Below are 70,496 nucleotides of genomic sequence, written 5' to 3' on the forward strand. Positions count from 1 at the left end.
TTATTTTATTCAAATAATAGCACCAAATAGCAAGATGTAAGACACGTATTTCTGGGAAAGTGCTCCCCAGCAATCAGATGCCTGTCTGTGTTTGCTGTTCCCTTGGGACTGCCTGCAGGTACAGTCCCAGCTTAACTATATGAATATATGACAAGGGCAATGGGAGTGTAGTTTCTAAATTATTTTCTGATGCTGTTTATGGAGGATGAGACTGTAGTTGGGGTGGGTAGTGGCAGGATGCAAGATCAGTGGTGACTATGTCCTTATCATACATTTCAAAGACCTTGGGACATGGCTTTGCCTCTCAGAGAGAGACCAGTATCAACTCATCAGTCCATACGCTTGTACTCAGTGACTCTGCTGGGCAAATCATCCTGTTAGGAGATATGGAAGAGACCCCAAAATATTTCCAACATAGACCAGGAGCTCTCACTTTGGCTGGAAAGGCAAGATGTTCTTGTGGGGTAAAGATAAGGGCCCAGAAGTGAGCTAGGAGGAGGAAGAAGCTAACACTGTCCCATCCCCTGCCCGGACAGAGGTGCTTAAATTACATTATCCCATGTGATCATCATCACTAAGAGGTAACATCTTCGTCCCATTATAGGGGTGAGAAGACTGAGAGCGGAGAGGTTACATGACCTGCTCCAGGTCCCACAGCTGGTAAATAGCAATGAAGTGTTCGTTCTTAGTCTGCTTAATTCTGAAGGGTCCAGAATCGAGGTGAAGTTTTCAAATTGACCTCCCTATCGATTTTGTCAGGGATAAGCACCAATTTTAGAAAAACAAAATAACATTTGGCTGCCCTTCCTCTTACTCCATTCACTAAGTGGGGGGGGGGGCACTGAGGAAACCCTCGCTCTAGCTCCGAAGCTTTAATATCCTTTCCTGTTGATAGACTATATTTCTATGTAAGTAATTGTTCTTATCCATTTGCGTTTCCACAGCCAGACTCTTTCCTGGCTGAATACTCCCTTCCCCCACTGCCATCTTCCTACGTGCATTTAGCTTCTCTCTCTCACCCTCCCCTCACACTCACACACAGACACACACACACACACACACGCACGCTCACGCGCGTGCGCACACATCCAGATGCACACCTTCCCACCACACACCCATACGCAAAATAAAATTAGAAATACTGCCCGACTCTCAAGGTATTTAGGGAATGGAGATCTTCGATCAATATAGCCCAAATCAAGCACTCCAGGCTCCCTCCCTCCCCAGCCAGTGCTGGAGGCCAGCAGAGGGCCCAGACAGCCATGATCTTGACACAAAGCAGCTCTAAAGGGGAAAAGGCCATTTGAGCATCCCTGTGTCTGCCCTGTAGCCGCTTGGAGTCACAGAGATACCGGATTCTCAGAAACCAACCTTTCGCAAGCTATTCCTTTGCTTACATGTAAGATCCTTTGAGAACATGGAAAGCTTTCCCATCCCCCCTTTTATTTGGGTGTACACTGATAAAATACCGAGAAAACAATGTCTGATGGTTCGAAACTATAGGCTGAGCTGCTAAGCATATGGTCCTCACGTTAAGGGATTGCCCTTGTTTTAATCAACCAGTTGAGAAAGCAATAAACATTTATTATGTTAGCCTTCACCCGGAGGAGTGGAATAGGTGGGACGAGTGAGCTCTGACAGCCCAGGAAACTGAGGCAGTGGTGGCACCATTATTCCTGTCTCTAAAGCTTTCTCTGCTCCGTCCCCATCCCCACTGACACACACTGGCCAAGTGTCCCCGCCCTCTTGGTGCCCCTCAGTACCCACCTCAGAATAGAGGAGTCAGGAAGGGGAAGGACTGGAACGGGGAGGTGGGGGTGGGGGTGGGGGTCCAGGCAGGAGCTTCTGGTTCAAACTCTGTCTCTGGATCAATTCTTCTGCAGAGGCGCCTGGGTGGCTTGGTTAAGCGTCTGCCTTGGGCTCAGGCCATGATCCCAGGGTCCTGGGATCGAGCCCCGCATCGGGCTCCCTGCTCAGCAAGGAGCCTGCTTCTCCCTCTGCCTGCTGTTCCCCTGCTTGTACTCATGCTCTCTCTCTGTGTGTCAAATAAATAAATAAAATCTTTAATAAATAAATAAATAAATAAATAAATAAATTCTTCTGTCCTCTCTTCTCCCAAATCAGAGCTCCCCCTGGATCTCAGGGTGATTCAAGTTGTATAGAGGCTGAAAGCATGTGCATTAGTTCGAATCCAGGCTCTGTCACTTCCCCGTTGTATGACCTTGGCCATGTGACTTAGGTTCTCTGTGCCTCAACCTCCTCATCCATACAATGGGGATGATTAAACTTCTGCTGAGAGGGTTAACAAAGCTGTCTTATACTAAAGGCTTAGCACAGTGCCTGGTACATAACAAGAGCCCAGGAAATAGTGTCAATAATTATGAACTAATACTCAAATAGTGCTTACCATGGGCAGGCCCTGTTTAAGGGCTTTACATATATTGTCATAAAATTCTTACATCTCTGTTTTACAGATGAGGACACTGGAACCTGAAGATCACACAGCAGTGAATGCTGGACATTGAGACCCAGGCAGACAGGCTCCAGAGTTGGGGCTCTCAACCCCTGTGTGCATAACGTCCTTGATCTTTCTGGGTGTTGCCACTGGCAAGCTGAGCTCTCAACCCCCCAGGCTTCCCTCCTTCCAAGAGAGTGGGGAGCTGGGAGGGTGTCAGCCACAGCGAGGAGGGAGGGAGCAGATGATGGCTAAGACATCCACATCAGCGCTGAATCCAGATCCCCCAGCTGGAATCGGTGGCTGAAGTCAGGCAGGGCGCCCCAGCCGGCTCCAGGGGAAAGGAGGGGGCAAGTCCACGATGCTGAGAGGGGTGGCCAGAGCGCCGCCCCCAGGAGGGGAGGGAAAGGTGGCGGGGTTGAGGGGTGCCCAGCTGCCATCCCCGCCGCCGCCTGGCCCCCACTCGCTGGCGCCCAAGTGGGAGGAAGGCAGCTGCCCGCTCCCTCCTCCCCACATCCCCGCTACCTGACCAGTTCCCCGAAGCGAGGCGTGCGGAGGCTGCGAGCCAGCGGGGCCGAGCGCACAACTTTGCAGCCTCGGGGAGGGCGAGAGCCGGCGTCCAGGGCTCCTCTTGTCCGCGACCTGAGCTCGGTGAGTTCATTTCCTCACCCCTCTGCGGCGGCGCGGGGGGCTGCTTCCCCGGCGTCCAGGAGGCGGTGGCCGCGGAGCCGGCGGCCGCGCGCGCCGCCAGCCTCGCTAGGGCTCCCGGCTGCGCCGCCCTCCGCCGCGGGCGAGGCCGCCGCCGGTGCCGAGCGGACAGCTCCCCACGCCCCCCCGCAGCCCCGGCGGGCTCGGCGGTCTGCGGTCAGGTGCAGGGCCGGGCGGGGGTGGGGGGCGGCGGGCGCCTCGCCCGCCTGCCCGCCGAGCGCCCCTCGCTCCCCCAGCCCCTGCCCGCCTTCGGGCGCCGCGCCGCATCTGGAGGCTGCTCCTTCGCCCCCCTGGCGACCGGCGTGGGGAAGACACTTGCTTCGCCCGAGACCCGAGCCGAGGGCTCTCTGGGGTGGGCAGCGCCGCCGCAGCCCCCGGGAGCGCCCTGTCGGGCGCGGTGCCGAGCCCCCAGCGACCACCCCCCGGCGTGCTCTGGGCTGAGCCCCCGCCGCGGAGAGAGGCTCGTGCTCCCTTTAGCGGCCGCAGATCCCCGGGGGCACTGGCACCTGCAAAGGGGACTCCAAGGTGATCAGTCGCCCAGTCCGGACGGGACAGCCTGGACCGAGGCCTCGTGACATTCGCCCATCCTGGGTGCAGCCGCCTTCCCAGAACTTTTTTTGCGCCTAGGGCTCGCCGACTCCTTAGCCCCTGGAAAAGTTCTCTCGGGCGCCAGGAATCCTATTTCCCGGTGGCTTCCGAAGCTGGGCAGGAACCAGGGCTTTAGGGGGCAGGGTACAGTGGGGATGCGGTGGGGGTGCTCGGCAGCCGGGGTAGATCCGCGGAAAGCCTGGCAAGCGTCCGCTCCTTCGCGCAGGGCGGGCTTGTTGGCAACGAAAGGGTTTCGGCGCCATCGGGGTTGTTTGGGTTTCTCCCTCCAGGAGGATGGGGGGAGGGCGCGAAGGGGGGATTTTAATTTCATCGCTTCAAATGAAAACGCTCTTTGCAAAGAATTAGCCAGGGCAGCCAGCGACGGAGAGATGGGCTGACCAGGACCGGCTGATACAGGTATTTCGGCGGCGCCCCCCACCTCACCCGGTGCCTGAGCGCCTGTGTGAATGTATTGATTGTTTTAATAGATTTTTTTTTTAAGCCAGGTGGCAGCGGCTGCGTGTGTGATACACAGATATATACATACACAAACACAGATACCCAGGCGCACACAGATTACACGTACAGAGTCATACACAAGGAACACCCCCCCACACACACGTACTCACCACACACACACACACACACACACACACACACACACAGATCTCCGACCTCCAAGCACACATACCTCCCAAGAGCCTTGGGTTATGGGTGTGGTCCCTGAGTATTGCCCAAGACTGGGTGGGGGTGGAGTGGGTCAGAGGGTGAGAGAAAAGGAGGTGAAGCAGGACTTCCAATAGGTCATTTCTTTCTGGCCCACTCCAAATCCTTTGCTTTCTCCTCCAAGGGGGTCTGAAGGAGAAATCCCAAACCTGGGCTGGCTTCCACTGCCATAAAGGAGCGGAGCCCAAGCCCCATGCCCCTCATGCCCTCCAGGCAGCGAATAAGCCCTGCCCTCGCCCTCCTTGGGCCTGACCCCAGGGCTCCAGGGCCTCCAGGTCGCTCAGAAACCGAGGGAGCGGGCACCTGGAGATAGGGGCTGACCCGCAGAGGCCGTTTCCGTCTCGGGGTCTCACACCTGCTCCGTCCTGGCTTTGGGAAGAGAGGAGCGTGGGGAGCTTGGGTTTGGGCGGGGTGGAACTGACAGACTGCATCCCCCCGGACACCGCAGTGAGTCTTCCTCTCACCCTGGGCCCCTTAGGAATGTAATCGAGGATGCTGGCCCTGAGGCTGCTCAACGTGGTGGCCCCCGCCTACTTCCTGTGCATCTCCCTGGTGACCTTGGTGCTGCAGCTCTTCCTCTTCCTGCCCAGCATGCGCCAGGACCCCGCGGCTGCCCGGCTCTTCCCTCCCGCACTGCTCCACGGGGCGCTCTTCCTGTTCCTCTCCACCAATGCCCTGGGCAATTACGTCCTGGTCATCCAGAACTCCCCCGACGATCTGGACGCCTGCCAGGGGCCCTCGGCCAGGAGGGCCCCGTGCCCCCCGCCCAGCACCCACTTCTGTCGAGTGTGCGCCAGAGTCACCCTGAGGCATGACCATCACTGTTTCTTCACGGGCAACTGCATCGGCAGCAGGAACATGCGCAACTTCGTCCTGTTCTGCCTCTACACCTCCCTTGCCTGCCTCTACTCCATGGTGGCCGGCGTGGCCTACATCTCAGCAGCCCTTTCCACCTCCTTCGCCCACCCCTTGGCCTTCCTCACGCTCCTTCCCACCTCCATCAGCCAGTTCTTCTCCGGTGAGTGGGCCTTGGCCTGCAGGTTGGGCCCTACACAAGGACCGTCCACCCCCACCCCAAGTTTGCCAGATTTAGCAAATAAAAATACAGGATGCCCAGTTAACTCCTAATGTCAGATAAACAATGCATATAACACTTTTGTATAAGCATGTCCTAAATATTGCATGGGGCATACTTAAATTTTAAAAATTTTGTGATCGAGGCACCTGGGTGGCTCAGTAGGTTAAGCAGCGGACTCTTGGTTTGGCTCAGGTCACGATCTCAGGGTCGTGAGAGCAAGCCTCGCTTCCTGCTTCCTGCTCTGCGCTCAGCCTTGATGATCCTCTCCCTCTGCCACCCTCCCCCACCCAGTGTGCTCTCGCTAAAATAAATAATCTTTTTAAAAAATAAAAAGTAAATAAAAATTCTGTTATCTATCTGAAATTAAAATTAACTGGGCTTACTGTATTTTTCCCGGCCGCCTCCTTCTCCACTCCCCATCCTCATTCATCACCTCCTCCTTGCTTGCCACTAACCATTTGCACATACCATTTCCTGAGGATCCAGGCAATACACCTGCTCTGTGCCAGGCAGGCTGGGCGCTGACCATCCCTCCATGCAGTTTGTGAGGCACACCCATGCTGTGACCTTCGTCTGCCTGGACTCCAGTCCTGCTCACACATTCCCCCAGGGGTTTTGTCCTCCAAAGGTCTTGCCAACCAACCACAGTAAGACTGACCAGGGTGCCAGTCCAGCCCCAGCAGGAGGCTAAGCCCTGCCCTCCTGCCCACTATGTTGTTTGTCCCCACCAGCCTGAAGATGGCTTGGAGCAGGGGGCACCCTGGTTGGAGATGCAGCCATGTTTAATGGCTCCATTTCACATCATGGAGCTGTGGGCCTGGCGTGGGATGTGACCCTCCAGGGAGGCTCTTGCACTTGCAGGAGCCAGGCACGTGGGCCTTCCCACTGGCACTCAGCTGCACACCCGGTGGGGACTGTACTTTATATAGTGTGCCCCAGGGAAAGCTCCTTCTTGGTTCCTGGCCTAGAGGGACCTGGCTCCTGGTGGCAGTTCTTACCACTTTATCTGGCCTTGAAATTTGTCCCTACCTCATTTCCTTCCATTCCATCCCTACCCTGGCCTTTGACTCCAGCTGACTTGGATCTTACAGTTGGTAGAGTGCATGCATGTGTGCGAACGAGTGAGATTGTTATCTCCATCTCGCAGATGAAGACATTGAGGCTCAGATGGGGTTAAACGGCTTTCCCAGGATCTTACTACTACTGACCACCAGCCTTTGCCCCCCTTCCCCAGGTCTTGAAACAACCCCCAGCAGCACAGGGAATCCAGCACGTTTCTTTACCTAGTGATGTTTCAGGAACAAAGAACGACATTGCGGCTACTTCCATCGAGAGCCCAAGATTGTCTTGATGTGCCTGGGCTGGCCACTCACAAAAGTTCTGCTCCGCTCTGGGGGAAGCATCATTTTGGTCTTTGGTGGGGCTGCAACCTGCTCCTTCGCCGGAGTAGAACTGTTGTGCCATCGGACAGTGGGAATTCAGAGGCCCAGGAAGGCCCCAGCTGTAGGGTCGCCTTGAAGGCTGATGGCTGAGTTCGGCCCAGAACTCAGAGCTCTGGGGCCTTCTGGATCCTGGCATGGGCACAGGAGGCTGCTGGGACCAAAATAACCAGGCCGGGGGAGGGTAGGTGGGCGGGCTAGGGGGTGGAGTGTGAGCACAGGCAGGTGGAGGGATGAGGAGAGCCAAGAGAGCCTGATTACACTTTCTTTTCCAAGTAGCTTCATCACATCAGAATGAATGGTTCCAAAGGGAGGATCTTGAAATGGTTTGATTTGAGATAAGCCTGGGCTTGAGGCCTGTCCATATGTGCAAGGTTTGGGAGACAGGATAGAAAGGAAGAGGGGCTCTTGCTTTGATCTGGGGGGAGAAGAGAGCCAGTCAGCACCTACCTTGGGGCCCAGATCCCTGTTGCAGCAGAAGGATGAGTCCCACCCCCTCTTACCTCCTCCCCATCCCCACCAGGGAAAAGGAGGTCAAGATTTCTAATCTCCAACTCTCCCATCCCATCCATCTTCCTCCTTTGCTGACCTTTCTTCTTCCTCCGGGGCCAGCCCTCCTCACTCCCCACCCACACACGCACCTCACCTCTTCAGTTTCTTCCTTCCTGTCTCCTCTCCTTCTATTCTCAATCCAAAGGGTTGTGGGCACACCCTCTGTTGTCTGCCCAGGAGGGCAGGTAGATAGGAGGGAATGGGAAGGGACAAGCTGTTTCATGATGGAGCTGTCCCCAGCTGTGGTATTGCCCCGAGTCACGTCTGCCAGCAGAGCACAGCATGGCTGTGAGTGTGGGCCCGCAGCTCAGGCCAAGGAGGTGGGAGACTGGCCGGTTTGATTTTGGAAGTTGTCCTTTCTTTGGGCTTCAGGAGATTGAGTCACCTCTCTGAGTCTCATTCGTCTCATCTGGGAAATGGAGACGCCATCATCTGACCTGTGTCATGGCATTTGGATAAGTGTGCCAGCATGGCGGGTGCCACCAGAAAGTCCAGGAGAGGGAAAGGGGACTAACATTTGCTGAGCACCTATTATGTGCTACCCACCCTGCAGGTTTCACTTCATTCAATCCCCACAACGAGTCTAGGAGGTAAGTATTCTCATATCCATTTTAAAGGCTCAGGAACCCAAGGCTCAGCAAGGTTAAGTTGCTTCTTTTTCTTTTTCTTTTTTTAAGATTTTATTTATTTATTTGACAGAGAGAGAGAGAGGTAGCGAGAACAGGACCACAAGCAGGGCCAGAGGGAGAGGGAGAAGCAGGCTTCCCACTGAGCAGGGAGCCCGATGCGGGGCTTGATCCCAGGGCCCTCGGATCATGACCTGAGCCGAAGGCAGACACTAAACGACTGAATCACCCAGGCGCCCCAGTTAAGTTGCTTCTAAACCACAGAACTAGTGTGACTCCAACCCAAGATTTAGACTCAGGGCTGCCAGCCTCTAGAGCTCATACTCCATTCACTGCCCCACACGGCCTCTCTCGAGCTGCTTCTTGATGAATGAGCCACTTTGGGAGGGAGCAAGGTTCTTGTCCCTGGAGTCTATTAAAGATGCCGGATGATGATCTGTCAAAGGAGTTATAGATGCTTGGTAAGAAGGAGGGATGAAGAAAGATTGGATCGTGTGACCATTCAGACCCTTTAGGAAAATTCTGTGATTTTCTAAAAGAAGCAGAACTATTATTAAATAATTCAGAGGAGCTGAGGCAGCCAGGCTGAGCAACTTCAAACACTTCAAGAGAAAGCACGTCCCCAGAATAGCCTTTTGTAGCTGCTGCAAGGGGCCAGGAAAAGGCCACAAGGTCTTTTCCACATGTCTTGATTTAGTGCCAGAAAAAGCCTATGGAAAACAGCTTCCATCAGCCCAGGCTTATCCCTGAGGCTGAGTTACAAGGCAGGCCCTGCGCTTGACAGCTCTGATGTCTCACATCCCAGCTCGAGGGCCTTCTTTGTCAGCATTCCTAGAGCCCAGAGGGCACCATGGGCCCAGGATCCTTCATCCTGCACGTGGCTGCCTGAGCTAACCTGTGCCGACAGGAAGAAGTGGGTCAGAGGGATGGAACAGCCCTATGTAAGCCCTGTCCCACTGCCGCCCCCATGCCGACTGAGGGGCTGCTCAAAATGCCAGCTGGAGTGAGCTTTCCATCTCCCAGGCAGCTGGAATTATTTGTCCCCAACTTTGCAAGGAGAAACTGCTATCAAAACTCTGGGCTGAGGGCAAGAGGAGGCTGCTAATGAGCAAACCTGAATCCGGTCCACATCCTCCTGGCTGCTGAGTCCACTGCTGCTCAGGCTGGACAAGTTTTAAAAGCCCAGCCCTCAGGCGTCTGGAAATTGGGGACTGAGGAGACCAGGGAAGAGGTGGGCTGGAACTAGGGGATGCTGGAGAAGAATAATATGGTTGAGATTCGCAGAGCTGAATAGGTTGTAAGGTGGGGTCTCTGGAGTGGTTCATTCACCTCATTAGAAGGGGTGGTGGTGGGCTTGCCCTGCAGGGAGAGAGGGGCTGAGGAGGGCCTTTGAGTTCTCTCCTGGACCCACTGCCCTAGCTGCTGGGCAAGTCAAGCTAGGTGTCTCTACCATGGCTTTCAAGGCTGCAACCCATCCAGAACTCCAAGCCATGGAAGGAAGGAGAAAACTTGATGGTCTTAGGAGTTAAATGTGAGCCCTTCTTTGATGTAGTCTCCTCATCTGTGAATGACCCTCAGCAGGGAGCATTGCACTGAGTGTGAACCACAATGCTAGTCACTTTGTACACAATTTCCCTGAATCATGCAGGGATTACTGGAATCCTATGAAATCATTATTATTATACCCATTTTGCAGATGAGCAAACTGCAACTCAGAGAGTTTAAAAAACTTGACATGCTAGAGAGAGAGCTGGGAGATTCAAGGTAGCATGGACTAACCAACCCAGATCTGAACAAGAATGTGGGATCTCTTACTCAGGGGGTGTTTAAAACCAATAGTAGAGAGTGCTGGTTTGGAGGGGTTTGGAGAGGTCCTGCCCAAGGCAGGGAGCTGGACTGATGACCTTGGGGGCCTCTTTCAGCCTTAGTAAGCTCTGACTGACAGGACAGCTCTGGCCAAATGCCCTAGTGGCCACACTGTCCTCTTGTTAACATTAATGGCTGAATTATTCTCTAAGTCAATGCTCTGCACTGCCCTTGGAGCTTGTGATTTATTCTTCTTGATGACTAGGCCCTGTTCTCCATCATGCTGTCACTTTCCGGAGTCCTCCCAGCCAGTGTTCCCAGCTGCATAGGAAGATGGTGCTGCAGTCAAGGAGACTGCCCAGGAGCCAGCTCTCTCTCTAGCATCCTCAGCTCACCCCCCTCACCTCCTGAGAAAACATGTTCTCCCTGTTTCCAGACCACAAAGAGAAGGCAGAGAGAGACAGCATCTCTGACTCTGAGGAAATGTTAGCATCTAGGCACTGCCCAGAGAAGCTTCCTTTTCTTCTGCCCCACGTCCCCAGTTCTCTCCTCTCCCTTCAGGAGCCATCGGCACTAAGAAAAAGTTAGGTCAACTAGTTCATCCTTCCCCTCCCTCGCTGCGGCAGCCCTGAGATTACTACAAAATATAGCTTCAGTCTCATTAATCTCCCTCTCTCCCTGGCGGAAAGCGCCTGCATGGATCGCTTTTCCGGACGTGGCCTGGGTGTAAAGCGAGTCTGGTGTTTCCCGGCCCCCTGCAGGAGCTGTCCTCGGTTCTGAAATGTTCGTCATCCTCATGCTCTACCTCTGGTTTGCCATCGGCCTGGCCTGCGCGGGCTTCTGCTGCCATCAGCTGCTGTTGATCATCCGGGGACAGACCCGCCACCAGGTGCGGAAGGGGGTGGCGGTGAGGTCCCGGGCCTGGCGCAAGAACTTACAGGAGGTCTTCGGGAAGAGGTGGCTGCTGGGCCTGCTGGTCCCCATGTTCAACGTCGGAGGTGAGAGCTCCAAGCAGCGGGACAAGTAGCAAGCATTCCCATCATTTCTCTGTGTGTGCGTCTTGACTCCTCCTGAACATAAAACCATGGCACTCTTGTCTCCACCCATGACCCAATACAACCTTGAGCTGGTAAGGTCCTAGCATCCATTTCTGGGTCTGTGACCTAGAGAGAACTGTGTTGCTGGTGGATCATAGCAAGAAGGAAAAATGGCCACCTAGGCATTGCTAGGCTCCCGGGAGCCAGCCCACTGTTAGGAGGCCTTTGCTTTTGTTCCTTCCCCTTGGAGCCCCTGCTTCCCCCTCTGCCTGGTTCATCCACTCGCTCCCATATCTCATGTCATCACTGCTATCACCTAGGACTCTTTCTCTCAGACGCATGTTAGGAGTGGAGAATGGATTCTTCCTGTTGGTATGATACTCCCCAAGACGCAGAGGCTGGCAAAAATGTTTAAAATTACCGTGTGTAAGAGGTAGCCAAGTTGGCTCTGCCAACTGCTTGTGAGGTTGAGAAAGGAGGGGTGTGTTCTTATCCTCTATGTGCAATTGTGAGCAGTAGAAGGGAAACTCAGCAGCTTACTGCCCCATCCCCAAACTGCAAGGCCCTTTCTCTGGGAGACAGCAGCCAATGGCCAGGGATTTCCAGGTCCTGTCCTCTGTCCAGCTTGCCCCAGCTGGCCACCCCAACCCAGTCTGGGACCTGCCTGGATGTTTCTTTTCCCTGGCACTCTTCCAGCTTTCCCCGCCTTGATCTCCAGCCTCTGGGTCTTTGCTAGGTGCTGGGGAGGCAAGGAAGAAGGAAGAAGGAAAGAAGAAATACTGACAAATGAGAGAAGCATGTGACTGCATAACCATACAGAAGGGGATGTGTGTGTGTGTGAGTGTGTGTGTGTGAGAGAGAGGGAGGGAGAGATGGTGAGGAGTTTTGTTGTGAAATAGACAGAGAATGCCTAGGGGATGGGAAGAGAGAGGTCACACACAGGCTGGGCACTGGGATATTTGGGGAACGAGAATGAGGAGCAAGTGGGTCTTGGGAGGACCACTTGGGAGGAACAGGGCCTAGTTCATTTCTGAAGGACATTCTAGCAGCTAAAGCTGTTCAGTGTTTGAATGGCTGCCTGGGAAGGTAAAGAGTGCCCCACTGGAGGTATTCCAGCAGGGACTGGCCAGTCATCTGGCAGGCATGCTGTGGAAAGAATTTCTGCACAGGGTAAGCAAAGGGAAGATCCTTTCCCACCCCCAAGATTCTAGCATCCTCTTTGTGATTGCTGGTCCGGAGGCAAGAACTATAGAGATGCCTGTGAATTATTTGCTTTCATGAAGGGGGCAAGCAGCCGTGGAGGGGTCTGAAAATCATGATGCAAACTTTCAGGACCCTACCTAGCTACCAAGGAGGGAGTCTGTGGAGAGCCAGGACAACCTGGGTATTAGCTAGTTGAGGGGATTGGCATTTGAGGAAAGGGAATGGAGCAGTGTCAGGGGCAGATGGGGACAGTGGTGGGGGAGCTGGAAGGTCATGCTGTGCTCTGAGAGGTGAGATGGGGAGACTTGAAGCTTGGGAACGGGGGAGACCAGAATATGGGGGTGCAGTTGTGAGACCAGCCCTGCTTATCTAACTGGCTCTGGATCGGAGCACAGCTCTGTGTTCTGGGACCCAGAGGATCAAATCTCTGAGGCATGTTTTGGAGTATGGACAACACAACTGCCCCTTCTGACTGGATCCCAAGGTCAGTTTGCCATCCATGCAGACAGCAGGGCTGAAGCCCACATCCTACAGTGTCCAACTGGTGGCCACAGTGACCCCAAGCATTGCCACACAACACCCTGAGTTCTTGAGCAGAGTTTGGGAGGACTCTACCTTGGTCCTGCCTTCACGCCCCCTATAGGGCTAATGTAGAAATGGCACCCCTGGCTCATACTCCCTCCCATATTCATTCATTCATTCATTCATTCATTCATTCATTCATTCATGCATCCTACATATATTTATTGAGTGCCAACTATGTGCCAAGTCTCTTCCAGGCACTGGTATACAATGATGAACAAGACACACTTGTGATGAGCACTGGGTGTTATATGTAAGTGATGAATCACTAAATTTTACTCCTGAAACTAATATTACACTCTATGTTAACTAGCTGGAATTTAAATAAAAACTAGAAACAAACAAACAAACAATGATGAACAAGACAACAAGATCTCTGCCATCAGGGGCATCTTGTCACTGCCCCCATGCACTGACTCCCACACCTTGAAAAATGGTTACTCTGCCATCTTGGTGTCAGCAGGACAGGTCATTTGGAAGGGAAGGATATTTACAGAGAAGGCCGAAGAGGAGCCCAGGCTGACTGGATGGAAGAGTCACTGGGGAGCATCTTCACCCCTGGTTCTGTCCATACTTAAACAGTGGGATTGGAAAGGACGGGAAGAGAGGCCCTGGGCAGTCCAGGCCTTGGCTCTCTCCCAACTCCAGAGCTCAAGCTTGGAAGCTAGCCATGCCATTCCCAGCCTCCTGGAGGCTTGGCACTGTGAGGCTTGACATGGGGAAAGGAAATAAAAGGGAGACCTGCAGGGTTTGACTCCTGGCAGACTGGTCAGTGGGTGGTGATGGTGGGGAGGTTGCCAGGTGTGGGACTGGAGTAGCATTTGTACACATGGCCCTGTATTGTTGATGAAGAACATCAATAAAATATGTGGTGTTGAATTGGATTTGATGCAATTGCCCGGGCCCTGTGGCTGGTAGCAGGGCTGGCAAGGCTAGAAGGCACTGACGCAGTCCTAATAGCTGTTGAAATACTTAAGCTAAGTATTAAAAATACTTCTGTTCTAGTAAGTAAGTAACCATTGTCCAGACTCCCTGAGTAACTGCTCCTGCTGCCCCAGCTGCTCCAGCGACACCCCTCGAGCCCCTGGCTCACCTCAGAATCCAGTGATGAAAAGGGCAATGCCTGTTACCTGCATGGAACCCCCAGGATCCTACTCCAGCCCATCAGCCAGTGTCCTTTGTGACCCAGCAGGGTTGTGCTGTGTGGTTGGGAAATGTGTGGATCCTACCCCGGGGTTGGTAGCGGGTCTGTGTGCTGGGATCTGTGAACCCACGGGGAGCAGGGGTAGAATGTCTAACCTGGGAACTTTCTTCCACTTCCTTCCACTGCTCTTCCTCTCCCACCCCTTTCCAGGTCAGAGGACAGGTGGGGAGAGAATGAAGAGGAGAAGCCACTTGGTTCTCCATCACAGCCAGAGCTGACCACCCTTGAGGATCAGCCAGGCTCTCTGATCTCTCAGCCTCTACAACACTTGGAGACTTTGGGCTACCCAGTTCTGGGGGCAGCTGAGAGGGGGTTGGGCCCTGAAGGGAGGGAGTGGTCCCTGAGCGGGTGAATGAGCATGACATCTGATGCATCCTAAAAACAAACAGGCCTAGACTAATGGAGGACATAACTACAAAGTGCTAGTTCCGCTTGGGCTGGTGAAGAACCTTCGGCCAAAGCCAGTGTTGTATATGGGTCTGCATTCCCTGGATACATGCCAATGAGCAACCAAGAGGGCAGACCTTAGGTATGCTGGCCAGTGGGTGGGGGATTGGAAGAGGTGGGAGGTGGGGGGGAGGGGATGAATGGAGGTGTGGCTAATCTTCAGCACATTCTAGAGCATGGGCTGTCTACACTCCACAGGGCAGACACTCTGGCTTTTCACCATTGTATCCTGAATGCCTAGCAGGGGCAAGGCACATAGTAGGTGCTCAGTAAATATTGACCAAATGAGTGCTTAGATTTTGTGCTCATTTGCCCACTCCATATCTCTTCTGTTCTGTGCACACTGTGGGGCTGGAAGAGAGATGCGACAACACTGTCCTCCAGGGGTTCACATCCTGGAGAGGTTCCTGGGAGACCCCAGAGGAGGAAGAGAGCCCATCCCAGCTGTAGGGACCAGGGAGCTTCCATGTGAACTGCAGAGGCTGGAGGGGTGGATGACAGTTGAGCAGGCAGAGATGGACAAGGGGGGCTTTCCAGAAAAAGGGAACAGGCCTGGAGCCTTGGAGTGATCATGGGATGGTGAGCATAGGGGACACCACAGAGAGGCAGAGGCAGTTAAATCTAGGAGTTGGGACCTGAGCAGAAGGGGCTTTGAATCCAACTAAGAGATCTGGAGTGAAGTTGATAGGGGAACAATTGCAGGTTGTGAACAAGCGAGCTACATGATTAGAACTGGATTTCAGAAAATGGGGTTTTGGTGGGTAGACTGGAACGGGGGAGCACCCAAGAGGAGGCATTTGTTATGAGCTGAGGGTGACATAACCAGGGTCTGGGTGGGAATACTGGCTGTGGGCCGGTAAGGAAGGGAAGTGTCAGAGCCACTTCACGGACACGGAGCATGACTTGGAGGGGTCCAGGGGGAGAAGGCCTGAGATGATCCTGAAGGTTGAGACAGGATGGTCAAGGTGACCTCAAAGGAAAGGCCATCAGGAGCACTGGAGTGGGGAGAAGAGCATGACCCTGGGGTTCGGGGTAACTGGGATCACTAGCCTCTCTCAGTGGCCCATTGGTTGGCAATTGATGGTATCACTTTTAACTAACTACTCTGTAACCTCGAGTTGGAGGAAGAGAATCGGGGCAATCTGCACATCATGCCATGCAGCATGACCTTCTGGCTGCCAAAGCTGGGAGAAATCATCTGCCTGTGGCAATAGGGGTCACAAGTCCTTGAGGAGACCTGAGACCCCCATCTGCTATAATGAAGAAGCCAGTCTATAGGTCCCAGCAGCCATCTTTTAGTCAATCTCCTTTCCCAAGAACATGGTTGTCTTGTCACTCCACGTCCTTGTCACTCCATGCACACATGCTATGCAGGATACTATAGTCAGTATCCTGCAACTGGCCTCATTGCTCCCCTCATCTCCCTCCTCTGGGCATGGCCTCCAGGCTGCTGGGGAGGCAGCTCCTTCTGCTGGGGAGAAAAGAAGGGGCTGCTCAGGGAGCTAGGATACGTTGCTCCTGCCTTATCTGAGATGCTTTAGAAATGAGGCAGAACCTTGGACCTCATCACCAACCAGGATGAGCCTGTTGGTGGGGTGGGGGGCCTGGGGCAGCTCAGTTGCTCCTGTTGTTGGTTTCTGCTTCTGTCCTCATTCCTCTCTCTGTGGGAGGTGCTGGCCCAGCTCCTCCATTCATTCCTCATTCATTGATGCCCACTCCATGCCAGGCATGATACCAGGAACCAGGAATGCAAAGATGAACGAGACCTATTACCTGACCTTGGGGAGCTCATAGGGAAGAGGACCAATTGCAGACAGTTATGAGGGAGAAGGACAGGGTGCTGCAGAAGCAGAGCACTCACTTGGCGGGTAGGCTTCCCAGAGGGGGCATCGTCAAGGTCATACAGGATGAATACAAGTTGCCAGACAGGAAAGCAGGGCTGTAGGTGGGGGTGGAGGTGGGAGGGACTGTGCAGGGGCAGGGATGCCACGTGATTCCTGGGAATTGTGAGTCTCCATTTAGGAGTGATGGTGGCCTGAGTAAGCAACCTGCCATCACAGTTGGAGAAGAGGTTAGTCTTCAGGTCGTGTTCCCCATGGACCTGCCTCTTCCCTTTGATCCCTTTACAGGTTGTCCTGCTTGGAAGAGTTGAGCACAAACTGATGTCTAGTTTCTCTAATGATCAGCAGGGTCCTCTGGGTTGGAGATCAAAGGCAAAGGGTCACGTTCATTCCCCGGGGGTTCGGTCCCAAGCTGTTGGAGAACTCAACTGGGAATATCAGAGATCCCTGGGCTCAAAGAAGAGCCTCTGGGAAGAGCTCCCCATCACTCTTTCCTTCCCATACAACTTCAGCAAGTGGGTTAGAAGGAAGCTGTTTCTACCAAGATGACTATCAGGGGGCTCACTCAGGTGGGTGAGCTTTCATGATGCACAAGCTCTCATCCTGACTAGAGAGGCCGATGTTCCCTTCATGACCCTCTGCAACACCCTCTCTCCACACCACCATCTAGTGGCCCCCACAGGCCTCTTCCATCAGCCCTGACTGGTCCAGCCCCCAGGGAAATTTTCCCTCCCGCATGGGTTTTGTCTCCCATCTGAACCTTGGAGGGCCGAATGGCAATGGTGGAGTCCTCTGGTTTCCCCAGTACCTAGCAGATGGTATAGAGCAACCGACGCTATTGTTATTGTGTGAGTAATAATAAGTAATAATGACCAACATTTACTGAGCATTCACTACATGCCAGGCCCTTGTCATACACCCTTTACCTAGAGTAACGATTTATTACTCACAGCAACCCCTCCAGGTATGCTTTATTCATTACCCCTATTTTCCAGGTAAAGAAACTCAGGCCCAGAGAGGTCACATAAGTTGCCCAAAGCCTTGCAGCTGGTAAGTGCCAGAGCTGGGATTCGAACTCAGGCTGTCTGCTCCTGAGTTTATCCTTTTACCCCAGGCGCTAGACTGTCTTTGTATTGTGGACTATTGTGGACATCCAATAAATTCCCTGCTGACAAGTAACAGTCAAGTTTTCATTCATGAATTCATTGACTGATTCATTCATTCAACCTACGTATGGAGCACCAGTTATTCAAGAGGTGCTGGTGGATACAGAGAAAGGAACTAGGCACAGCCTCTGCCTTCACAGAGCTCACAGTCAGTTGCTTAGGGTGACTCTGTGCAAGAAAACAGACTGGCTTCAGGACCTTGAGAACCTTGAGGTGTATCTGGTCCCTCCCAGACCGATGATTACGGGCAAGTTGCCCGGATGAAGCAGCTTCTTCCAGAGGCTAATCGTGGATGTCTGAGGACAGTCCAGGCTAAGGACCCTGCTCTGGGTCTCGAGGATGATGTCTAGCCAGGGGAAAAAGACCTGAGCTATTTCTGGCTGCTGCCCGCCCCCACCCCCAGGCAGTGTCAGGGTGCCTGCAGGAGGGGACCAGACACTGCCAGGGGCTGAGCAGAGCCAGCACGTCTCCACATGCACCCCCTGGAGACCAGGGCAGGGGGGCCACCACAGACCCTAAAATGGAGCAGGCTCTGGGGAGGAAAGCATCTGCCAAAGCTCATCTATGACATTGGGAAAAGAGAGGCCTCCGGAAGGGCTGCAGGGATGGCTGGTGAAGCGGAATCCCATGTTAATGCCCCTCCCCCCATTTAGGGCAACATTAGCACAAAGCTCTGCAGGCAGGAAACAGGGCAGTGACCTGGAACCCTGAGTGGAGAGCCACAGAGAACGAGGCTCTGAGGCCTTCCAGGAAGGAGGCAGTCACATGTGTGGACTTTTTCCTGGAGTCCCTGTTCCCAAATGCCCCCTTCCTGGCCTGCTTGTGATGCCTGAAATCCCACCAGTAATATCTCCTTAAAAATAGCATTGGTCCCCCAAACTCCTCCTTTCAAATTCTGGGATTTGCTTGAGCTGCCTTCTTTCTCTGCCTGACAGCTAGGTGAGAACTGGCCCAGAAGGTCTGCATAGAGGATTTTAGATAGAGAGTAGGGGAGCATGGTTCCCCCCATACTCTGAGGGGAAGGGGGCCCTGCACCAGCAGTGGGAGGGGTGAAGGCCTGGGACACTTCTCCACAGCATGGGGCAGAACTGAGCAGGGGCTGCATCTCCCCATCCAGGAAGTGGCATCTTAGGTCACCACACCAAGGCCAGAGTGCCCGGTGGTCCTGCCACTGAGTCCCTGTCACCCTGGGCAAGTCACTGCCATCCTCAAACACTGGACTCACTCTTAGACTTAACCAAGAATTGGACACGCTTGACCTTCAATGGGGCACATTGTTTGAATGACCTCCAAAGGGACAAGCCACTCTATTTTGCCACAGACCCCACCCCTCCCCACTATACCACAGAGGGCTACCCCACACTCTTCCCTTGCCTGTTTGGCCCCTGGAGGGTTCTGGTTTTGTGATTCCTGAGAGGCTAAGCTTCAGAAGAGCCGAGTCTAGTCCCAACTATCCCCTACATAGGCCGTGTGACCTTCCGCAAGTCACTGGGCCGGCTGGCCAACCTGCTTAGCGTGCTGGGCTGTGGACAGTAGGGGAGAAGGCAGGAATAGTACTTAAGAGAGAAAGCGGTGAGAAGTAAGATTCGGAGTCTGAAGGACAAGGGGAGGTGAACTGACGTGAAGTGGACTTTGATGGATTCCCAGCCAGCAGAGGTCACCAGCAGCAGGGGAAGGGCTGTGCCTGCTTTTACTCAGGCTGCAAGGACGGCTCTCATGGTCCAGGAGGAAAGGGAGTCAGGAGACCCGAGAAGGGACGCCGGCAAGCGGGCGGCCGGGTGAGCGAGCATCGAGGTCCCTCCACCTGAGCGCCCCCAGCCCAGGCGGAGAATTCCCGCGCTCGTGCTGGGTAGTTTAATCAACAGAGGAGCAGGGGACAGGACAGGCGGCTCGCCGGAGAAAGGATTTAATTAGCAACGCTTTCAGGACAGAAAATTAAATTACAGGAAACAATGGTGCGCTCCGAGGAACACGAAACCCTTGAATCGATTCCCCGGGCCCCCGCGCGCGTCGGGACCCCCAGCGGGTGGGCCAGGGCTCCGCGTACAAGTCGCCGGGCGTCTCGGCACCCGCTGCAGTGGCTCGGCGCCGCCGGGAGGGGGCGCCGCCGGGCCGCACACCCGACTCTCCCGGCAAACCGAGCCCGGGACTGGACCGGCGGCTGGGTGACTTGCCTCGCCGAGCCACACAGGGCTTCGGAGAGCAAAAGGGTTAGATCTGGGCTCAGACTCGTGCTGCTAACGGTGATCTGACCCGAGACTCATCCAGGGACATGGAGTCAGGGAGTGCGAGGACAGGGCAGCCTTGTCCACATCCCGCCCCTTCCCCGGTGCCTCGATTCCTGGGAGGTTCTTAGCGCTCACGACCCCGCTCTCATCCCTGATGGCCCCGCATCCCCCCGCGGGCACGACCTTGGCACCGTGTTCCTCCACCCCACTGCCTCCCTATCACCTGGTGGTATTTTTATTTGTAACAATAGCAACCATTCTTGAGCTCCTGCTAGATCCAGGCGGGAGGTGAGTACTTGGCCAAGGGAAATTCGCTGAATCACGACCACAGGCCCAGATCTGCACACGGGGAAGCCGGACCTCAGAGAGGCCTAGGAAGTGGTCCAGGAACACACAGCTGGTAAGTCATGACACTGACATCACACCTCATGGGCCTGTGAGTTGTTCAGCAGCAGGGGAAACCGGTGTTTGATACCCAGCCCCTAGCGGGAAGCTTCCCTCCAGGGAGACACTCGGTAAGGATTTGTTGAATGAATGGTGGGCGTTTTCTTGTTTGCCAGAGGGGGTGCTGATCGCTGAGGCTTGAGGCGGAAATGAGACGTGTGCGTAAAACTCCTGGTGCCACGCGTGGACCACCGTGAGCATCAAGTAAACCCCGGTGCCAATGCTTCCCAGACTTCACCGTGTGCGGGGATCACCTGGGGATCCGGTGAACATGCAGACCCTAAATCAGCTGGGCCTGTGATTCTGCCTTCTGACGGGCTCCAGGGCGATGGCCACTCTAGGGATCACACTGCGGGCACCAGAAGCGAGCAGCGGGCCAGCTGAACTGGTCTGGGTCCATGGTCAGCCTTTCACTCTGTACTTACAGGTAGCTCCTGGCCGGCCTCCCGTGCCCTGCTACACCCAGCACAGAGCCCCTCCTTAGTACACACGCTGGTACACACGCTAGTCCCTCCTCCCCACCAGCCCCAGTGCCAACATCAGTCCGGGGATAGGGAGTCCCTGAGCAGTCCCAGCCTTGTCTGCACGTGTGCAATCACCTGAGGAGCTTTACGAATTACTGATGGGGGTGGGGGAGGGACAGGTCCTACCTCCCGGAGACTACTAGAATTCATCCGGGGCGTGGCCTGGGCATCTGGATTTTACAAGCTCCCCAGAGGCTGCCACTGTGCAGCTGAGGCAGAGGGCCACTGCGGGGGAAGTGCCTGAGGAGGGCAGTAGCGGGAGCCAGGGGGTTTGCCTGATGCAGGGGTGGAGCGTGGCCTGTAGGTGAGCCTGGAGGTTGAGTCACCTGCCGGGAGGCTGGGCGCTGGGCGGGGTGTGAGATTAAGGATCCTGGTGAGGGTGGGGCCGACAATCAATACCCAGATTCCTCTCTGGCTCCCCACCCCCTGGCTGTGTGGCCCTGAACAGGGGTGAGGCTTGGGACAGGCTGGGGAGAGCATGTTTGCCAAGTACTCTGCAGGGAGTGTACTTAAGGAGGGGCTCTGTGCTGGGTGCAGCAGGGCGGGGACGGCAGGCCTGGAGCTGGGCCGGTTTGCCCCTGCTGCCTGAAAGTACAAAGTGAAAGGCTGACCTTGAACCAGGGTGGCCCTGTCCTCACTCCTGGAACTTCATGTTTCCCCTGCAGTAACAATCTTATGACTACTGTTTCCCAAGCACCCGCCATGTGGGGCCACTGAGGTACTTCATACATCACGGCACAATAATCTTTGGGAGGAGAGAGTAACCTAACACAGGAGGACACAAAGCCCAGAGAGGTTATCTAACTTGCTAGGATCACACAGAAACCAACTGCATCCAGACCCAAAGCCATGATATTTACAACCCACCATGATGCCTCTAGTCATGCTTTGTCCTTCGCTGGCCCCTTGCTCTCAGCCCATCCAAGCTGCACCATATGCCAAGGCGGGGCTCAAATCTCAACTCGCCTAGAGTTTCTTTCCGGCGAGGCCGGGGAGAGCTCCTGGGCTCTGGTCTGTAGGGGGCCTCGGGCAGCAGGCCACACCCCCCGTACTGCTGCTTTCCCTGGGAGTCCCGTCTCCAGGCTCAGCTCTGAGGGCACCAGGGCCCGGCCCTCAGGCGTCTTTCTGTAGGCCCTGGGCCTTCCTAAGTGTTTGGTGCTGCTGGGGCCGGCACTAGGGTGAGGCAAGTGAGAAGCCTACCGTGCAGACCTTCAGAAGGCTGCAGCCGGCAGAATGCAGATGCGGGTGCTAGGGTGGGTGAGATCCAAAGTCTGCAAATATGGTGGCAGATGCTACCTAGACTCACCGTGGGGATCATTTCATAATGTATAAAAATGTCGAATCGCTATGATGGACACCTGAAACTAACAGTATATTGTATGTCAATTATACTTCAATTAAAAAAAAAAAAAAACCCCGGGGGGCCTGAGTGGCTCAGTCAGTTAAGCATCTGACTCTTGATTTCTGCTCAGGTTGTGATCTCAGGGTTTTAAGATCGAGCCCCGGGTTGGGCTCTGCACTCATCAGCTTGAGATTCTTTCTCTCCCTCTGCCCTTCCCCAGGTCGCTCTCTCTCTCAAATAAATAAATAAATAAATAAATCTTTTAAAAAAATGGGGCGCCTGGGTGGCTCAGTTGGTTAAGCGTTTGCCTTCAGCTCAGGTCATGATCCCAGGGTCCTGGGATCAAGCCCCTCATTGGGCTCTCTGCTCAGCGGGGAGCCTGCTTCTCCCTCTGCCTCTGCCTGCCACTCTGCCTACTTGTGTTCTCTCTCTCTGTGTCAAATAAATAAATAAAATCTTAAAAAAAAAAAAGTCTGAAGGTGAGTCACCAAACAGGTAGTCTACTTCTTAGAACTCTGCCAGCGTGCCTGAATACTGAGGTGAACTTAACTAATATATTTTGCCTGCATCAACACTTCTGTTCTCAACTAGTAGTTCAATATTAAGAACCCTTGCCCTACGCAAAGGATGCTAAACCCAAAGATTATAAAAATGTTAATCTTTAAAATAAAAGTGGGGGTACCTGGGTGGCTCAGTCAGTTAAGGTCTGCCTTCAACTCAGGTCACGGTCTCAGGGTCCTGGGATGGAGCCCCACGTCGGGCTCCCTGCTCCACGGGAGGCCTGCTTCTCCATCTCCTCCCCACTCGTGCTCTCTCTCTCTCACTATCTCTGTCACCATCTCTCTCTCAAATAAATAAAATATTTAAAACAAATACAAAATTAAATAAAAGTAGAAGCGAGCAGGACATATCACCTTGCCCAGACTTACACACCCAACTTTGGTTGTATAAGACCTAGTGAGACCCAAACTACCAGAGAGGTGACTGACCAGTTGATGGTCATTGCCACCCTCCCACCAGGATATCAGCAGAGACCATGTCTATTTTATTTACCACCCTACAACCAGGCCAGCACCTGGGACATAATTATGTATTTGTTACTCTGAAGAAGCAAGGACAATGTCTTGGGTCAGCTTTAGGAGTCAGGAAAACTTTCAGGAGAAGTACAAATGATCAGGCATTGAGAAGAATACAAATTTGGGGAGGAGTGAGGAGGAGGAGGGACAAATGGAGCAGTGAAGAGCCCAGGTTTGAGGATTTTTTTTTTTTTTAAGATTTTATTTATTTATTTGAGAGAGAGAGAATGAGAGACAGAGAACATGAGAGGGAGGAGGGTCAGAGGGAGAAGCAGACTCCCCGCCGAGTAGGGAGCCCGATGCGGGACTCGATCCCGGGACTCCAGGATCATGACCTGAGCCGAAGGCAGTTGCTTAACCAACTGAGCCACCCAGGCGCCCCAGGTTTCAGGATATTTAAAGGTCTCCCAAAGTGGGAACTACCCTGGGGCACACCTGCGCTGTCAAGTGCCTGCTCACTTCTGACCCTGGGGGGCCCAGAGCCCTTTTCCTCACGCACATACGTGCGCACACACACACACACACACACACCCCATGAGTGCAGCAGACATTTACGATTGAGTGGGAACTCCAGCGCGGCAGTGGCCCCTGCCGTTGGTGGGGCCAGGAAGCCGGTCCTGTCACTGTGGCCCAACCTCACTGGCACAACCAGCAATATTAGTAATGTCCTAGCGAAAGGATTCACAGCATAACCGAGGCTCCTAAAATGCTTCAAGAATGAAAGCAGCCTAGACTGCGAAGCACAACTTCCAAATATCTCGGCTCGACCAGGATCACCTTAAAGGCTTCAGAAAAGGGTTTTCCCCTTCAAGCTATTCTGGCATGAAAACCCTCGGTGGAAGCCGCTGTCTACACCACACCTGCACTTGGAGGTCAGCGGGGGGGCCCCTGGGATGTTGGTTTTGGTGGTTCACTGCCTTTCCTCTGTGTGTTTGGCTTAAGTGAACACTCATTTGCATTTCCTGAGTAGCCTGGTGACAAGCAAGAAGCCCGGGAGCCTTGCTGGAGAACAGAGGGGAGCCAGAATTAAGCACTGGCTAGGACCCGTGGGCCTCCAGGAACCGGGCTTTCCCGCCTTTGTCAAGTTTGATTCAGGGCCCACTAAGGGGGCAACTTTTTTTTAATTTGTGGGCATCTTTAAGTGTCTTCTTTCCCCTTAACTTTGGGACAGGTTACGAATTTGTATAAGGGATGGCTGAAGATGGGTGATTGCAATCCAGCCGTCGTCGGGACAGGGAGGGTTTTGCCATCTACAGGTAGTCTCGGCTCGTGGTTTCTCAGCCTGGACCCTGAGCTGCCACGCTCTTAGCCCCAAATGGAGGGCGGGCTCCAGGCCAAGGGCTCCCATTGGCCCCACAGCGGTCAAAGGCTTTTGGGGGGGGTCCGGGAAACAGACGGCCGCCTGTTACAGAGACTGCTACCAGAAGTAGCGAGCCCTCCACCAAGTCCCTGCAATTCCTGAGAGAAAGATCGGAAAACTGAAGGCCGCTCTTTTCACTGGCGCTCTCCAGCCACTCCGACCGCTCCTCATTCCCGCACGCGGGCCGCGGGATCCTGCTTCGTTTCAGGCCCCCCTTCCTTTCCTTTTTTTTTTTTTTTTAAGATTTTATTTATTTATTTGAGAGAGAGAGAATGAGAGACAGAGACCACGAGAGGGAAGAGGGCAGAGGGAGAAGCAGACCCCCTGCTGAGCAGGGAGCCCGATGCGGGACTCGATCCTGGGACTCCAGGATCATGACCTGAGCCGAAGGCAGTCGCTTAACCAACTGAGCCACCCAGGCGCCCCCCCTTCCTTTCCTAATGGCTTCCGCCCACTCGCTGTGTTAACTTCCTACTCCACAGGCTTCTCTCTCTCTTTTTTTTTTTAAGATTTTATTTATTTATTTGAGAGAGAGAATGAGATAGAGCATGAGAGGGGGGAGGGTCAGAGGGAGAAGCAGACTCCCTGACAAGCAGGGAGCCCGATGCGGGACTCAATGCGGGACTCGATGTGGGGACTCGATGCAGGGACTCGATGCAGGGACTCGATGCGGGACTCGATGCGGGACTCGATGCGGGGACTCGATGCGGGACTCGATGCGGGGACTCGATGCGGGACTCGATCCCGGGACTCCAGGATCATGACCTGAGCCGAAGGCAGTCGCTTAACCAACTGAGCCACCCAGGCGCCCCAGGCTTCTCTCTCTTGCTCGCCTTCTCCAGCTGCCGTAATTTGAAGCAGGAGCCATACAGACTGTTCTTCCAAGCAATTCTCTAATGGCTTGCGTAACCGTCCTTCAGCGAGGGGGGGTGGGGGGTGGGGAAGCCATGTGCTCTAAGAACCAAGCAGGAACTCCGAGTGGAAGAGGCCAGAGTGGTCACAGGACACCAGGCACCCACAGGGTGCCTCCTTCCGGGAAACCAGTCAAAGGCTGAGTTCATATTTGCTGTCTTCCCCTTAGTTGGAAATGAGATTTTGGTAGAAGACAGTCTTCGTCATTCCAAGCAAATGACAACCCACGAGGGGTTGCTGGGTGTGCGTGCAAGGGGGCTGGCTCGCTGTGTGGAGCGGTTTTAAAACTTTAAAACTTTAGAGGCATCACTGTTCCTCACCTCACCGTAATCTCAGGATGCCAAGGGGACAGCAGGGATCGCTCCCTCCTATGATAAAGGAAACTGAGGATGCAGAGATAAAGACTGCTTCCGGCTGCCACTTTCCCCCCTCCAGGTGGACCTCATCCCCACCTCTCTTCCCGCGTGCTTGCTAGTGGTCCCCGGAAGGCTGGGACCAGAACAAAGCCCTCAGAAAGTAGGACCTCATTTACATGGTCTGTGACCATTTACCTCAAACACAATGTTAAGTCAACCTTCTAACAGTCACAGAAGCATCCTCCCTAGCCGGGCGGGGGCAGGGGGCGGGGGTGTGTGGATCTGGACTGAAATGCAAGCTCACTGACATGCCCTCTGACATATACAACCAGTTATCCTTCAGTTTAGATGAAAGAAGGGAGCTGTTTGCAGATGACTGACTAGGAAGGACGTGATTTGATTTAAGCCCAAACGAATCTCCTATGGGGCTCATTAATTCTTTGAGCACAGGCTTTTATATGGGAATTGGCAAGTTCATGTTAGCTGCAACCAGGCAATCTCAAGAAAGGCAAAACCAATGTGGACCGACAAAATGTTTCCCTTTGAGCCACATAGAAGTTAAAAATCCGATGGAACATTTTAAAATCATCTTACCAGAACACTAGGGACCTACTTTGTAGACACCCCAGGTTGTTTTAAATCTGTTAATTTTATGGCTCACCTGTAACACAGCTAGGGATCTTTCAAATGGTGAAGGCTGGGAAGAACCGTGGGGAGAAGGACTTCCTATCCTTCGTTATTCAGCCAAGAGTGATGCCAAGAGAGGCTCAGTGACTTACCCAAAGCCACCCAGTTTATGGGTAAGAGGGGACAGGTGCACGCAGGTCTTTAGACCCTGTTGCATCAGGCTACGATCGACCGTGATGCCATCCACGGGGTGGATCAAACAGGCGTCCTAGGGGCACAAGTATTTCCCTGTACAGGAATCAGGCCAAGGGGCCGGGGCCACAACTCAAATAACCCCATTCACCTTAATCCCTCAAAGATCCATTTTGTGTGGTCTGCCTCTCTTGGATACCACTTCTTATGGGAAGATGGTTCTCGATTTCAGGAGGGGCCCTCTCTAGCTATCTTGACATTTCATTTAAGTGGTCGTACAGCCATACATTATAAAGTTGCTTAGAAAATTGTGTAGGACAGAAATAATGCTGTGAGGGGCACCTGGGTGGCTCAGTCGTTAAGCGTCTGCCTTCGGCTCGGGTCATGATCGCAGGGTCCTGGGATCGAGCCCCGCATCGGGCTCCCTGCTCGGCGGGAGGCCTGCTTCTCCCTCTCCCTCCCCCCCGCCTGTGTTCCCTTTCTCGCTGTGTCTCTCTCTGTCAAATAAATAAATAAAATATTTAAAAAAAAAAAGAAAGAAAGAAAGAAAGAAAGAAAGAAAGAATGCTGTGAGAATTAGACTCCGGCAACCCTCTAGGCCTTTACATGAGAATAAGCTCCGTTCCTATAACCAGTTCCATCAGCAGCGTCTTAAAAATTGGGAGGGGCGGTTGGACTGGCCTTGGGGAGCAGGGAAGAGCAGAGCATGAGGAATCTACTCTAAGAAGCACGGAGGGAGGCCTGGAGTTGTACTTGCTAAGGACCTCCGTGGTAGGAAGAACTTCATTTAATGTGGCATTAGTTTATACCAGCAGACAACTGTCGTTTTGACATTTGTGAAAGTGTCAGATCAGAAGAAAGAAACCATTGGATTGAATCTCTTAGTCCTCCCAACCTACCCAATGTAAACCTCCAAAACGCCAGGGAATGCTTGACTATTCATTTGCCTTAAGATTGCCTGCATTTCAAGTTCACACCAGTTCAGTATCTAATCCCAACATTTCCAAGTGACCTGAGTACATATGTTTGAAACTTAATTCAAATACAGTTCAGCCTTGAACAACACGGGGCTTAGGGTTGCCGAACCACCCCCCACCTCCACCCCGGCACACAGTTGAAAATCCACGTACAGGTTTGGACTCCCCAAAACCTTAAATACTAAAAGCCTACTGTTGACCAGAAGCCTTACCAGTAGCATAAACAGTCGAGTAACACCTGTTTTATATGTTCTATGTATGACACGCTGTATTCTTACAATGACATAAGCTGGAAGAAAGGTTATGAAAACCATAAGGAAGCAACATGTGTAGCGCTATAGCGTCCTTATCAAAAGATATCCATAGAGAAGTGGATCCCTTCAAACCCATGCTATTCAAGGGTCGACTGTACTTACTCTAGATTTCACTTAGTATTTTCAAGCACTTATAAAGCAGAAGGGCCAAGTAGTTTTCAAGTAAGGGACTTTTATTTTTCTCTGACATTTCACAGTCAATTTCTACAAAACTTCATATTTCCTCAAAAGAATTCACATTTGGTAAATAAATCTCTACCCTAAAGAATTCATAGCAGGAAAAACACTTCAATATATGCACGAGAGTTACTTTTCTGTTGCAGGAATCATAGTAAAGTCAGACAATACTATAATCAATAAAGAGCCATGAGTGTAATAAATTACAAATGTTATTAAACTCCGTTCCTATAACCAGTTCCATCAGCAGCTTTTTCTAGACGTGTGTCACCCCTGCCAACAAAATCTGCCAGAAGTTTTCTTTAAGTGTTGGTCTGAACTAAGAACTGCTTCTCACTTTCAGAAAACGGAAGCTCTGCCGCAGTACTTCATACCAGATCAAATCATGCCTGCTAAGACCATCACTACTTACAGCCTTGTGCAACCACCAGAGATCCTTCTGGTCTACTCCGAGGTTCCTCCATGTGCTGATCTGGCGTCTGGCCCCAAATGTCTGGGAGCCTCAGTGGACCTCTTCTTCCAAGAACTAGCTTCCCTAGTTGGCTTCATCTGCTTACAGCTCCATGAGGGAAAGAACACCCATGCTAACAGCCTAGAGAGACTTCCAGCACGAAGTCACACAATCAGAGGAGCCGGGAGGTGCTGCTTCCCCTGCCACTCAGCAGTGCAGATCAATGGTGGCTTTCATCATCTTTTACCATAACAGGAAGGGAAATGCAAATCTTAACTAGGAAGAGTCCAAGAGGCTGATAGCTCCACAGAGGGTTTTTCCGATGGAATAAATTTGGTTCTCAGCAAGTATGTTCAGATTTTTGACACTCAGTAAGACTCATGACTGGCGCCCAGGCTGTTCTGAGTGCACCTGTCTCGGTAGCTTTGCTGCCAAATACTTTCTGCCAAAAAGGAAGCTTCCTAGCATGGTGCGCAGAGCAGAACTGTCGTAGTACCACACGGATTCAGGGGAGGCAAAGGGAGCGGGCCAAGAGGAGAATATTCAAAGGAGCTGAGAGTCTGCTTAAAGACACATTTGTTGGGATTTTGAAACTCCTTCAGAAAGCAAATTGCAGGTAATAATTCTGCACTGATCAGGAGAGTGCAGAGATTTTACCAAGCTCTTTCTAAATTAGTCGTATCTAAATCATACATGTTTAGTAACAAAGTGAGGGCAATCTGAAACCTTGAAATTTAAAAACTATGTGAAAGTTCTAACTACCAGGTAAATGTGAGCATTAGCTTCTGGCCCTGGTGAAACTTCCACAACATTTTTCTTTGCAGAAAAGGTGAAGCTGGTCATACAGGATTTCTTATTAAGGTAATTTGCACGGAGATTTTCAAGAGGATGAAATTTTTAAATGAGATAAAAAGTCTGAAATGATACTACTTAGAAATCCCATTTACCTTTACCATGAAGCTCAAAGAATCGGTATCACCTGGAAATTGTATCACACCCTCCATTTCTAGATGAGCTTCAAACAACCAACCCTACACCTCTGGCTTTGCTGCCGACATCCAACGCATGAAGGAAACACAAAAGACTCTGCCCCGCAAGTGCTCCACGTCACTGTGACATGCGACAAATGAAAACTTTGGATAGGCAAAGAATATTGGTACGAAGAATGGTTTCCAACGTTTTGGGCACTTCAATATCATGACCTCAGGATGGTTTTAATTCAAAGTGGATCAAGCTTAGTGATCACTCCTTTCCTCTTTTACAAAAACAAAAAGGGATAAAAAGGAGGCAGCAGAGAGTTAACTTACGTACATTCTCAGAAGCCACAAAGCTGTCTTTTGAGATGTTCACACATAAAACAGGTTGCATTGTTTCAAAAGAAGGCGGGGCGGGGGGGGGGAAGCATACACTTCCAGAATCCTCCAACTCCCAACCAAGAGATGCTGGCCATGTCTACTTTCTTCAGTCTAAGTCAAAAAAGCAATTCAGCAATTATAATTCCAGATGGTACTGAATCCATTCCATACTTTACAAATCTGAAGTATTTTGCCTACCAGTTTAAGTGAGGAGAAATCTGGCTTGTGATTAGAGTGGAAGAATTCAATGGTGCGACCCTCCCGCCTCGACTTTCCAGTTTAGGAAGACAGAGCGTCACATGCTCAAGTGCTTGCATCCTCGGCCCAACCTGTGCCCAAGGCATTTTAGCGTTTGCCCATATGGCACGATGACTTATGGAACGCAAGCACGCCTCCTCTTTCTCTCTGTGACTAAGACATTCAAGGGAAGCTCCACAAAGGGATCCTTCTGTCACCTACTCCCTGGCTTGACAGCTGTCACTCTGTGTGCTCCTCCCCGTCACTGTACCCTTGATCACAGTGAGTGTGTGGGTCGGTGGGAGGTGATAGTTGCTATAGCCCACACAACCATCTCTCCTGCTTGGCCCCGTGACCCATCTAAGTGCCTGTGGGCTGAGAAAAGGGGCCCCAAGGGCGCTCCGAATGTGAGGTCCTCAGAGGGACGGGGACGTATGTAAACTGTGCACAGACCACAGGTTAAGACAGAGGCCGGGTATGGGCATGTGGCTTCCTAAGTGAACTGCCCAACAGTTTAATTGTAGAAGGAAAAGCTCTTACATAAGCTTTGGGAAACAGGAGTAGAAACAGCCAAAGAGTTAAAAAGAACCGCTCAAGTGACGGCAAAGCCTCCTGGGTTACAGGTCTGGGTGGTCGGAGAACGCTTCCAGGGCACTGCCGCTATGCCTAGACCCCGAGGTTAAAGAGGCCTGCAGCCTGGCCCAGGCCTGAGGAGCCCTGCTCTTGGTGGCCTCGATGAACAGCCGGGTCTGCTCCTTCAGCTGGTCTAGCTCCACCTGAGTCGCCTGGTTCTGACGAATCAACTCCTTGGTTTTCAGCGTGATCTCCAGCAGACCGGACCTGTGCAGGACGAGCAGCGTGTTGTGAAAGCGCCGGCGCTTGCTCTGCCGCCGCTCTTCGAAGAGCTCGGGGCTGCGGCAGAGGCGCCCGGCGGCCCCCAGGGGCGAGAGCGGGGAGCTGCTCTCGCCGCCGGGCGGCGTGCTGTCCGACGCGCAGACGGGGCTGGCGGGGGAAGCGAAGGTCAGGCTGGGGGCTTTAGCCACGTGGCTGCTGGACACGGGCTGAAGAGTCTGCGGGCTCCCGCCCGCCGCCAGGGAGGGCACGCCCTGCGGAGCGGAGTCCTCTGCCCGCTGGGCGCCGGGCGGTGCGGGCGCCGGCGGGCTGGGGGGCGCGGCGCCGGCCTTGGCGGGCTCCCTGGAAGACCCGCTCGGCCCCAGTCTCTCGGCACAGACTTTCTTCTGCATCCCGCTGTCTCCTCTTGCTTCTGAGCTGACGGAGAGGCCCCTTTTGCCTGGGTGGGGGGCGATTTTGGTGTAAGAATTTAGGATGGGCAGGTAGTTCCTGGAGTCCGACTTCTTCTCGCCGGCGGGACACGGGCTGGCGGGAGGCGGCGCGGGTGGATGAAGGAACAGCAGCTGCGGCTGCGCCGCGATCACTTCGAAGGAGGGCTGGACGGTCCACGACTGGAGCTGGGACGAGCTGCTGCCCTGCGAACAGAGGAGAAGAGCAGCACGCTGCCGTGACCTGCCGGGAGGGGAGGCCCCGCGGAGCTTGCCTCACCCCCGCGCTGGCCCTTCTCAAGAATGGGCTGGAAAATCCATCTGCGCTGGACATCAGTGGTTTGGGTGGTTTGTGTGTGTGTGTGCTTTTTACCTTTCTTAAGGGAACACTGAAGGAACGCTATCATTTTTATCCAAGTGCTAGCCCTGAGAGAGAGAGATCGTAGACAGGGGAAGTAATGACAGGCTTCAGGTCACAACTGAGGCAATGAAAATACTGACAGTGCGATGTCCTGACGTAAAAGGTGCTCATCTCAAGACTATAAATGTGTCTTCACACCAAAGTCTGTCTTCATTTAGTTACATCTGGGACCTCTTGCACCTGAAAACAACTTTTGATTTGAGAGGTACATATTGTCGGCACCCCTGTTCTTAAGTCGGGGCCGCCGGGTCACCAGAAAGCCATTCAAGAGAACAGTGCCTTGGCGGCGCTAAGTGCGCAGGGGGCACTGCGTGCGGCGGTTTATGTGGGTGCTCTCATCTCACCTCGCCAACACCCAGGCCGAGTTACTGTTTCTGCTCATATAGAAGAAATAGAGGCTCAGAAAGTGGAAATAACTTGCTTTAAGCCTCTGAGCCACTAAGTGATGGAGCTAGGATTCCATCCTCGGTCTGACTCTAAAATCCATCCTAACCATTCACTACTCAGCTTTTGTTATGTTACCCCTCGATTGTACATTTTTATTTTTAAAGTACTGATTCAGTCTAATGATGGAAGTCTAATACAGAAGGGCATGTCTTGGGGTGCCTGGGTGGCTCAGTCATTAAGCACCTGCGTCCGGCTCAGGTCATGATCCCAGGGCCCTGGGATAGAGCCCCACAATGGGCTCCTGCTCGGCTGGAAGCCTGCTTCTCCCTCTCCCTCTCCCCCTGCTTGTGTTCCCTCTCTCGCTATATCTCTGTCAAATAAATAAATAAAATCTTAAAAAAAAAAAAAAAAGAAGGGCATGGCTACTTGTCCCCAATATTTAAAAGCCAGTCCATGGGGCGCCCAGGTGGCTCAGTTGTTAGGCGTCTGCCTTCGGCTCAGGTCGTGGTCCCAGGGTCCTAGGATCAAGCCCTGCATCGGGCTCCCTGCTTGGCGGGTGGCCTGCTTCTCCCTCTCCTACTCCCCCTGCTTGTGTTCCCTCTCTCGCTCTCTGTCAAATAAATAATAAAATCTTAAAAAAAAAAAAAAAAAAAAGCCAGTCCAGTTCTGACTCGGTCCCAAAGATACGGGTATAGACGAGGCTAGGAAGCGAGAACCCGATGGAGGTCCTTACCCGTGGTGGGGCCATTTGATTTATCTGAAGAAAGCTACGGACTCTCTTCCCATATCTGCACAACATGTTGCACACGTTTCAGCTTCTTGGATGCCTGGCTAGGAACTTTAGGCCAAGTTCAACTACAGTTCATCTGTACAAAGGCTAGGATGATCCAGAGAGTCCATTCTGGAGCCCGGTTGGTGTTTGAACATACCCTGGGGTGTGCGTAAGCAAGCAGGACCGGGCCTAGCAACCACACTTCCTTGTCAGAGGTCCAAAATTAGAGGTCTTTTGAAGTAGAGATCAGCCTAGCCCACTCAGTCAGGAGCAAAACTTCACGCTATCCCCCTAGTCACTTATGCCATAAGGACAAGACCTACGAGGCAAACAGATCCACAAACTATCTAACTCATTACTCTCCCAAGATGATTTCAGTGGATCGTTCTTCCTAATGCAGCTGTATGCTCACCGCCTTCATAGATACTTAGCTTATTTGTTCTAATTATTAGATTTGACAATGTATTATTCACATTGAAATCATCTGAGGGAACACGGGACAAGATTTTCGGCTTGGATAGGATCTCAGAATCATTTCACAAAGCCTTCATGTTAAAGATGAGCAAACTGAAGTCCACAGTGGCTAAGTAATGATGTGCAAGATCACATGGTCTGGTGGCAGGGAGGGAATCAGACCCTCACAAGAAAAATACCTAAAAGCAAGCAGCAATAATCAAGACATTGCACAATATGCAGAGATCTTTTTTTTAAGTGTACAAATTACTTTAATTTTGGCATGTGCTGGATTCAAGCATGTCTGAAAACACAAAATAAAACTCCTAGACTGCTTCTCTAGGTCAGCCTGCCCCGCCCTGAGCCTCCAAGCTCCTGATCCAGCCCAGCAGCCTTCCTTCCTGGAGGTCTTTGTCCTGAAGAATGCCGCTCTACTGGAAAAGCCTACTCACTCCTCCAGCCCTCAGGGGCTGCCAGTCTTGCCTACCACAAAGGAGGCACATAATCACAGACAGACACATAAGAAAGAGCCAGAAGGAAGCAGGAGAGGAAGGCGGGGAGAGGAAGAGCCTGGAGGAAAAAAAAACAAAAACAAAAAAACCCAGAAGCAAGCGGCACTGGGGGGGGCCTGGACAATCTCATGTGGGATCCATCTCATGTCTTTATTTCCTCTCTTTGTCTCACTAAGGACAACTATGTATGCTTCCAGCTGAGATGTGATCTGCCAAGGAAAAAAAATCTTCAAATTCTTAATTCTTTCCCCCAAGTCACTAGGTTGCATTGGTGAAAATCAGTTTGTGTTCCTCTGTAAGAACGAAGTGAACAGTTCAGGTCCTAGGGTTTCCTGTCAGGCTCTCGCCAGGTTCTTCCACCTAAGGTGGGAAGGTCAACAACACAAAGCCAGATCTCCAACTTCACCAGCTGCAAGCAGCCTCATCAGCGGACCCACTGATAATGCTTTCGAGCAAAGAAGGGTAAGGTTAAATGTTCTTTAGCCAAGTTAATGTGATTGAATTCTGTTTCAAGCACTGGGCTGAGCTTACACTTTCATTTCTAAATCTTCTTTTCTTTCATATCCAGACAATAGTCATGTCATATGAATAGTTATGTAATAAAGCCCAAAACGGGGTACTTTTCAATTCCACAACAATGCTGTGTGGACTCTCCTGGGACAGCCATACCCAAACCAAAGAGCTGCTCTCTCACTAATGAAATGGTTTTGAGAGAACATGGAAATTGCCTCTACTGCTCAAACAAATAAATACATCCTACATCTCTCAGTTCAAGGGCAACTCAAATTAAAAAGAGATTCTTTTGTTTCTACCCTCAGTTCTGCCATATGTTAGAATGCACTGAGGAAGTTACAACATTTCTACTCTGTTCCTTTATACTTGACTAAAGAATTCTGGGGTCCCTTTGGACAAACCAAGAATACAGAAATAAAGTAGTCCTACTGTCTGGAAAATGGGAACACGGGTCATGATTACTGCAGTCCTTCTGAAAACACTGTCCCCAGGACAGAAGCACACATCAGTGTGGTTCCAATGGTCTGCTTCTAAAATCTCTTCCTTGATGGAGAGGGAGAGGCACTGTACATAGGGAGTTCAGAAACTTTAATGTGCAGACACATCAGGAGACAGCAGTCCTCCTCACCTGTTTGACCAGCACATTCTTCATGACAACCATCGGTGACAGTGCGGGGAAGGCACTGCCCGCAGTCTTGGAGTTCTGCCTTGGCCTATCTTCTCGGCTCCAGCCTAAGGCGCTCAGCATGTCCTCGGACTCCATCTGCTCCGCCGAGCTCAGACACTCTGAGCTCCCATCTGCTGGGCAGAAGAATGGTCAGTTCGCATAGGATCTAGGCTAGGGGCTCCTAAGCAGACCTTCTAAGGAGTTAACAGACTTCTCGAAATGGAATGCAACATTTGTGATATATATTTTTGTGAATTTTTCTGATGGGTCTTTAGCTTTCATTGTATTCTCAATGGAATCCACACATGACCCCTCCTAGCCCCAAAAGATTACAAATCACTGCCCTAGGACAGCAGACTTCCTTTCTAACTCTATTACAGACAAAAGCTTGCATCAATTAGGGTTTATGTGAAAGTAATCATCACCAGCCTACAGGAGAAACAGGATGAAGGTTTCAAAGTTAGATCATTACTTTCAAGAATCTGCTGCTGAGACGGGAGGGGAGTGTGTGTGTGACTAGGGCAGGATTAAGACCTTTAGAGGCTTATTATTATATCTCAAGATATAATAATAAAAACAAAACCAACCTTATGTAAACCTCAAAACTTACATCCATGCTGAAATTTAAATAGCTCCATCCTAAATTTTCTAATTGCACAATTCTGGGTAAGTTCATCAAAGCTGAAATTTAAAATGTGTCTGTTACCCGCCTCCACCCAACACCTCCAACAAAGGAGGTGTTCGTATCCTAAATGCACACTGAGTGTGCCTCCTGGGGATCCTGCACAATGGGAGATAGAAAGATACTCTCTGAGGTAAAGAAAATGAGGTTGCCCGATGTGAAATCCATGCAAAAAGGACTTAATTAGCTACCTCCTAGAGTAAACCAAGAGACTGCTCTAACCCTGCTAGCGAGGAGTCTGGGAATACACTAAATGCTCATCAAGAATCTCAGAGTAATTTGGCTGAGGCAGGACGGAAATGTGACTATAATTTAAATGAGTGTAACTGTCAACACTTGCATTTAATCAGAATCTCTAGTGATGTTTTTTAGAATTTACAGATGCTGGGGGCCTCCCCTCAATCTACTGAATGACTTATCTGGTGCCCAGGCAAGTGGATTTTCACAAAGCACAAGGATTCCGAATGTGCACCTCTAATGAAGGACCAGGGCCAGAGACAAAGGACCTCAGAAACAATATGCATGCCTAGTGCATGGATCTTGGTTTCTAAACGCCATTCTGCACAAAAAGAAAAACGGATCCTTGGAGAAACAGCTGAGTTCAATTCAAGTCCTTGGCAGTGAAAAGTACATGATGAGCCTGGACATCTTACTGTCCCAGAAAACAAGAAAGTGCTCAAACACAAATGGGGTCAAGTCAAAAAAACACAGAACTATCTAGAAGGAGTTCCCACTGGCCAAATTTGGGACAATTATATAGGAAATGAATTACAAAAGAATTCCATGAATCCACAGTGGTACCCTGCTGTACAGAAGAGTGTCAGCTAATAAAGTGTACAAGGAGTGATAAATCAGATCACCATTTTTAAGCCAACGATGTAGTAATTGATTCAGGCAAGGATCATCAATGGTTGCTAAAACCACTGGTCAAGAGTTTTTCAGAAACAGGATAGTTATGCAGTGTCGAAGTATCATCCCATAAACTATGTACTAATTACAAAGAGAAAAGGGTACTTTTATAATAAATAAATCTCGTATATGTTTACACACTACCTTAACCACGTGATCAGCCAGGGAGGGCATCACCAAGAACAGACAAACTTTGGAGTCTCATTATGTGCTGCTATGGGAAAGGTGTAACATCAAGAGTGTAGTACTCTGGTAAAGAAAAAAATGCTTATCCTGATTCTAATAATGGGGAAACTACCAGAAAAATCCAGAGAGTGAGACATTCTACAAAACAACAGGCCTAATTCATTCAAAAATGTCACTGTCATTAAAGAAAACAAAGGGAAGAAGGGGAGGAAGGAAAAGGCAAGGAAAGATGAAGATGCTGTTCTAGACTAATTCAGACTAAAAAGGACAACTAAATGAAATGAACACAATCCTCAACTGGATCCTGGATCCAAAACAAACACGCTGACAAAAAGATAAACAGTTATAAAGGACATTATTGAGACAATGGGGAAAATCTGAATATGGACTGTGGCTAATTAATAACTACATCAATGTGAAAATTCTTGGTTATGACACTAATGTTGTAACTATACAGAAGAATGTTATTTTTTTTAGGAAATTCGTACTGAACTATATATGTTTATATATAGATATGTATGTGTGTGAACAGAAAGAGGTGTGCATGTGTATAAAGCAATAGGGCAAAATGGTATCACTCAGTGGATCTGAACGAAAGACATCTGTGATGTTCGTTCTGTTTTGTGTAGATTTGAAATTTTTCAAAACATAAAGCTGGGAAAATAATTCAAATGGGAAAAACTACCTTGGTTTTACAAATCCCATCACGCTCCAAGGTAACTGGAATGGTAACTCGGGGAACTGATGAACTCACTCCCTGGCACGTGGCCCAGGAGAGGCCGGAGGCATTCACTGGGGCCGCTTTCTGAGGCCTAACGATGATTTTTAATCCCACCTTATGTCTGAACAACACAATGCTCCTTAAAGTGCTTTGACATAGAGAATAAGGCAACTATCAGAAAAACTCTCCAGACTTTGGGACATACTACAAAACACGTGGCCTGACAAGGCTGAGGTTGTTGGAAGGCATACGGAAATGTCAATATCCTAGCAATAATCGGTGGTAGGATTACGGATGTTTAGTTCTTCTTTGCATGTTTCTAAATTTCGAAACTTCTACAATGAGCACGTATTACCTTCATGATATGAAAATGAGATGAAAAACAAACATGATACTAAAAGAAAAAAAAGAGACATTAGGCCTACAATGTTTCCCAAACCGGTCTGATCACAGAAATCACCAGAGACACGTGTAAAAAGCAGTAAAACCCACCTTTCAGGCCCTCCCCGAGACCTTCACTATCGTAATCTCCAGGAGAAGAGTCTGGGGATCAGTATTTTTTTTTTTCTTTTTAATTCTCCCTCAGAGAATGACCCCTGCCCACACCTTGATCTCAGACTTCCAGCCTCCAGAACTGTGAGACGATAAACGTGCTGTTTCAGCCATCCGGTTTGTGATACTCTTATGGCAGTTTGGCAAACTCATGCACCATCCTAACCAATAAAAGTCTGCCTGGAATATGGAATAAACTTAGCTCAATCCACGGCAATATTCTTATCATTCAGATAACAGGAACTGCACAGGTATCCACGTGCCCCCGCCAAACTTAACCATAATCTTAGCCCAGCCCCTGATGAATTTGGGCCAAAGGTCAGCATATGTGGAATGCCAAAATAAGGGAATCTTGTGGCTGTCTTATAGAACACCAAAAAGTGTGGACAGCTGCACCAAATGTAGGTATATTTTGTTTTATATTTTTTAAAGATTTCATTTATTTGTTTGAAAGAGAGCGTGCGCTCAAGGGAGGGAAGCACGAGCAGGGGGGAGGGGTAGAGGGGAGAGGGAGAAGCAGACTCCCCGCTGAGCAGGGAGCCGGGTGCAGGACTCGATCCCAGCACCCTGAGATCATGACCCAAGCTGAAGGCAGACACTTAACCAACTGAGCCACCCAAGCATCCATGTAGGTTCATTTTAGTCCCCGCACAGAATATTTTCACTCCAGTGTAGCAACTGTGAGCATCTCAGCCAAAGTGTATTCCTCATCACTGACTACCCCTGATCAATTATGGAATGAATAAATGAATAGATGAGGTGGATTTGGCTGACTCAAGAATTTCATCAGACCTTGCCAGTAAGTACTGGGCTATAGTGTCGAAAGATAGGACCTCTGGAATCACACATCCCTGGATTCAAATCCCAGCTCTACCATTGACCAGTTACCTGATCTTGGAAATTATGTAATTTTTCTTTTTTAAAAACATTTTTTTAAATTTTTAAAAGATGTTATTTTTTTATTTATTGTAGAGAGATTATGTGTGTGTGTGTGCGCGCACGCATGCAGGGGAAGAAGCAGAGGGAGAGGGAGAAGCAGACTCTATGCTAAGCAGAGCCTGAGGCGGGGCTTAAAGCAGGGCTCAATCCCAGGACTCTCAGATCATGACTTGAGCCAAAATCAAGAGTTGGGCGTTTAACGACTAAGCCACCCAGACACCCTGGAAATCATGTAATCTTTCTTTGCCTCAATTTCCTCATCTATAAAATGGGGAACATAATAGTTACTTTCTTACAGAATAGTTGTTATGATTTATTTTATGTGAACTACTTAGCATGATCCATGCCACGATGTGTTGCGGCTGGTTCCTCCCAGCTCATTCAGACTAACAGTATACATCTTTTCTAATTCCCCAAATCTTCCCATCCCCACATTTGGTAACATCGTATGAGTAGCTTGAAATTAATTGGTCCTGGTGAGAGTGTATGTATCATGGAAACTGGCAGACATTATACATCAGGTGCTGGCTTGCCAACCAGCCACTGGTTACAGAGAACTTATATGGTAAATTCTATGTAAATGTTAACATCATTATTATTACTCAATAGGTACTCCAACTCCCTTGTGAGTTTGAAAAGACATTCCAGTAATTAAATGAGTAACACTGATGCGATTCCTTTAGCAATTGATGACCTCAGGGGAATCAGGACATACCTGGGTGGTAGAGATTGGTATTTTTAAAAAGAATCTCAGGTGAGCCTTATGATGAGTCAAGCCTGGGAAACAATGCTGAGAGAAGAAAAACCCAAAGGGCTAATAAGCTGGCCCTCCTTCCCTGGACTGTCCTTTTTCTAATCGTTCGATCAGTTGTTACTCTATTCCTCCCTGAGCAACAATCTATTTTTAATTTGGCTTCTCATGCAGTATGCCTACAGGGAGAAAACACACCAATCTAGGGATGAGAGAGTTCTAATTTTCCTAACAGCTGCATTTCGTACTGTAAATTAATAAATCAACAAGATGGACTGATTAGTCTTTGTGAAGCTGGATAACATAAATCTTCCTCTAGGAGAGGGGCTCTACTCCCTGAATGCTGACCCAGCCAGAATCCCCTGGCATCATCTTTCTGCGTCCTCTCGGCCAAAGATGTTAACACTAGAGCCATATTTAAGCCCTTACCCTCAAACCTGGAAATACAAGTGCCCAGCACAAAATTAGAAGATTCGCTGTGTAGGCAGCTCGCCCTTTCAGATAAGGTTTAAAACAAACTAGTGAGGAAACCTGAAAACCATTCTACTTGCTTGTCTCTAATAGGGTCTCCAGTTTGGAAGTGTACTGGGGGGTCTCCGTCCAAATACAGAATGCACAGATCCTGGCAGGGATGGGTTGTGGGGGGAAATGTTTTTAGACATGGCAAAATTACTTTCCTAGCGAAAACAGTTATCTTAAATTATATACTACTTTTTTCATTTGCTACACGGTGACACCACGCAGTAGTACTTTTTTTCCGGCAATGTAGCCATTCCTATGAAAAAGGAGCTAAGACAACAGAATTGTGAGTATTTAAATTTTTTTTTTCCAGTCACCACTTGCAATAGTTGGACATGTTAAGATTTAAAGTTGAGAGAGTCTGAGTTGAAAAAAGATGGCAGATCATCCCTTCAGAACTAACCCCCAATGACTCTGATGGGTAGCCCAGCATATGGCACCAGAATTACCATTTTAAGAGATCAGATAGTTATTTATCCTGTACATGAAAGCTTCCCACGATTATCACACAAATGAGTTTTAGGGAGGACATTTTTCAGGCAAATCATTCATTGCAATGTGGAAAGAATAAGGTATTTTTAACCTGAAAATCCAGAGTCCTTATCTGACTCAGCAGCTGCCATGCCGAGCTGACGAGCCGCCTTCTTCATCTCTGTGCCTTTGCCCAGTTTGGCCGAGAGTCTTCTGGGGCTCTCTCTGGACGGGTTTTTCCTCTCCATGTTTTACTGGGCTGGAAGCGGATTCATGGGTCCTCCTTTCATCTGGATTGCCCTGGGAAAAACAACAATTACGTAAGAAGACAGTGCCTCGAGAGCTGACACAGGTGATCCAGCTGGTGAGAAAAGTGAGGGCAGAGAACACTGGCCTAAACCCACTTCCTCCGTATCTTCTCAGAGGCCTCCACTTACACGGGCTTCAAGTTTGCTACACAGGAGAATGGTTTCCACCCAAAAGGAGGTTCACTGTCCTCTCCTGCCCTCAAATTCCATTACAAATTCAGGGCACACAAACCACGCTCAGTGGAAGCTTTGTAAACTGCTAACAAAGGCACACTTGATTAGGCTTTTTGGAAGGGGTAACTGCCCCCCACCCCCGGCTCCCCAAGGAAGGGAGGAGAGGTGATGCCCATCTTGGACAAGGCTCGCCTTCCCAGCATGCACTGGCAGGCTCCGGACTCGGTGCCACCTCCCACAGTAGAGCTGCTCAAATTAACCTTTCCCTTTGGATGAGGTACTGAACAGAGTAAACACAACTCCTCATATGTGCAGGCTACATTTTGGCTTAAAAAGAACTTTTCTGCACAAAGACGACCATGTATAATTGTGCTTTGATTCTGTACAAATCCACACACAACATTACTGCTGTAAATGTCCTCCTCAGTTGCTCTTCCATTTTACAGAGGAGGATGTTGAGGCTCAGGTTAAGTGACAGTCATTTAGAAATAGTTATCCAGTGCCCACTATGAAGCAGGCATTGTGCTAGGACCAATACAAAGTGCACAGAATAGACATGGTCGCTACCTTGCTGGAGCTTATGGTCTAGAGAGCCAGACACTAATCAAGTAATCATACAATTACTTAATCACTATTTTTTAAAAAGATTTTATTTATTTTGAGAGAGAGAGAGAGAAAGTGGGGGGGGGGCAGAGGGAGAGGGAGAAGCAGGCTCTCTGCGGAGCAGCTGAGCAGGGAGCCCGATGTGGGGCTCGATCCCAGGACCCCAGGATCATGACCTGAGCTGAAGGCAGACATTTAACCGACTGAGCCACCCCAGGTGTCTCACTTAATCACTATTTTTTATAACAGCTATGAAGGGGAGGGGCTAACAGTCTGGGGTGGGAGGTAAGGTATTTTTAACCTGAAGGTTAAAAATAGGATCAGTACCAGGGAGGTACTGGGCAAGGGAAGGCTTTCCTGAGGAAGTGACATATACCTGGGATCCAGAGGAGTTAGCCAGAGGAAGGGGGATGAGTGGGACGTGGCCCTATGAAGGCCCTAAAGGAGCAAAGAATCTGACACATTCAAAGAGTTGAGAGGCCAGGGAGGCCAGAGCACGGTGCAGGGTGTAAAAGGCCATGCACTTGCGCCTAGAGGAACTGGTGGGGGCCAGATGGGCAGTTCCTTATAACCCATCACCAATAAGCATTTTCAAAGCATTTTGGAGGCTGGACTGAGATTAAAATGGAGAGAGGCAAGAGAGGCATTGAGATCATTTGGATACTACCACGGGAGCCCAGGTGAATTAAAGTGGTGGCAGTGGGGATGGAGAGAAGGGAACACACTGGAGATATATTTAGAAGGAAGACTTGATGGGGTTTGGTGATTCCATGTTGGGAGGTAGATGGTGGGACCATTTCCTAGGCTAGGCAGCCCAAGAGGGCACAGAGGGACTGGGTGGCGTGGCTAGGCCGGTCCAGTCTTGGCTATGTAGAGAGAAGTGACTGTGGGTCACCCAAGTGGAGATGCCTGAGAGACGGTCACATGTACAAGTCAGGAGCCCAGAGAAGCTAAAGAAGCCTAGACTTGCCCCAGTGACACACAACGAGTCCACAGCAGATCCAGAGCTTGGCTAACAGTGCAAAGAATGAGACAAATGAACCCTTCAAAGAGCTGGCAGAGGCTGAGAACATTCCAGATATTTTAACAAGGCCATCTCAGTCCCTGTGGAATGGCAGTGATAAGGATGGCATGATAACACAAAGGCTACTGCAGGGATAAAGAAAACAGGGAAAATGGCAATGACGATGACAACTGGGTAGGCACTATGGTTTGAATGTTTGTGTCCCCCCCACCCCAGAATTCATATGTTGAAATCCTAACCCCCAGAGAGGATGGTATTAGGAGGTGGGGCCTTTGGGAGGTACTTAAATCATGAGAGTGGAGCCCTAGTGAATGGGATGAATGCATTATAAAGGAGACTCCAGAGAGACCCCTTGCCCCTTCCACCAGAGGAGGACAGTGAACACTCTGTGACCCAGAAGATGATTGTGCTGGCCCCCTGACCTTGGACTTCCAGCTTCTAGAACTGTGAGAAATACATTTTTGTTCTTTATAAGCTACCCAGTCTGTGCTGTTTTGTTACAGCAGCATGAATACACAAAGATACTAGGTATAAGCAATGCCTGGTGAGCTTTTAATTCACAGTCCACTTGCGACTCCACCCATTTGTCCTTCTGAGTGGAGAGGAACACGAGCTCCCTGCCAAAGGGCACTGTATCTGGAATACCCTGAAATGCCACGTCTGAACACTTCTCTAGCAGTGGATATAGTGAAGAACATCAACTACTCCAGAAGCAGAGGAGCGATTCAAGATAAAATTAAGACAAGGATGTTTACAAGCATCCTTTAGCAACCCTCTTGCTCATACTTTTGCATTCAGTAGAAGTGGACTTAGAGGGAACTTATCCAAATGAGACTGAATTTTAAACACAACTCCGAGTAAAAATTATTTTGTATCCTATCTAACTCATTCAAGGGGACTGGCTTCCCCCATTCAATCCATGTCAAACCAAGCACTCTTGGTCACAAGTTAAGTCCTATGTGCATAAAAGATAAACAATGGCACTGTCCCATTTTGCACAGCATGATGGAAAAGCAACATCTCTATTGGGTGGCTATGAAATTGGACAGCATGAATAATCCAGTTTAAAAAGGAGCCCAAAATGTAGAACTGTATGTCTCATTAAATCAGGATCCTTTTGTATGGAACCCAACAAATGTGCATAGTTTCATTTTCCTGAAGTAATACCATCGAAAGGGAACAGGAAGCTTCTTCAAAATGGAAGGAGATGTAGCTTGTGGATGGGCAATCAGATTTAAGCAAGTCTGACCCTGCTGTTGATTTAGATCAGGAAGGTAGCTCATGTTAGTTGCAACTAATTGAGCGCTTGGCAAAGTTTTCACATTACCTTACTAGATATGAATTATTTTACAGGTATTTTAGATAAAGCATCCCAATTTAGTCTACAGTCCTTTTGATAAGAACAAAAAAGGTCTTGCTACTGTTACTAAAGTGTGCTCAACGGAACTACAGAAGATACACAGGAGTTTTCTGGCTCATTGAGAAGATGCATAATTGTGGAATCAACACACAAACGTTGACTAATAGGTTAAAAGGAGAACAGATGCAAAAATGTTAAATCCTAGAGAACTGGTGGCAGTTGGAAATAAAGAACGCATAATCCACTGTAGAATAGCAAACGGACTACTTTGGATGTGAAAGTGGCTAAAAATATGAAAGCCTCTGTCCGAAGTAAAGTTCTTTTTCAGCAACAGAAAGCCTTAGTGTCTTAGGAAGGTGAGATGGACAACGAAAGGCTACATCATCGCAGCTCGACCTCTCTTCTCTGAGAGGAGAGGCAGCGCCTTTCTGGGAGTGGCCCTGGGGACATCAATTAGCCAGTGAACAACAGACCCACTCCTGCACAACACCATATGAGGCCCGGGACAGCAGAAAAGCACGCAGTGATGGCATTTACCACCACTGCTCTCAAAGCCAGGGCCGGGCAAACGGCAGTCTGAAAACCTCAAGATTGTTATTCCTCCTCAATATTATTTTACAATCAAGGTAGATGCTCATAAGCTGACTAGCGGTTGAAACTGGGTTACTAAGCTCTTACCCAGCACGCCATCTCCTGCTTCCTGGCACAGACTGGAAACCACTAACGCTGCTTTACAAACATCTGAGCTCCTCACATGTCTGACTCTCTGCTAAAAGGGCTCCAACTTAAGTTCCCCCAGACTGTCAGAATCGACCTAATTGGGCCTCTTCTAGGTGCACACGTGACACATTATCCAGAACGTTCCCAGAGGGAATAGTACACATAAAACTCATAATGGAAAGTGAATCAATAAATATAGAAGTTTATATAAATAGGAGTAACATAAAATTTTAACAAGTGCTCCATAGCACTTGGCTCTTCTATTTTTACACTCCTTACATTACAGTCTGGTTATCTGTCTCCTCAACCTCAAGAATTGGGGTGTTTTTTGTTTTTTTTTTCATCTTTGCAACCTCAACCCCCCACAACTAACGTGTGAGGTGCTCAACAGAATAATACATTCCAACAAATCTTCTGTCCTGCTGAGTCCCGCTGACAGCCTCGCAGCTTAGCTGTCACCGAAATACCTGAACAGCTTGAAGGTCAAGACTGTGCATTTCCAAACACCATGGTCATCTCAAGATCTAACTTCCAGGTCTGGTCTCCTGCAGGAAACAGGTATCTCATTTACCCCTTATTTTAAGGTGAAACCTCAGGGATAAATCCACCAACCGAATTAAAGGTTGTCTAATCCACAATCTTTATGGAGATTTAGGCTTATGATAAAAGGGAGACCCAAGGTTTACAAGGAAAGGATCTGAAATGCCCCTCAGATCTTTCCTTTTATAGACACTTGGCAACTTTCCCCAGAGCTCAAGTTCCCTTTAAAATGTATCACGTGGATAACATGCGTGCCTGGACAGAGGTGTGAGGTAAAAGCCCAAGCAGAGGCTTAAATACAAAAAAGCACAAGGCCATAGAAATTAAGACCTTACCACCCAGAAAATAATGAGTAGTCCCAGTCAGAATTAGAAATGCATCACTAGCTTTTCCTTCAAGTTATTTTGTCTTGGTATCCATGTGGGAGATACCATTCTGGGGAAATGTCTGTGTGCTTTAACAGAGGGAGGACACCTCCCCGCAACCTAAATCTCAAATATTCGTTTTCCCCTTCGCATCCATTTCCATTCTCCAACTTGGCTTCAAATTTACGTCAAAGATCCTGAACCCCAATTCCATACAATGTCCTCTGTTTGGAACCAGATATGGCTCCCTTCATTCTACTTTTCCAAAGAGATAAAATTAGTGAAATTCTCCAAATCCCCAGCTTCCAGAAGGGTTCACAGTAACAGTGCCCACCTCCCCATTCGCACCAGCCCACGCCGCATCTGTGCCAGGCAGCAGGGCACCCTCCAGGCATCCACCAGCCTGCCAGCTCAGCAGGGCAGAACTGGGCAGACCCTAGGACCGTGCTGTGACTGGCACACCACCAGACTCCCAGGGCAAACGCCCAGGCCATGTGTGTTGCCAGGACTTGGGCAATAACAGGGAGCCGGGCTGCGGCCTGTGCCCTGGGCCTGGCTCAGAAGTCCCCGAAACCCACCCACGAACCACTAACTCCTTACCTGGCACTGCGCACCTTCTCCCCCACCTCCCCACGCCCTGGCGCCATACCTGGCAAGCTGGCCACCCGGGAGAAATAACCAGCCAAATGGGTGACAGCAGGTCTCTGCAAAAGACAGCACACCTGCGTCCCGCGCCCAGGACAGGGCACTATGTCCACCCCCTACCTGGAGGCCCAGGACCCTCACCGGGTTACCAGCCCTGCTCCCATTCACCTGCCCTTTCCCTGCCCCTCTGCTCAGAGCCCTGCAGGCCTGCGGGCTCTCCGCCGCTGCCTGGACGCCCAGCAGGGCTAGTCTGGGGCCCACCCGCCCCGACTGCGTACTCCACTCGCTGCCCATGCAAGGCCCCTCCCCACACACAGCCCCCAGTCTCCCGCGATCCCCTCTCCCACGCAGCCGCGCCCCTCCAGCAAAAGAAACCAACTAAAAGGGGAACAGACGCACCACCTCCTGTTCCCACCATTTGGCCCTCTGTCCCCCGAAAGTCCGGTCCTCCCTCTTGCCTACGTCGCTTCCCTTCTCTCCCCTACTCCTGCCTCCTTCCCCCGCGCGAACCCTCTGCCCCCGGGCCCAGCCCTCCCTCTCTCACCTAGGGCCGAGGTCGCCTCTCCACGACCGGCCCCGCGGGTCAGGCGGCGCATGCGCGAGCCCGGCCCCGCGGCTCCATGACAACCCCGTCGGCGCCCGGTCTCGAGCTACTCCCCCCGCCCCCTGCTCCCGCCTCCCGCCCATTTCTCCTCCCTCCGCCTCCGCGGCGGCGCTCTCCGGACACGTGACTCGGCTCGGACGACCCGGCACCATGGAGACTGTCGAGGTTCTCCTAGAAGGCCCCCCGCCACCGGAAGGCGAGGCGGGCACGCCTCTCAGGGAGGCGCGGCCGTCCCTGAGAGGCCTGCGCTCTCTCCGCGGAAGGCGGGCGTCTCTATGGTTGGTTCCCCGGATTCGCCGCCATTTTGTACAGGGGACCTTGAGCGAAGAGCCGCGGGGGCACGGCTTCGAGGCGGGGTTTTGAGGAGCAACGGGTGGGCGGGCTTCTAGCAAACCGGGCAGGAGGCGTGATTCTCCTGCGGGAGCGGATGGAGGTTGGCCGGGATTGGCTCTCTCGGTCTGTGCGCCGGCACAGCCTTAGGGTTGGGGACCGCGGCGGGCCTGCGGACGGGCACGGGAAGCCGAGGCGGTGGCGTCCGGCGTGGGCGGGCAGGCGGGCGTCCTCGCCGCGGTCTGGGCCTGGCGGAGGCGTGCCCCAGCGCCCCGCGCGCGGCTCACGTTTTTGCCACGCGTGTCGCGCCGGTGGGCTGGCGTTCCCGGCTACCTCTCCAGGCAGCCCCCCACGAGGCAGGGACGCAATCAGTATTTCTTTTGGACGGTTTCACCTTCTTTGATGTGTGGCTCCCTTTGTCCCGTGCGACTGTCCGAGCTGCTGGGCTTTATATTGGTACTGTCTCTCCTGCCGGCTTTTGGTGAAGTGTCACAGTGAGCACACCTGTAATGGCTAAAGAAAAAGGGGTTGGGGATCCGTTCTCTTGCATCCGATCAGTGAGGGTTACTAATTAGGTTAGGAAAAAAGTCCTTCTCAAGTGAATTTGAAGAGACCGACACGTGGAGGCAAGTTCTAGAGCTGCCCTGGCCAGTCCAGTAGCCACTAGTCACTAGGGGGTGCTGAACTAATTAAAATACAAAATTTCAGTTTCTCATTTGCACTAGCCGCGTTTTAAACCCTCAGTGACCACATATAACCAATGGCTACCTTACTGGACAGCGCAGATTGTAGCACATTGCCCATATACAGAGTTGTATTCATTCAACCGCGCTGATCTAGATCACGAGACGGGGAAATCGCCCTGTGTTGGTAATCCAAGCCTTTGTGAGCGCTGCTAGGTCATGGTTAATCACGTTAGTCCTCTAGACACAGATAATGCTAATGCATTATTGCATATGAATGTATTTATTAGCATAAGCCCCACCAACAAATAATAATCGAATGCCTACAGCATGTAAAGTTTTTGTTGAGGGGATGGAGGGAGTGAAAACAATAGTTAACAATTATGAAGTAATTAAGAGCCAGGCAGCTTTACATTAATTCTCTTACCATGCTTCTGCAAATTTATGAGGTTGGTGCTAGTATCATTTGTAGTTGATAGATGAGAGCACTGAGGTTTATGCTCATGAGACGCAAAACAACTAAGTCCAAGATCTTAACCATTAACCATACTGCTTCTTTTTGGGGCAGAATGAAACAGTCTTTGTCTTCAGATATCTTAGAATCTGATATGGGAAGGACATGCTCCAATAAACTATATGAGAATGTGGCAAATGCCAGAGGATTCTGAACATAATCTAATTAATAAAATCAAGGAAGAAAAAAACAGCCTTCAGTTGTTTTTTGTTTGTTGTTGGAGAAGGAAGAGAGCAAAAGGTACAACTTGAAGAAGGACAGATAAAAGTTGGATTTACAAGGATGGAAGTAAATGAAGGCATAATGCATACCAGAGAAAAGAGAATAAATGAAATAAGCCAAAGCATGAGGATTATTTTAGTCCTCCACAGGTGCAAGTAAACCAGACTTACCTGATTTTACCTATCTTATGAGCACCCATGCTGTATCAATAACTTGAACTTCAAAGGCAAGTTTGCTAATGGAACCAAATGAATCAGACCAATTTAGTGATAGGTGTGATTTTTATTGAGTATGATTCTATATCATTAGTGATATAAGCAATTCATGAAAGTGGGTAATTTTTTAAAAATGGGTAATATTTTTATAGCCAGACCAATGTAAAAAATTTTCTTCCTGGCTTTGTTAATTTGCCAGGGTTTGTAAATCAGCATCTTGGTGGATAGTTTCCTGCTGGCATAACTTCTTTAATCTTTACTGTCACACTCACATTTAGGCTCGGGTTCCTATGATGGAGAGTGGGTTTGGAAGCACGTCTTCTTGCTGTAGAGTCCTTTCCAGTTGGAGTCCTCAGTACCCGTTGTGTGGCCCAAGACTCATTTTGCCACCACCACTGCCAGCAGGGGGAGACCTGCTCCCTTAAATGCTACACTCAAGGCTTTGCGAATTGGCTTCTTTTCCTTTCTCCTGGTCGCGGAGTGCCACAGTCTGGAACCAGAAGCTGCACTTCCACCCAGCCTATTTCATTAAGTTGTTAACTCCCCCGTCCATGTGAGGATTTGCATTTTCGGTCCTGCATAAGGATGCCATGAAGAGTCGATCTTGTGCTGAGTTTCATTTGAAGAAATTTTCAAGTATACAATATGGTATACAATTTAAAAACTTGTACATAGTTGTTTAATACTTATTTTAATATTTAAAGTTGAATTTAAAATTAAAGTTCGTCTAGGAACACCTGGGTGCCTCAGTCAGTTAAGGGTCTACCTTTGGCTGAGGTCATGATCCCAGAGTTTGGGATCGAGTCCCACATAGGGCTCCTTGCTCAGCGGGGAGCCTGCTTCTCCCTCTCCCTCTGCCTGCCACTACCCCTGCTTGTGCTCGCTCGCACTCTTTCTCTCTCTGACAAATAAATAAAATCTTAAAAATAAATAAATTAATTAAAGTTCATTTAGAACTATTTTAAAGTAATTTAAAATAGCGTAATGCCAGTGAAAGTATTCAAAAGATCAAGTTTCAAATCCCTGCTCCTATCAATACCATTTTATAAAAGAAGGGCATTTTAACATCTTCCCCCACATATACACAGGAAAGATGATAGGCCATCATCTCATGATTTAAAAATTAAATAATTTCTCCTTTATGAAAAATTCATTGCATGATTCTTATTTTTCCGGTTTTGCTGAGGACCAGTGAAAATATCACCCTAAGGACTGGCATCAGTTCTTGGACCAGCATTTGAGAACCATCTATTTTATTTTTCCAAACCTTAGTCTGTCCGTCTGTAAAATAGTTGTCCTCTAGTCTGAATCTAGCCTTATTAGCACTGACCACTTCACAGTGCCTTAAGAGGCTTTGCTGGGAAGGTAGGTGTGTGTGCACTCCGCAGTCCCAGAGCCGGGAGTCCGTGAGAGGAGAGGACGGAGGCCCCAGCCTGTGCGTGGGCAGAGGGATCTACAGATCCCAGGCTGGCAGGGGCAGAAGTGGGTGAAAGCGGGATGCATGCTCCTTTTTTTTCTTAGCAGTCCGGTGACCGGGCCCCCCATCAGCCAGCTTGGTTTGGGGCTCACATTCTTTTTTTTTTTTTTAAAGATTTTATTTATTTATTTGAGAGAGAGAATGAGATAGAGCATGAGAGGGGGGAGGGTCAGAGGGAGAAGCAGACTCCCTGCTGAGCAGGGAGCCCGATGCGGGACTCGATTCCGGGACTCCAGGATCATGACCTGAGCCGAAGGCAGTCGCTTAACCAACTGAGCCACCCAGGCGCCCCGGGGCTCACATTCTTAGGGGCTATCTGGAAGAGCAGGGACAACAAAGGATAACATTTAGGTTACGAGCAGGACGTTAATACGCAGGTACAGGTTTGGTTTCAGGGGCAGTGGAAGCCCCTCCCAAATAGCTCTCCATCTTCTTGCCTGCACCTGAAATTCCTGTAAGAAAAATTGCTTGACATGCAAATACTCTAGAACCCAAGACAGATTTTTTTCTCATGACCACTAACCCAGAGTGCTTCCTATTTGCCAGACACTGTCTCAAGTGTTTTGCCTAGATGTACTAATTTAATCCTCACAGAGTCCCATGAGATGGTTGTGGTATCACTCTCCTCATTTTACAGAGGAGTAAGCTAAGGTAGAGACGCCATGTCATTTGCCAGGGTCCCTGGTAGTAAGTAGTGGCTCCAGGATTTGAATTCCACAGTCCTTGCTTTTAGCCATCTGCTGGGCTGCCTCCATGCTACCGAGGAGGTGGTACCACCACACCCTTTCCTGCTGTGCTAAGGGGGAGGCCAGGGGGGAGCCAGAAGGCACGGGGTACAGCCCTTGTGCGGGAAAGGATGCTGGGAATGGACACTGCACACCACAAAGGCAAACCTTGCAGACAACACCTCCATCTGGTCGACTGCTCTGCCCGTGGGGTGGGGTGGGGGCGGGAGGTAATGCTGATTTCAAACCACTTAACCTTTCTAAACCACAGCAGCTGCCTTTTACCTGTTAGATCTACCTAGAATCTTTATAGGGGAAATATTTTAGCTTTTTTTTTTTAAGATTTTATTTCTTTATTTGAGAGAGAGTGAGAGAGAAAACGAGGAGGGGAGGGGCAGAAGCAGACTCCCCACTAAGTAGGGAGCCTGACATGGGGCTCAATCCCAGGATCATGACCTGAACCAAAGGCAGACGCTTAACCGGCTGAGCCACCCGGGCGCCCCTATGAGTGGAAATATTTTTTAAAGTACCCTCTCCCCGCACTGAATATGAAGTTTTTGACATACACTCAGAATTTCTCTTTCACTTGATGGCCCAGAAAGCTGTTCAATTTCCCATTTGTGTGGAACCCTTTGATTTTTAACTCGTAGTTTCTCCCAGGCCACACCTCATATCCTGCCTGATGGGCTCCTCTCCCTTCTGTAATTGGCCCTCGGATCCCAGCTGTGTTCCCCAGCACGGGGTTGCCGAAGTCAGGGAACACAGGCCAGGGCAGCAGAAAGCCCCAGGGGTCTGGGGCTCTTCAGCAGAACCTGACACTTCAGGAGTAGGAAGCTGACTACAAAGCCCAAGATCAGGAGCAGCCTCTGCACAGACATTAATTATTCCCCAGATGAGAAACACTTGCCATCTCTGGTGATTTGTTCTAGACTGGTTTGCACGGTAATTTCTTGGGTACCTATTGGCCTTCCCCACTGGAGTCTAAGCACCTTTAGGGCAGGGATTACATCTAATGTTTTTCTCCCACAAAGCAAAAAAAGCCACAGAGTAAGTATTCAACAGAGTTTTTTCAGTGGGACCCCTGCTTCCTGAAAATTTAACAGTGCACTCACACATTAGACAAGGCTCTAGAAAAGGAAACCTGCACCAGCCAGGGGAGGGAGCCACCCATGCGGCCACTGGTGCGACCAGCCCGCAGAGCTTCTCATTGTCAGTTCCCCGACACCCTCTGCTCTGTCCCAACCTCCAAGCCTCTGCACACAACAGTATGTTATCACTGGGGCTTGTTGAAAGGCGGAGTGAAGGTCGCTGCTGACCGGTTTCGCTCCGCACTTAGTAATTCTGGAGAAGAAATTCCAGAGCCTCTGTTTTTCCTACCATACCCCCGCCCCCAACCCGCCCCAGTCATTGGAGGTCTCTCCTGTTCTGGGCATTTGCTCAACAATGCCCTTGAATCCTCCTTCCTAATGTTTGATTTGGCTCTGTTGGAAGGGCTGACTTTGTCTGGAATTCCATGAAGAACCTTCTAAAACCCAGTAGTCAGGAAAGGCGACGGATGCAGTGAGTGGCTCTACTTTGCAGACAGAGACAAGCCCAGAACGTCCGTCACACACCAGCACTCCTCTTCCCAACCCCGGCAAGGTAGGGCTGGTCCTTTGGACGGGCTTCGCTGGGCGCGGTTAGCCAGCTGGGCTAGTTTAAGTCAGCATCACAGAGGTTGGATAAATAGGCACCAGATGTCGGGTTGAAGCCTCACGCAACTGGTCATCAAAACTACCTGGTTGATTTCATCTCAGTTAGGAATCTGCTCTCTCCCTCCAATTGATGGCCTGATCCCAGAGTCCAAAATCTCAAAATTCAGTCTCAAACAGGAGACTGAAAAGCAAACAATTTCTGAAGAAGTTTCAGATATATTGGTGGGATTAAGGAGTGGGCAAATATTCTTTTTTTTTTTTTTTTAATCTGGGAGGTGGTCCTTTTAAAACTGCCTATGAGAAAGATGAGTCCTCTTAGCCTTCCAAATTGGAAGTGGCATTTATATTTGATTTCCATGTTTCCTAATGTTAGAGAAGCTTTGAGGCATTCCTTATTCATTTTCCAGCGCGTTGTCGGGTTTTCAGCCTATTTCAAAGACAATGCTTGTCAATACCTACAGCAGAGTGGAGTCTTCCCACAGACTCATTTGCCTAAAAGGTCTGGGAAGTCTCGTCCAAACGAAGAAATTACTAAGAGCATTTTCTTCAGGTATAAAAAAGTGCAGTTTATTCACCCAGAACTTCGGTTTCTTTGAGATGTTGAGTGTCCCTTTTAAGACTTAAAAGGCTGCTTTTATCTGGTAAAATCTCATCCCAGCTGGAGTCATGGGACCTGCCCACCCGGAGGCCTTTCCGGAATTGACAGCCATCGGCACGCAGAACTATGGGGCTTTGGTCTCCTGCTTTCTGGACAGGGATAACAGGAGAACCCACAGCATTTACCCACAGGGCAAAGCCAAGAAAATTCACCAGAATGTCAAGTGCTAATAGGTTAACGAAATTCGCCCTCCAGCACTTTCTGACAGGGCGTGGGGATTTTCTTGTGTCATCACACTTCAGGAGGGATTGTCATCCAGGTGCAGGGGTTCTTGGCTGTCCTTTACCTGTTGTCTCCTCCTGTCACATACAGCCAAGAAAGCAGATGACAGGTTCATCTCTATTACACAGGGAATTACCGAGTGGTTGCCTAGCAACTCAGCACCATCAACACGGTCTCTTGTTGTGGAATGTAGGGTGGCTGGCTTTCCAAAATGACTGTATTTGCCTATTTCTTTGGGGCCTCTAGAAAAAATAGGTATGTTTTCCTGGATTTAAGGCTATTAGAATGTGCTTTTGTGTGGCTTTACCCTAGTATTCCTTTTATAGTAGCCATTACTGTAAAAAATGACAATTCTCTGATCAAATCATTAATACAGCAATTGCTTCAATTAAATTCAATTCAGTAAGCATCTTCTGTGTGCTGGATCCTGTACTAGATACGGTAAAGAGTTAGGAGGAAGAACAAGTATGGTCCCTGTCTCAGGGAACTTCTGTGATTAGTAGATGCGTATTATATATCATTTGTTTACACGTGTGAAACAGACAGCTATGATGTGTAGGGAAAATAAAGGTATTTTTATTGGGAAGAGGTCCTTTGTGTTTGATCAAAGGATTTTTCACTTTCATTTAGATTCCTTCCTTTATAGCTTATAGCCATGATCTGTTCAAAAAGCTGCAATCAGTTCAAAATCACTTCTAAGACATGGCTCTTACTGGAATCGCAGCAATTAGCAGCTCTTACGCGGCTCTTGTTGGAGAGTGACACTGCCAGTGTTGTAGGGTTGGGTGATGCTACCCGGCGTCTATACCACAGGCTTTCTGCATACTTGCTGCCAAGGTGTTCACAGCCTCCCCACCTCCATTCTGCACCTTCCAGTTGAAAAGAAGCCCCTTGCCTTTCTTTGTCTACTTTGCGGTAATCTCATCCGCCTCCCTTCACTTAAGGAGGGACTTTAGAATGTTCCAGATCTTGCATTAGGGAGCTGATCACTTGAGGGGAGTTCTTTCCCACTGGGGAGATGGTTGCTAGACAGAGCCTGGGGTTTGACTAGCCCCTCTCCCTGGAGTTGATGTGTTTGGTGGATTGGTTTCCCACCTTCCTCAGGAAGGTACCAGGGCATGGTACGAAGTAACTGTTCCTGACAGCTTTGGCGCACAATCCTGCGCACTCATTAGCTACCCCTCCTGAGTGGCCTAGATCCAGAATCCACAAAGAAAAGAGAAGGCTCTTGAGGACAGCTGTAGCGTGGTGCCAGAGTTCGGCCTGCATCTTGTTCATTGCTTGCACCATCTTGTTCCCACAGATCCTTTGCCATTCTCAAGAAATCATTCAGGCCTGGGCGCCTGGATGGCTCAGTTGGTTAAACAACTGCCTTCAGCTCAGGTTATGATCCTGGAGTCCCGGGATCGAGTCCCATATCGGGCTCCCTGCTCAGTGGGGGGTTTGCTTCTCCCTCTGACTCTCTTCCCTCTCGTGCTCTCTGTCTCTCATTCTCTCTCTCAAATAAATAAATAAAATCTTAAAAAAAAAAAAAAAGAAATCATTCAGGCCTCTTGCATTCATACAGAGCCCCTGACCTTTGCTTTCAGACCAATGTCAGGCAGAAGAAAGGGGACAGAGGGGACAGGAGGACTGGACAAAGCAGACACTCTATTGATGTTTGCCTTATGCTTCTTTATTCCACCCTCACACCTTCTCCTTAGCCCCTCCTGCCCGTTCCACAGATGGAACTCCAAAAGTGTGAATACCTGTCACACTTACTGAGTACTAACAAATTCTCATCCCAAGGCGTCTTTTCACTTACGATCAAACCCACCAACATTGACTATGAGCTATGTGTCTCCTAAGGGTCAGGGACACAGTAAAGAACAACACACAGTTTCTACCCCTGAGCAGGTCACAGATCGGTTCTGTTACGTGCTGTAATAAGGACTGGGAACACAGAGCGAAGAGCAGTGAATTTCGGGGGGGCGGGGAGTTCAGGAAAAGATGTGTAGAGGGCCATTAGGCTAGACCTGGGGGGCTGGCAGAAAAGGGAGGTCTCTCTATTTACCTTTAGAAACGGGCCAAGAGTGGAGCATCTGTTTCCCTTCAATATTGGGAAATCCTTCATTGCTCTCATCTAAAGCCTTTCCCCTGCAGTTTACACTGTATTCCCTCTCATTCCCATGTCAGATGAAATAGCAAAAATCTTTGCCTAGTAACTTAGTCACTCAGAAGCCCCTAGCACATCATATCTGGTGCTCTAACCTAACATGGAAAAAACTATTTCCTCCCACCCCAAAACTCTGCAGCTAGGCTTCTCCAGCCACTACCCCCGGAAGAGTTTCCGAGCAGTACCCTCCTACTAGGGCTCTGCCTGGAAAGGTGGGGGGAGACAGGGCAATCAGCTACCGGGGGCTCTAGCCCAGATAATGGCACTTGGAAGAGTCTGTACTGTAAGCATGTTTCATGGCATCTTCACTAAAGACAGAATTTTTGAAGTTGAATGACACATAAAGTCCAGTATTTCATGACATCCTGCTACCAGACCTCACCAGCCTATGGGTTGTCATATTGACATCCAGACCTAAATTTCATTAGTTCTGAGCCCTCTTGAAGGCCTATTGAACTTTCTTCTGGTCCCCCCGCCTCGCCGCCAACTCTTCCTCAGTGATGTGAGCATGCCCCTGAGGGGTCTGGTTCATGGCAGATCCACGAGGCTCTCCCATTGCAACCTCCCCATTGGTGGTTTACCCCTCACACCCCCTTAAAAAGAGGTACCTCATCAGCATGTGTGTCCTCTGTGAGAACAGTGTTCTTCTAATGGTCACTCCTTGGGGCGCCTGGGTGGTCAGTCAGTTAAGCAGCCAACTCTTGATTTCGGCTCAGGTCATGATCTCAGGGTAGTGAGATCGAGCCCCTCATCGGGCTTGACAGTCAGTGGAAGTCGGATTCTCTCCCTCTCCCTCTGCCCGTCCCCCTGCTTGCATGCTCTCTCTCTCTCTCTAAAATAAATAAATCTTTAAAAAAAATAGTGGTCACTTGTGTTCTCCTGGGCATAGCATTCTCTCTGGGGCCACCCTAAGTCACCCTAAGTCACTTGTCAAAGTGGAGGGCAGGATGGAACAGCGGGGGACAAATGAACTTACAGGTTGGCTGTATTTTGCTACCTGTGTCCTGGAGCAAAACTGTTTGTATCTTCAGTTGCTCAAAGTCTTACATGATTATTCATCTTTCACCCAATCTCGCCCCTCACTGGGGCTAGAAATGAGTCTCTCAGGCCAAGTCATCAGGGGCTGATGGTTCCTTAGTTCCTTCCTCTCTCTTTCTCCACTGGGAGCTCTTCACCCAAACAAAGCAACTCCCACAAAACAAAACAAATAAAACTCGAAACCTTTCTACTTCAATAAAAAATAACAAACGTGTGTCCATTGATGCAAACAGATACTAATACTTGGGGGGGGTGCTGTTGGTGCTGTTCTGTAAACTCCATCCCATAATTCATGAAACTCAGGAGTACTGCCTTCTTGTATGACTTGAAAATGAGGTCAAGACTACTCACCCCCTTCTTAAAGGCACCTCTTAAGTCCATAAGGGATATAATGCATGAAGAGCTCCCATCTCATGGGCAACCTGTGAGAATGCCATTTTAAGAGAAATTAGCAATGGTTGCAGTTCAAAGGTTAACTTTGTTTTGTCAGTTGGGGTTCTTGCTCTACAAGAATTTTCTCTGTAGACTCTAAGAAACATCTACACCATCACCCTCCACTTCCATCCCCTCAAAAATGAATGCAAAACAAGCTATAGTTGACCCTTGAACATCACAGGTTCAGACTGTGTGAATCCATTTATATATTTATTTTAAGGTTTGGGGTTTTTTTTTAAGATATTATTTTTTGAAGTAATCTCTATACCCAACATGGGGGTTGAACTTACAACCCAGAGATCAAGAGTTCCATGTTCTATCAAATGAGCCAACCAGGTGCCCCTACATGAGTCCATTTATACACAGATTTCTTTTGATAAATACAGTACAATAGTACTGTAAATGTATTTTCTCTTAAGATTTTCTTAATAACATTTTCTTTTCTCTAACTTACTTTATTGTAAGAATACAATATATAATATATACAATATATAAAATATGTGTTAATCAACGGTTCATGTTATTGGTAAAGCTTCCAGTTAACAGTACTGCTATTAGTAGTTAAATCTGGGGGGAGTCAAAAGTTATACTCAGGGACGCCTGGGTGGCTCAGTTGGGTTAAGCGTCTGCCTTTGGCTCAGGTCATGATCTAATGTCCTGGGATTGAGTCCCACATCAGGCTCCTTGCTCAACGGGGGGTCTGCTTCTCCCTCTGCCTGCTGCTCCCCCTGCTTGTGCTTTCGCTCGCTCGCTCTCTAACAAATAAATAAAAATAAAACCTTAAAAAAGGAGTTATACTCAGATCTTTGTTCAGGGGTCGGCACCCCTAAACCCCTCATTGTTCAAAGGTCAAATGTATTTAGATCCAGATAATGTAAAAAACAAAAATAGAAATGGGGTTGCCCTAAAAGTAGACCTCATTGCGCAGTGGACGGAGCCCAGGGTGTGGCATTAAAGATCTCAGTTGAATCCAGGCCCTGTCACTTACAAGCCAGAGTCCCCTGAGAAAGTCCCTTTACCTCTCTGAGCTGCTATTTCTCATTTATAAAATGGAGCGATGATGATGTCTGCCTTCCTTCCCAGGGTTGTGAGAATGGAAGGGGACAAAATAAATATAAATAAAAATGCTTTGCAAACTGTAAAGTATCTGTTATTCTCTAGAGGGAAAGCTGGAAGAAATCACATCAGCTCAGTCCCATCACCGTGGCTTTCGTAGGCTGGTGGAGTCTTTCCTGGGAGTGGTTCTGCGCCCAAGCATCATGCCACCTTGTGCCTCCAGCACAAAGATGAGGTCTGGTACTGACAGAACCCATCCTGACGTACTACTTTGTCTTAAGTTCTGGTGGAAAATTCAGTCTGATGAGGACCAGTCCTAGAACCAGAGAGAATGGGAATGACGGTGGCTAGATGAATGTGCATGGGCTCACTGACATCTAGCATCAGTCAAGTCCCCTTTGCCATTGGAAGCCAACTCCTCTGAACCACTGTTCATCTCAGGATCATTGCTGAGTGTTCCCCAACAATATCATTCCTCCTACCAAGAGCAGTGGTGATGCAGCGTATCTTGAAAGAGTGTTTCACTATCATGCCTGGGATTTTTTCCAAGCCATGGACACTTTCTTCAAGGTTGATGCTGCCACTTTCTTGATCCTACCAGAAGGATCCTTCATATGCAGGGAGTGACAAACAACAGTACTGCTGAAACCAGGAAAAGCAGAGCTCCTGCTCTTGCCTGCAACCCACTCATCATTGGCACAAAAATATATTGTGACAACAAAAGGCGTGCTATGTTGTGTCATATCCTTGGAAAGTCCAGCGGGTGTCACCAAATGGTCATGACTTTGGCACTAACAATGTTTTGTAGCATGAATGGCCTCCGCCAAAGTCCCAATCCCAGTGGCAAAGACTGCGCTCAGTCTAGGCATCCCTCACCCATCTCCCAAACTTCAGGCTGGATCCATCCGAGTGTGGGGAGCTTTGAAGTTCTCTGTATTGGGTGATGATTAGAGTTACAGGAGCAGATGGATTGGCTTTCTTTTTTTTCTTTTTTTTTTTTTGTTAAGATTGGCCTTAAATTGATTTTGATATAAAGGGTCTGTTGACATGTTGCCATTTCCCATTTAGAACCTTGTCCCTTTTCCTGTTTCTGTATAATAATGTTTATCCAGCACATCTTGTGGCCTGTTGCTCACCCATTCATGGCTACCTTGCTGTCCCCCTGTCTCATGGTCTCTCAGCAGCCCCCAAGGTGAAGTTCTTGGCCCCATGGGGGGCCGGGGGCATCACCTCCTATGTTCCGCCAGCTAGCCGTACTTAGCTCGCCTCCGTCACACCCCTCCCCTCCCAGGCTTCTCTCATCCTCTTCCTCCCTGATGCCCAGGCCACCCATTGGCTCTGCCCCACCGGATGACGTGGACCTGAGGGCCTCCGACCGGAAGCAGCCAGGCACGGCGGGGGCGGGGGGCAGGGGAGGGTGCCAGCGAGGATGCTCTCCTACTGCCTGTGCGTGTGCACTGGCGTGGCTGGCACAATGCTCTCTAGGACTGGGGTGAAAGTTGGTGTCTGTAGGCACTTGACCCGCACGCTGTTGCCTTGGAAAACGGGACTTCTCGGCAATGGGTCCGGCCCAAAGTCTGGAAAATAAGTCAGCAACTCACTTTACATCTTCTTCAAATGGTGAAAGAAACTGTAGAAACTGACTTTTACGGTCTAAGTATATTTTAAGTTCAAAACCAAATGTTCTGTTACCACTGTTACTTGTTTAAAATCCCTCTTTCAGCATTAGCCTTTGGCCAGTGAGGGTGTTTGGGGCTGGAAATACATGGAATCTCTATCGAATGAATACAAAACATCACTTCTACGCAATATGCGATTTCCAGAACAGAGAAGAAGCCTCAACAAGCATCAAGCAATCAGCAGTCTGTGACAAAATCAGGTCAGGGCTGAAGGAGCACATTGGCATGAGTGTTCTTAAAAGATACGATTAGGGGGCAACTGGGTGGCTCTGTTGTTAAGCGTCTGCCTTCGGCTCAGGTCATGATCCCAGAGTCCTGGGATCGAGCCCCGCATCGGGCTCCCTGCTCGGCGGGAGGCCTGCTTCTCCCTCTCCCTCTCCCACTCCCCCTGCTTGTGTTCCTGCTCTCGCTGTCTCTCTCTCTGTCAAATAAATAAATAAAATCTTTAAAAAAAAAAAAAAATACGATTAGGTGCCCAGGGTTCAGTCAACATGATGATATGCTGCTATTGTTTTCTCACAGTGGCTGAGACCAAATTATGAAGAGATGGTTTCTGGGTCTCAACACGAAGAGATGGTGCCTGGCCACAAGGAACCTTCATGTGCATTGACTGAACAATAAACAAACACCTAAGCAGGTCTTCTCTACCCATTATTCTAAATCTTCATTGATAAATCACTATACTGCATATGGACTTAGGCATTTTGTAATGCACTGATTCTAAGTTTGTTATATAGACAGGAGCCCCTTGACATATTTTCCTGGGGCCTGACTTAAAGTGGTCCCTGATAAGCACCGTGTATGGCCAACAACACAGTGAATTTCAGAAATATTGGAAAATGAAGAAAACTTGATGGTAAAATAGACGAAATGCAATAAAATTTAGTGGGGCTTAGAAAAGACAGAAACTGTTATCTCACTTAAGGTACTCATTCCAGGCTGGAAGGAGGGTCTGTCTGCTCCATGTGGTCATTCAGGGATCCAGCTTCCTGGCACCCTCCTCTGTCATCCCCTAGGGCATCCTTCTCACTTGTGTGGTCAAAGCTGGATCTCAGGCAAGTTCATGTTCTGGTTCAAGGGAAGGGGACACAGTGTCAATGAGGCAGGCCCACCATCTTAAGGCATAGGTATGATTGTCCCTTCTCTTTATATAGTGCAAACCTAGTCACGTGGTCACACCTAGCTGCAAAGGAGTCCCAGAAAGTCTGTCCACAGCCAGGCAGCTGGGGCCCGACTACAACTGTGGTACTCTGGAGGAAGGGGAGGAAGAATCTTGGTGAAGCTCTAGTAGTCTCCATTTTAGGAACTCATTTGAATGACCATATCAGTTGCCACTTTGTCCTAGAGACATGTAAGGAAACTTCTGTTTGTCACCTGGACGTTGATTCTGACAGTCGTGGCACAAGCTTTGTCCTGCCATTGAGTAAAGTCCTCCCTACACTGTTCCCTCTCACCTTGCTGTATTTCACAACAATGAGCTGCTTTTCAGTATGAAGACTGGTATCTATCCGTTGCTTTTTGCCATCCAGAATCCTTTCTCCTTTCCTCTGGTAGTTGTACCCTGATTCTCCTATTGGGAACCCCCACTTTTCCATCTTCAATTTCCTGTACACAGAGTTGACTCTCCTCCTAGACCCAGAGGCAGGCACGTGACCACAGCCTGGCCAATTAGGTCATCCCATTCCCCAGAGTATTGCTTGCTGATGGACCCATGACCAAATCAGAGCAGTGAAGTGCAATGAAACTTTTGCTGGGAACGCATAAAGAAAAACACTTGACATTTTTTCCTCCACAAGTCTCAAACCGGGGACATATAGGACTGGAGTGCCAGCAGCCATCTTGCCCCTACGCAAAGAGAACATGAGGAAGAGCAAAGTCAAGAGATAAAGATAAAACCAAGTCCTGGTAATATTGTTTGAGTTCCTGGGTCAAACTAGGCCTGATCCAGCACTATGCCTAAGTCCCTGGTCTTCTCAGTTACAAGAGATGACATCCACCCCCTCTGAAGTCATTCAGAGTTGAATTCTCTGTCACTTAGTGCAACCAAGACAGCCTTGATACAAGGGCCACAAAGATTTGGTGTAGAGTGAGGAAAGTTCTCTTGGGATCTGTGTAGCCTTGCTCTGCCCTGGATCTCCATAGCTATCTAATTGTTGAATGGGCACTGCTTCTAGCCAGTGGTTCTCAACCAGGAATGGCTTTGTATGCCAGGAACATTTGGCAATGTCACAGTGAGGGGGAAGAGGAGGGAGGGGATGCTCCTGGCATCTTGTGGGTGGAGGCCACATCCTAAACATCCTACAAAGCACAGGGCAGCCCCCACAACAAAGAATCTTCCAGCCCAAAATGTTGTCAGTGCCGAGGTTGAGAAGCCCCACTAACCCCACGCAGAGTTCAAACACTCTGGAGTTACACCCCAGTCCAAACACACTTGGGAAACTGAGCTCCCTAGAAGAGCTGTGTTCTCACCAGGGAAGGCCTCACCCTGAGACCCTCCAGGGCTCGTCAGCTCCAGGCAGAGTGACAGCAACTTGGTCATGATTAAGCTCTTTGGGAAACTGATCCAAGAGGGCAACCATTGCCTGGTGGGGGTTATGAGTGCTTCTTGGCACCCAGGAGAGAGAAATGGGTGGCCTGTGACAGAGATTTTATTTAAGGCCTAGCATTTTTTAAACAGTGTTGGAGCCCTGTCTCCAACAGACTGAAAAACGAGGCTTGTTTAGGTCTGAAATACCACTGTTATCCTTAGCCCGATAAATGCTTTTTACTGAAATCTAGAGAACCAGGGGTCTCTCTACTCCCTGAATCCTCTGTGCTGGGGGAGGCAGGCTTTTCTAGAGGCTCTTACTGTGGAATGCCTTTGCTTCCCAGGCTCATATCCCCACTTGCATTCCAGCCCACGCCTCAGCTCAGCTGGGTCCTTTCTCAGAGCTTCCTGATGGGTGTCTGATCTGCAGACCAATGCTCTGAAGACCCTGGACTCTCTGCAGAACCCCAGCTCCTGCCGGGTCCTGGCGCCTTCTCTCCAAGGCCCGCCCTTCTTTACAAGCCTGCCTCCTAAAAGGGGACGGAGCTACCCAACCTTGCTGCAAGGACAATGAGAGAGGGGGACTCACAGGCAACTTTGTGATTTTTTTCCCAATACTGACAAATAAGACCTTTAAAGCACTGATCAGATCACAGCTCCAACAGCCCTGGGGAATTTAGATTTTTTTTTTTTTTAGCAAAAATGTCTCCCCTGGTGTTCAATCTGGCTTTGCCCAGACCCCTCCCCCACTGAGTTGACTGCACAAAGCTTTCGGGAAAAACAGCTTTTGTTTCCAGGCCGAGCTGTATCCTCCCAGGAACCTTTCCTCCAGCCCCTGCAGCCTGCGGACCTCAGGCCTCGCCTCCCCCTCCAAGGGTGAAGTCAGGCCAAGACGGGGTGAAGAATTCAGAGGGTGTGGGTGTTTTGCTGGGGACAAGGAGTCCCTTTTTTTTGCTGTTCTTGGTGTCACTTCCAGACAGATAGGAAGGAAAAAAGTAGAAAACATTCTTCAATTCTGGACAAAAGCTGAGATGAAATTTTCTTCAGGCACCTCCCTGTGGGTCAAGGCTCTGTCATTGGAGGTGGCGGGTGAGGAATGGAAGACCCAACTCCCTTGGGAAGGTTCGAGTTCAGTGAAGCCAGTCCCTGAATGTGGGGTGTAATCAAAATGCCACTCAATTTTTGCCTCTCGCTGTCCACGTGAGCTGCTCGGCAAGGGAGACACGCCCCTTCTGTTCAGGCTCAGGTAAGGTCATTTTATGGCACAAAACCCACGATCCATTTAGAGATGAAAAGCATCCAGTCCCAGGGGCGCCTGCCTGGCTCAGTGGGTGAAGCCTGCGACTTGATCTCCGGGTTGTGAGTTCGAGCCCCACTTTGGGTGTAGAGATTACTTAAAAATAAAATCTTTAAAAAAAAAAGCATCCAGTCATAGAAATGACACTCATCTCCCTTCCATCCCTTCCAAGAAAAGAAATCTTCGTCCTCCTGCTTTCGGGTCTGTAGTCGGGTCTGTAGTCGGAGCTGCTTGCCTGCAGGGAGGGGGCTGTGGCAGGCTTTTGTCTTCACTCACCTGACCACCTCCCCTTCCTTGCTGGTTGCTTCCAAGGTCTGAGTGAGAAGGACTTGGGGGAGGGGGGGATATGTGAGAACAGGGGAAAAGGGCAATTCTTCTTCTTTTTTTTTTTTTTTAAAGATTTTATTTATTTATTTGACAGAGACAGAGATAGCGAGAGCAGGAACACAAGCAGTGGGAGTGGGAGAGGGAGAGCAGGCTTCCCGCCGAGGAGGGAACCTGATGTGGGACTCGATTCCAGGACCCTGGGATCGTGACCTGAGCCGAAGGCAGACGCTTGACGACTGAGCCACCCAGGCACCCTCTTCTTTTTTTTTAAGATTTTATTTATTCATTTGATAGAGACAGAGAGAGCACAAGCAGGGGGAGCGGCAGGCAGAGGGAGAAGCAGGCTCCCTGCCCAGAAGGGAGCCCGACTCTACTCGGGACTCCAGTCCAGGACCCTGGGATCATGACCTGAGCCGAAGGCAGACGCTTAACCAACTGAGCCACCCAGGCGTCCTGAAAAGGGCAATTCTTATGTCCCCGCAGAGTTGCCAGCTATCTGGGCCCAGGAGATGGTGAAAGCTGTTTCCTGGGCCATCTCCCGATCTCCCAGGTTCTTCAGAGATTCCCATCTCTGAGGCTCTGTCCCCGAGGGTCCCATCTGCATCTCCCTTCCAGGTAAACCACTCATGACTCCATCTCCGGTTCCTACACAATCTGCATCCCCTTCCAGCTTCTTCCTGCTAAGATCCCTTTGCTGCTTTTGGAGGTGCTACAGGGCTTAAAATGACACCATGCTGGACCTCTCTCCCACAGTCTGCATCTCGTCCCTGGGAAGCATTCACGGGCCCCTGACCCAATCCCAGCACAACGCATCTTCTTGGCACAGGCTTGTGGGGGCCCACCACTCTGGATGGTTTCATGGAAGCCTCCACCCTGTTGAGGGTAGAACTCACGACACTTTACTCTTGTAGAAGGTTTCCATTTCCAAACCCTGGTGTTCTCTACACTCTGACCCTTTTCAGATCCTTGATAGGCTGAGGGGCCCAAGTGCTGTGAGCTTGTTCTCCATTGTTTCCTTTGGGGTGTGTCTCATGCTCACTCTGCTCTCTGAGACAGTAATAGCCAGCCTCCAAGAGGGCCCCCGGTTGTCCTCACCTCCTGATTTTCTCACCCTTGTGTGGGTTCCTCCCACCCTGAACAGGGCTGACCCTTGTAACCAACCACTTGCTATCACAAACATGATGGTATTTGACTTCCGAGCTAGGTCATTGTGTGGGTTTAATTGTATACCCTAAAAACATATGTTGGAGCTTTAACCCCCCAGTACCTGTGAATGTGACCTTAGTTGGGAAGAGTCTTCACAGGTGTAATCAAGGGCACAATGGATTAGGACAGGCCCTAAGTCCAATGACCGGTGTCCTTCTAGGAAGAGAGACACAGAGCAGACAGACACAGGGAGAAGGCCATGTGAAGACAGAGGCAGAGTTTGGAGTCACGCAGCCACAAGCCAAGGAACCTCCGGGGAAGCTAGAAGAGACAAGAAAGGATTCTCCCCTAGGTCCTTTGGTGGGAGAGCTAGAACAAGATCCAGACTCCCCACTTCTGGTCTTGGATCATGCTTCCTACTGACACCCTGATCTCACACTTCCGGCTTCCAGAATCCTGAGACAGTAGATACCTGTTGTGTTAAACCACCCTGTGTGTGGTACTTGGTCACGCCAACCCTAGGAAACTACTGCAGTCATAAGAGATTGTGATCTCTTCCTTGCCCTCTCTCACATCACTTGCCCTAAGGGAAGCAGGCTGCCACGCCATGAGGATACTCAAGCAGACCTATGGAGAGGTCCACATGGCAAGGAACCAAGTCCTGTCAATAGCCAGCGCCAACTTGCCACCCTATGAGCGAGCAGCCTCAGAAGCAGATCCCACCGCCTCAGGCAGGCCTTCAGATGGCTGCAACCCTAACCGACATTGACTGCTACCTCCTCAAAGGCATGGAGACAGAACACCAGCGAAGCCGTTCCCCAATTCCTGGCTCACAGAAACTGCGAGAGGACCGATGTTTATCATTATTTATTGAATAATACTACCTCTTGAAGTAATCCTTTAAGCAGCAGTCAGTAACAAAGACCGGGATCTATTACACTGGGGCCTTGGGATAACCTGAAACAGGAAGGGTGGCACCGTGGAAACCTCATTCATCACTTGGAACGGTCAGGAGCCACAGTGCCATTTTCTTCGGGGACATTTCCACCAATGGGCTCCTCAACCACTTGTGGTTAGGTGTCCCAGTTATTCCTTAACCGATGAGCCTCTTCCACGTGCTAGACACTGTGTTAGGGGCTGGGGCCGTAGGTGTGAGCAGTTCTGTTCCTGGCCAGCCACCATGACGGCCATCCCTCTGCAGGTAGGCGGGTAGCGGCATGAAAGACTGCCCTCATCTGCAGATGCCCGAGGAGGAGGGGGCATGGGGACACCAGGGGGAGGAGCCCTCAGCACTGAAATCCCTGCAAAGGCAGGAAGAGCACGAAGTTCCAGGGTCCACAGAGCAGTGGGGGGCGGAGCCTGAATTAGCATCTCGAACCCCCACCTCCACTCTCCGTTGTGCTTCTTGAACTGCACAGACGCTGGTTCAGGGTACCAGGGTCTCTGCAGATACTTGGAGGCAGGGACTCGAATCCTGCCGGGACCCTGCTCTTTGGATATTGGTGCCTCTGTGGAAAGATGGGAGCCCAAAGTCCTCAGATCTTGTCTGCTGTGCCAACTTGGCTAAGTCTCTCCCTTTGGGGAGGTTTTGAACCATGACACATCAGCCACTCGCTCTGAAAAGCCTAAGGCTGAGAAGGCTGGCCCTCCTCAGTCCTAGCCCTCCTTACTGGTATTTTCTAGAACTGTTAGAGCAGATTTTGCCACCTACAGGAGTCGTCCAGGCTGGTCCCTCCCCAGGTCAACTTGCACACCTTGCAGGTAAGAATAGCCACCATTTCTGCAGCATCTACTCAGCAGCGAGTGATTCCTGTGATCTTCACAGCACCCTCCAAAGCAAGGGATTGTGGCCCACATTTGGCAGTTCGGGAGAGTGAAATTCAGGACCGAGCCCAAGGTCACACAGCTAATGAGGGGCAGAGCTGGGATTCCAACCCAGGCCTGTCAAACCCTAACACACCTCGTGTCCACTTGCCTCTCCCTGCCCCAGAGGGTGACTCAGGGGCATTCAGTCTGAGGATTAAAACCAGGGCCCCAGGAACTGGGATTTTCTCCAGCCTCAGGGGTTTACCATGGTGGGTAGACATAGGGCAAAGAGTGGTAGCTCAACAGAATGGGGTCTGAGGCCAGATTGCCCAGGTTTGCCCCCTAGCTTCCCCTTATGCTCCTAGCTGCTGATTCCTCATCCGAAAGATGGGGATAAGAACACATATGTCCTTGGGTTGTCGGGAAGATTAGATGAGATAATGCATGGAGTTCATGGGAAGAGTAAACAGTCCATGATGCTTTTTTTCTCTGAATATTATTATTGCCTTCACTGTCCCTCCAGGGCCACCAGACTCTTCAATCAGGTCAATATTTGCAAAGGGACAAATTTAAATGAAACAGATATAAAGCTGGAGGCTGATGGATATTTGTGGCTGGAAGGTTGTTTTCTGCTTTGGGGAGGGATTCTTTTCCAGCTCTAAGACAGCTCTCTGTGTAAGGTGATGAGTGTGATTAATCGCAATCAGCTCCTCTCCACATAATGAGGAAAGTTGGATGTCACCCTGTGGTTTCCGTCCGTCCAGATGAGTGCAGTTACCCACTGTGTCCACAGGATGTCGCTAACAATCACGCGCCGACTACCTGCAGCCAAACCAGACCGTTCAGGGCATGGAACTCAATAGCAGACTCCCACTCAGGGACTGAGCAATCTTCAGCTACACCCTTTGAAATAGTTCTTGACCCCGCAACACAGTGTGAGTAGAAGCGGGGTGTGGTGGCTAGGAGTGACTTGGCCTGGGGGGACCCAGGTGGTGAGGTGCGGAGCTAGAGGGGTACCAAGGTCTCCTGCTTCCCCATTAGGTGTGCCAACCCACCTCACATCTGTCCAGCGTGTGAAAGAGGCTCGGTGGGGACGGGAGGCTGGTTTCTGGGTCTCTAGGACAGCCACCTCTGGGAATGTATTTGAAGACGGAGGTTCAGGGGACCCCTGGAGGGCCTCTGTTCCTTTCCCTTGAGCCCAAGGCCAGCTCTCCAGGCCCCCTAGGCTGCCTTCAGGTTTCTGCTATTTTAATGGCAGGAACAATGGAATTAGCAATTCATCCTTAAAGTAGGAGGTGCTCACAAAGCCAGGCCCTCAGAAGAAGGTTGCTCCTAGCCCCTGCCCCCGGGCAGAGCGGTCTCTCTGGTTCTGGGGGAGCCTGGCAGTGGCTAACACTGGGGGGAGAGCCTGCCAGCCGACACACATTTCTCCATCCAGAATCATTTTTAGGAACCTACTCTGATTGGAAGTGAAGCACCAGGGATGCAAGAAGTTACAGCCCAGGTGCCTCACCTGCACAAAGGGGAGGCTGTTGTGAGGGGCAAGAGCATATCTGTGGAGGGTCCACTGCGGGTACACAGTAGATGCTCAGGAAGCTCCGTTCCCATCTCCTTCCTCGCTTCCTTGGAGCCTTCTAGAAGGGCCAGCCTAGCCCCATCCCAAGGCACTGCTCTTTCTTTTCCGATGATCTGATCGATCGGGATTCTGTGAGTTCTTTCCCTTCCCTCTTCATTTTGGCAGAATCATGTCTCAACAAGGGAGCCATTTGCCCTGGGGCTCCAACCCACGGGACCTGGAGGCCCTTGCCTCCCAGCTCCTTGGCCTCAGGGACGTCGGCCTCGGCCTGAGAAGTAAACAATGCTGTAGAAAGCAGAGCATTTCCTTTTCCATGAAAGGGCCGCAGGAGAGAGGGAAGAGGGCCTCTGGGCACTGTGTGTTTGGACTGAGGCGGTCAGCGGAGGAGTCCAGGGAGGGGAGGGGTGAAGCCTTCACCTCTCTCCCCCGGTCAAGCTGGTGCAGGTAGGACCACCCCACCCCTACTCAGATGTGGGAACAATGGGAGGGAAGTGAATGCCCAGGACTAGGCAGTGTGGGTTTTTTGGGCGAGCTGTTGGAGGTAGGGACGGGCACCGGGAAAGGTACAATCAACCTGGGATTGATTTATTTTTATTGCTTTTAAATCACTGTGAATAATCTATGTTCATTGAAAAAAATTAGAAAACACAGATAAGCCAAGAGAAGAAAACAAAAGTCATCTGTTAACATCTTGGCACCATATCCCTTTTCTATGCTTAGATACATAGAGAATACTTTTGTTCCATCAATAAAATGTTTTCTTACTGTGCATTGCCTGAAAACCTGCTGACTCAGTGGTGGAACTCTTGACCTTGGGGTTGTGAGTGGGAGCTCCATGTTGGGCGGAGAGATTCCAAAAAAAAAAAAGAAGAAGAAGAAGAAAAGAAAGAAAGAAAAGAAAAGAAAAAAAGAAAAAGAAAAAAAAAACCCTGCTTTGTTGTCTTTTTCAATAGAACAATATACTAGGACATCTTTTTAGGCCAGCAGATAAGTATACTCCATCTCGATGGATGTTACTGGCTCAGAGGTATTAACCGGTGATTGGAACTTGCCCCCATCACTCTGCCTGTCTCTCCTCAGCAGCAAAAATGACCCGGGCGTCTGCATGGGCTTGGGACTGGATGTCGGTTCTTGGGCAGCTGCGGGAGTTTGGAGACGAGCAGAATAAGGACCTGCCTTCCCAATAGAACCTTGATGATCTCGACCACTGAGCCCCTGGCAGAGTAGAGCACCAGGGGAGGAGGGATGAACAGAGGACAGAGGTGCATGGAACGCAGGCGGGGGTGGGGGGTGCAATTGAACTAAGTGGGAGCCAAGTTTGCACAGCGTTTAAGCCCACAGGCTCTGGAGTAATGACAAGGACCTGGCTTCCAATCCTGGCTTTGGCTCTAACCAGCTGTGCAACCTGGATCAAGTTACTTAACCTCTCTGAGCCTCCGTTTCCCCACCTGTAAATCGTAGTGGTACCTACCTTATCAAGTTTGTGAAAATTAAGTCAGATAATATATGTAAAGCACTTGGCACCCTGCACCGCGAGTACTCAGTCGATGATAGCCAGAGCTATTTCTATCATTATCAGGTAAGTGGGCCCGGAGAGCTGGGGGAC

General features: G+C 50.0%; 2 protein-coding genes across 8 annotated transcripts; one reads left to right on the top strand and one right to left on the bottom strand.

Annotated features, from left to right (window-relative positions):
• The first annotated feature begins 4,969 nt into the window (after positions 1-4,969).
• ZDHHC22 (zinc finger DHHC-type palmitoyltransferase 22) lies at positions 4,970-11,005 on the top strand. The gene is made up of 2 exons (XM_034992793.1): positions 4,970-5,495; positions 10,740-11,005. Exons 1-2 carry the CDS (start codon positions 4,970-4,972, stop codon positions 11,003-11,005), a joined length of 792 nt encoding a protein of 263 aa, XP_034848684.1.
• A 16,957-nt stretch (positions 11,006-27,962) lies between these two features.
• On the bottom strand, positions 27,963-47,188 carry CIPC (CLOCK interacting pacemaker). 7 transcript variants are annotated; one of them, XM_034992326.1, is made up of 5 exons: positions 47,049-47,122; positions 45,422-45,499; positions 40,878-41,065; positions 34,997-35,166; positions 27,963-31,517 (listed from the first exon to the last, which is right to left on the bottom strand). In XM_034992326.1, exons 3-5 carry the CDS (start codon positions 41,011-41,013, stop codon positions 30,648-30,650), a joined length of 1,176 nt encoding a protein of 391 aa, XP_034848217.1. In that variant the 5' UTR covers positions 41,014-41,065; positions 45,422-45,499; positions 47,049-47,122; the 3' UTR covers positions 27,963-30,647. The 7 variants fall into 7 exon arrangements, with proteins under 7 accessions (XP_034848217.1, XP_034848218.1, XP_034848216.1 ...); XM_034992327.1 differs by lacking the exon at positions 47,049-47,122 and adding an exon at positions 46,904-46,921; XM_034992325.1 differs by lacking the exon at positions 45,422-45,499 and having other exon boundaries at positions 47,049-47,188.
• Positions 47,189-70,496: the final 23,308 nt, after the last annotated feature.

This window comes from Mirounga leonina, unplaced genomic scaffold (assembly GCF_011800145.1).
Source record: "Mirounga leonina isolate KUSES-001 unplaced genomic scaffold, KU_Mleo_1.0 Mir_82, whole genome shotgun sequence".
NCBI classification, from domain to species: Eukaryota; Metazoa; Chordata; class Mammalia; order Carnivora; family Phocidae; genus Mirounga; species Mirounga leonina.

What these genes read in the sequence shown, in the direction of transcription:
- ZDHHC22 (XM_034992793.1), top strand. Translation starts at nt 4,970, where the DNA reads ATGCTGGCCCTGAGGCTGCTCAACGTGGTGGCCCCCGCCTACTTCCTG. An exon ending in CATCAGCCAGTTCTTCTCCG is followed by an intron (nt 5,496 to 10,739) that starts GTGAGTGGGCCT and finishes GGCCCCCTGCAG; the next exon opens with GAGCTGTCCTCGGTTCTGAA.
- CIPC (XM_034992325.1), bottom strand. Translation starts at nt 41,013, where the DNA reads ATGGAGAGGAAAAACCCGTCCAGAGAGAGCCCCAGAAGACTCTCGGCC. An exon ending in TAAGGACTCTGGATTTTCAG is followed by an intron (nt 35,167 to 40,877) that starts GTTAAAAATACC and finishes TCTGCCCAGCAG; the next exon opens with ATGGGAGCTCAGAGTGTCTG. An exon ending in AGAATGTGCTGGTCAAACAG is followed by an intron (nt 31,518 to 34,996) that starts GTGAGGAGGACT and finishes CTCTGTTCGCAG; the next exon opens with GGCAGCAGCTCGTCCCAGCT.